Raw genomic sequence first — 72089 nt, 5'->3', positions numbered from 1 at the left:
ATCCTCTACTAGGCCGACTTTTGTCGCACCCACTAACAAGTATTTTTTATTTTTTATTTTTTGTTTCTTTTTATTTTTCATTTTAATTTTTTATTTTCTGTTTATTTTGTTATTACTATCAAATCTTTCTTTTTTCCCTTTTTTGTTTTTTATTTATTTTCTATTTTAGTTTATATTTGATTTTGAATTTATATTGGTTTTTCATCATGTTATTTATATGCTAACATTTCTTACATTCTCTGTTTTCACATAAGTATATGAATAATTGTTTCAGACATGAACAATTTCTTGAATTGTTGCATAGTTTTTTGAGATGTATGAGCATTTTAAAAAGCAAGAACACCTTTATTCAAATACTTCAAAACATATTTAACCTACATGAGCATTTGGCTGAACACCAATTTTTACCTAAAATATTATTCATGCTCGACTGTTAATCGCATGTCTTCCTCAGCTACACTCTGACGAAACGGTGGGCCTGTTTCATGCTAAGAGCAACCGAATAATTGCTCCTCTCTCAAAAGGCCGAGCAGTAGATAAGCTCTTTACATAGCGTGGACCGATTTAGCTGGCCCAGCTAGATGTTCTATCTTTCCTATTTTTTTTTTTATTTCTTATAGGATGTGTATAATACGGTGATGTCAGTCTTCTCTTAAAATTGGCACATAATATTTAGTTAGAGGAAGAGAAATAAGAAAGAGGAGGTTGCTTTTTCTTAGCTGAAGGATAATCTCTTAGAAAATAACAGAAGGATATTTCATGGTTCTACCATATGGCTTTCCTAGCAAATTAATTTACTAAAAGTAATTAATTATCATTAATTTTACAACATATATTTATTGATTTGTCTAGATGATATAGAGGGCTAAGGGAAGACATGTCCTCTATACCATTGTATATGTCATACCAAAGAGCATGTATATATATTATAAATTATATAAGACTACTTTTTTACTATATATTAGTATGTATATTTTTTACTCATACTCTTTTTACGTATGAATATGCATGTACTATCTCTATCTCATAAAACTTGTCTTTGATTTGTTTAAATATAGATAGATCTAGACAAAAACTAGTGTGTAGATAAATGCAACTTTTTGTAAATCTAAGACAATTTTGATGGGCAGAGGGAGTATTTTGGATACATAGTGCAAATTACGGGTTGATATACATTGTTTTCAACAAATTTAGGTTTAAACATCTTAGAAGGAAGTGGGAACAACTCAAACCGATAAAGTACCATATATATACTTTTGTAACTACCTCCGTTTCGATGAATAAGTCACACACATATTCCAAGGCGAACTTTGATCCAAAAAATTGAGCAATAAAATCTTGATTATATTGTATATAATTAGTATCATTAGATTCATATTAAAAAACGTTTGCTAATGATGATAATTTTGTACCAACAATCATTATACCTTTGACGTAATTCACGGTTAAAGAAAAAACACAAAAAATGAGGATACCTTATTCGTTGAAGTGGAGGGAGTAGTATATAAGAGCTCAACTACAGGGAAATCCACTTCGTCTCATGGGTGCATATGAACTCGTTGTGTGAAAATACATTTTGAAATGTCAAAAATTCTAAAATAAAAATTTGCATGTATATTTAGATATTTTATGTTCATACACAAGTTTTTAAAACATATTTTCTGTGTATCGTGTAAAAGAGATAAATTTTGATGCTCTAACATAACTAACGTACAAAACATTTTTTTATCTTTTTTATACATACCACATAAAATGTTGTTTCCCACGAAAACTTGTGTATGAACATAGAATGTCACGATGTACACCGGAAATTTTATTTTAAATTTTTTGGCATTTTTAAAATTATTTTTTATTATTTTGTATAATAGGTATATATGCACCTATGAGCCAAAACGCACCTCCCACAACTACACCCACTATTAGGTATTTAATCTTTATATATTGTTTATTTTCTCTTGTTTTTACGACATACACATAGTGTAGTGCGATCGTGATGTGATTCTACATGAATCACGATAATATTATACTGAACTTAACCTACCAACACAGTGTCTAGTATGTCGTTCGAACATTCTTTCTCTCGGTCATCTTCCGAGAATGGCAAGCTCTCCCTATCGACATTCGACAGTGTCCTACCTGAAGCTCACCTTCTTCTTTATAAGAGCAGGAGTGCCTTGCTGGAAACCAGAACAAAATACTGAAACTGAAGGGCCGGCCAACGGATATCCTTCGCAGACATGTTATTAAAAACTTGATGCTCGGAATCTCTCCGGCACAAGCAGCAGATAACAAATAGGACCTCGGCCCTTGTGGTTGTGTCATCTGTCACGCCTCAGGTTAACAAAGACGACTAGGAATGATGCGCAATCACACAGACGCTCGCTGCCAAAATGGGATCGGCGCCGCTCCGCCGAACGGCGCTCTGCGGCATCTACGCCCCGACCACGGCAGCGAGCGCGCATCCCAGCGACGCCGTCTTCATAAGGAGAAAGAAGTAGCTAAGCATGTGCCACGTGCGCACGGAGATAAGTATATGACATGTATATTAATAAACTGTTAGAGATTAGAGATAGATTATAGTACAACTAAAGTAATCATGTTATTAACATGTTTTTATTAATAAACAGTTAGTGATAGATTATAATACTACGAGAGACATGATTTTAGAGGTCTACTGTTCCATACTTGGGCGCACATCGAAAGACGGGATGAGGAAGATAATGATGACGGCGCAGGGTTCTAGAAGAAGGAAGTCACATGTGTCTCGTACAAGGTAGGGTTCGCGCCAGAGCCTATATATCGTGGGATGAAACCCAACATTCGAGTCATCCCGCGATCCAAAAAAATCCAGATGAGTTAACACGTCCACTAATAAATCATAATTAATACATATTGATTTTTCAAATATCAAAAATATAAAAGAAATGCATGGATAGGAGGTCGGTTCTTTCCTCCAAAGCACGGCGAGACGAGTCGGGACCGGCAGACGGCGGTGTTAGCCAAATAAACCTGATCAGCTCCATGACGAGTGTGTGTGGGCAAGGTGGGCAACGTGCGTGCGTGCGCATGTGTCCTTGCAGCTTATAAGAACCTCTGTGTACTGATCGTTGAAGCACCGCGAGTTTAAGGAGTAAAGAAACTCGGGCGTTCGTGCACCCGCGGCGGCGCTCCGTCCGCCGGCCGGCAAAATCCTTCTGTCTCTCCAGTCCGGTCGTCGTCTTCCACCTCCAGAGCTTGTTAGTGCGAGTGAGAGGTGTAGGTGAGAGAGGTGCAGCCAAGGTGCTGCACCAACAGGCGGTAGAGGAGAGTGTGTGCGGACCTTTTCTCTTCTCACACCTTAGTATGATCTTATAAAACATTTTAACTCTCTCCTAACTAATAATACATAATTAAACGTCAATCTCACCTTTGCTATTCATGAACACGGCAAAAAGAATTTTAGAACTTAATGGATCTACGCACCTAGCTCGGGCGGAGACCTGTGCCGCTCTGCGCTATCGGTAGGAGTAGCACACGTACGTGTGGATCCATGGATATGGATGCTCTGCGGTGCACGGTATCCATCCTATAGCTTTTTCGTCGCTCTCAGCGTGTGGGGTGCAAGCTTTTGTCCATGCTGCTGCTGGATAAAAAGAGCTCTGATCATTTCCGCTTTTGGTTGCTCTCTCATTCTTGGCAATTCCATTTCTGTTTTTGGTACCGTGTATGTGTTTGCCGGACCCATCGCGACCTGCCTCGCTAGGGACGTATCACTAGCAAGGGGCGTGGTCAATTTCCTAGAATCGATTTCTCACAACTTTGAATGAAAATATCATACAAGGATGCTAGGAATAGATTTTTTTATACATTTTCTTTCTCAAATTCCAGTAATACTATAGCGGTTTACTTTTTCTCGAGCGATAGGAAGAAATCCTCTGAACCACAGCGATAAGTGGCTACACGACACGATCCCGTATGGACAAGCAATCTGTCATTCGGGCCACAGAGGAAGGAATGTAACGCTTACTATGTTTGAAATGTATCTTAGTTTGTAGTAATTGTAATATATAGAAACATGTCTCGAGCAACCATAGATAGAAAGATGTCTCATACATATAAATATGTCTGATGCAAACATAGATTAAGATATGTCTCCTCATATGGATAAAAGTCCGAAAATATAGATAGGTATAAATATATCTCGTTCATAGATAAAAGTCAGAAACAAACATAGATAGATATAAAATATGTCTCATTCACAAAGTTAAGTATCACTCCTCTATATAAGGTCGGGCCCTCCCTCTCCATTGAGGAGACCGAGGACCGCAAGGCGAGTACCCCAGGTCCAATGCATGTCGGTTAAATGGAGGAACGTCGTAGTCCTGGTTGTCATTCTCTGGTCATGTGTCATGTGGACGCCGGTAATACGGAGGAAGGCCGTACTCCTGTTGACTGCCAAAACCCACCGGCGGGCAGCGGCCTTGTCAACACTGTAGAGCCGGGGGGAGCCTAGAGCTGCGGCTGGCTGAGACCCCTCCGAGCGACGGCCCGCAATGCTCTTCTGGTCACACGCGGCGTTGCGAAGTGCAGGGCGTGCCACCCGACCTATACCTGGTCGGGAAGGTGATGAGGTTGCCTCGCTTAGTTTCTGCGGGGCATACATGTAAACGTTAAATACGAGCCTCGATCGGCTCTCGGGTTATCCCGTGAATCGGCTCAAAGAGCCGATCCACCCATGATCCGTACGGGGTGCACGAATACTTGGTGGTCCTGCTTGATCAAGATGAAGCTAATGAGATCTACGACGATTTAGGGTTTTCACCGCATAACCGGATCATCCTACTCCGGGTTGGGCCTTGCGGCCACGCACGGTGCTCGTAAGCCGATCCTAAACAAGGCCAAAAAACCAACACGAAGTTGATCCTAGGAACATCCCGTTTAGGACTTGCGAACGCCACCCTACGTGCCACCGGATCCTCCCCCCATTGTAAGGCCAAACTATTGCGGATATTAAACTAATCCTTGTAGAACAAGGAGCAATCGTAACGGATCAGATCTACTAAATAATGATCAAGCGGGTGCCGCCCCCACACCTGAGATAGGCGTGAGGACGGCTAGATATGCAAGGGTTGCACTACGTAAGCATGCTTAAACGAAGAACAATGCTAACCCTAACACATCTAATGATAACTACGTTGCTCGCCATCAAAAACGCTTCGGTACGAGCAACGCATGAACAACGTGGGGCTTGTGCTGCCTAGATCGCAAGATGCGATCTAGGCAGCATGTCGCTTACCTGATAGAAACCCTCGAGACGAAGGAGTTGGCGATGCGCCGAGATTGGTTTGTTTTTGGGGTTGAACGTGAGTTGTTGTTTATTCCATAAACCCTAGGTACATATTTATAGTCCAGGGGGCTTTCTAATGTGGGCATGCACTAAACCGTGCACGACTAAGATTCTATCTCTAAACTAAAATAGGTCTAATATGTTACGGATACACGGGCAATTAAGCCCAACGAGGCCGATTCATATAATTCTCCACGTATATTTCCTTAAGCCCATCTTGACTTGCGGCCCACCTCGACTCGGTTAAATCTTGGTGATAACACATGCCCCCCTGGTTTTGGAATTGGTAATTCCAAAATCACTCTGCTTCCCTTCGTCGGGTCATGTCGTGGCAGAACCGTCGCAGTATCCCTCATGATGATGCCTTGCCTTCTCAACTTCTCCGCGTGACCTGGCAGTTTTTTTTTTTCTTTTCGGCACCACTACCTCGGAAACTGCTGTGGCATTGAATTTCCACTATATCCTCCTTTGATTTAACCGCTCTGAACAGTCCTCCTTTGTATCTCCGCATTAGCAGTCCAGAAACCCTCCTGCACCATCATGTCTTCTTCCTCCTCAGCCCCATCGGACCCCTCCAGCCAGTCCTCCATGTCCCGCGAGCCGACGCCGGAGCACAACCCAGCGGCGGTCCATGCGGCCAATACCCGCTGCGCCATTGCGGCCGGGGAGGAGTCAGACCATGACTTCTCCATCTGGTCCGAGGACGACCAGTCCTCGACGGACGGGGAGAGCGACCTCCGTTTCCTCGCCGACGGGGAACCGGAGGAGGAGAGCGATGACGATCGCTTCTCCTGGGACGACTTCACCTCTTCCGAGGGGGTGATGGAGGAAGAAGAGGAGGAGGAGGACGACGACGACGACTCCCTCGAGGGCTACCCACCAGCGAAGCGCCTTCGCATGTGGTGGGACGATGACAGCAGCGACGACGAAGACGGGGATGAGGCCCCCGTGGAGGGCTACGGGAGTAGCGACGAGGAGCCCATCGGCGGCGGTGCCGATGAGAGCTCGGATGATGACGATGAGGACAATGACGGCCCGTAGATAGGACCTCTGTCATAGGGTCAGTAGTGGTAGATGGGGCAATGTATCCCCTCGTATTTCCTTTTGAGGGCAATTCAACTCTTTATGTAAGAAATCCCGCCTATCAATGAAAAACTGTTCCCCACTTTGATTTTGCCGATTTCTTCTGAGTTTGATTGAGCCGATTTGCCTCTCCTTCTGACCTTGCCGATTTGCCCTCTTCGCCAATGTGTAATAAGCCGATAACAACGCATCGGTCCTCCAACGGAGCGATCTACCGGGCTCGTTACCCCCGAGTCTCAGCCAATGCAAAACGAGAGACGAGGAATGCGCGCATGAGCTGTGTAGACACTGGGCCTGATCGTGTGTGGGGAAGTTCCTTATGCAGCGTCGGCCCGATTTGAACACAAATCGGCTTCTGCGAGCGGAAAGCCTTCAAGGTGAGCTCCCCCCGAGCTCTTACTCGAGGCGAGAATGTGCCACAGCCGATAATTTTTCGTTTCAGCTGCACTAACCCCACAGATTGGAAGTCCTGGATTTGGTGAAGGCTTGATAATCCTCGCACAACTAGAGTCGATGGCTACACATCGGCTGTTTCTTGATTCTGAAGTCGATGCCTGCTGCATCGGCTGTGCTCGAAAATTTTCGAATTTTCACTTTTATTTTTACGGCCAACCTGTGCATCGGCCCCCATATTTCAACACCCATCAACAAAAGATGAGACGCTTCTGTTGCATATCCTCGTATTTTCATATACCAGGTGCCCCCCGAGCCGATTCTGTCAAGAAAATTGATGGTATCGGCTCTGTTGGATAACAAGTTAAACCCAGGCAGAAAGGTAGGTGAGGATAATTTTGGCCGATTGCTGGAATCGGCCTCCACGTTGCTTGCTCGTTGAAGGTTTTGTAAGTTTCCTTCGTAAATTTTTTGGGGCCGATCACAAGGATCAGCCTCTCCTGGTTTGCCCACTGGTTTGATCTTGCTACTTGGTCAGGCTGGATGAAACCAACCCAACCTCTGACTTGATGCGCCTGCTGTCGTCCACCTTGTGTGCTCCGTAGAGTCGTGGAGCGCTACGCTCTGTCGGCAAGACGAGTACCATGTTTGTGCCAGCCGATGTCTCATCATCGGCTTTCCTCTGTTTGGGGCGCCACTCCATTTTTCGTGGACGACCCTCTTCATCCAGGGTTCGCTGAACCTTTGCAGCCAGATCAGGCCGTGCCTTTCTTAGCGTATGCAGGTACAACCTTTCGGCTTCCTCCAGGCCGCGCAATCGCTGAACCTGCGCTTCCGGGAACGGCTGAGTCCGTCGGGGCACCACCTTGGCCGGTGGTACTGTCTTCTTCCACTTCTCCCTCGTCTTCGAATCTTCAAGATCTGCCCAACGAGGTGACTCGGCGCATTTGCTTTGTGGCGGGAGAGGCCCTAAGCGCTCGAACACGGACACGTTGGCTGCCTCCTTCTTTTTCGATTGCATTACGGGCAATTGCCGATTGTGGGCAATCGGCTCATTCCTGAATCCCGGCGGTGTACGAAGAAGGGGCAGTCCGGTGTCTGGTGTTGTCATCTTGCTCCCTTGATGCTTCCGTGGCATAGCGCTCGTGCTCCTCCTTATCGTGATCCTGCCGACGATATCTTCTGGCTTCTCTAGCCAAACGATCTTCTCTATCATCGTAATTGGGTCGCCGGCGTTGGTCATGCTTGGCTAACATATTTGTTGAGGAGGTGATCGAGAGAGGGTCGCTGATATCTTATATTCTTCACCTCTCCTCCGTGACATAGCGCTTGCCATCATGATGGAGCCGATCGCGTGGAGCGGCCTCCTCTGTGTCCTTGCTATGAGAGCAGCTGCCCTCATCTCCATCTTTGCCAGAGTGGTTTCCAGGTCCTACCATGTTGATGCTGAACGAGGGACCTGGCTGGCAACCTTCAGGGTAGGTGATTTCTACCATGTTAACGGCGGGGAAGGGTTGGGTGTCGACCTTCATGGCGTACTTGGTTGAAAATTAGCCGCCCCTTCTCTATCGCCGCTTGGATGTGCTGACGCCACACCGGCGGTCGTTGGTGGCATGGGAAAGCGAGTTGTGGAATTTGCGGTACGGCTTTCCGTTTAGCTCTTTCGCCGTGGGGAACTTGAGACCTTCGGGAACCGTCAAGCTGTTTCTCCTTGAGCGGGAGGTCGAAAATTTGTTCGGTCTTGGTCACGTCAAAATCAAATCCCACAGGCGGCCCCGGTGGCTTTACCCATTTGCGGGCCACGGGGTTCCTCCCTGAGTCCACTCAGCCACTGCTATCTCTTGGCCTCCCGCGAGGCACTTCATCCTCCTCCGCATCGACCATGACTACTGCACGCTTGAACTTGTCTTGGTACGAGGTCGGGGTGGCGCTGTTCATATGCCGATAGTTTCGAACCATGTGCGCCGGCGAGGGATAATCCGCTTGGGAGGCCATGTCCTTGAGCTGTGTTGCAAGGCCCTGCTACGCCAACTCGGTCGCTTCCTTTTCGGTTATACGAACCGAATAACATCGGTTCCTAAGATTCCTGAAGCGGCTGGATGTATTCGTCACCGTTTCCCCGCGCTTCGACGTAGTTGTGCTAGATCGGCAATGCCGGACTCGGAAGCTTCGAATGGTATTGCATATGGAACTGTTCTTCCAATTGCTTCCAAGAGCTGGATGGAGTTCGGCTGGTAGAGAGGTGTACCATCCAAAAGCCGATCCCGTGAGGGACTGTGAAAAGAGCCTCACGCGTAGCTGATCCGACACCGAAGCCGGTCCTAGTTGAGCCAAATATCGGCTGACGTGCTCGATGGAGCTGGAGCCATCCGATCCACCGAATTTGGAGAAGTCGGGGAGCCGATATTTTGGTGGCGGCGGGATCATCTCGTAATCGTCGAGGTACGGCTTGGAATAGCCGACTGCCCTCCTTTTCGGCATCATGCCGAGCCGGTCTCTCGGTATGGTGCGATCCGATCCGCTGTGCTGGCCGTAGGAGTTGCACTACGAAGATTCGCCGGGGTGGCGTACTTGGCCTGCCACGTTTGCTTTTCCAGCTACGAGCCGGCCGCGGGAGCTGGGCTCGGGAGTTTCGTCGGTGTGGCGTATTTAGTTAGCCACGTCCGCTCTGTCGCCGACGTTCCTCCTGTCTTCGCCGGAGTCCCCGATGTTGTGGCCTGGTTTGTGAGTGCCCGGTCACCACAATCCGGCACATACATGCACGCGTATCCATGAGGGATCTCCTTAGGCGCCTCCATTAAGAGCGGGTAGTCACTGGGGTCGCCACCAATTCTGTAGACGAGGAATGCCGGTGTAGTCGGCACTTCAGCTGGTGCTGCCAACGCAAATGGCAGCGGTGGACGGGACCTGGAATGGCAACTCTCCTTGATGCGTCCCGAGAGCTGGTCCCGACGGCGAGTGCGGTGGCTCATGATCTCCTGGATCACGCGCGGAGCGACACGCTCCGGCATGTTGACCAAGTTCTCGGAGTGACGGTGTAGCGAGTGAGCCACCGGGTAGTTGATCTCCTGCCGCGGACCCACGGTGCGTTCCTCCGACGGGCGGAGAGATCTACCCCATCGAGTGCACCTTCGGTGAGAACCCCTTCCATCCGATGCCACCGGAACGGGTTCTGCGAAAAGAGCCGATGAGGTCGGCTTCGAGGGTAGCCTTGATCTCGTTGTATTGCTTCTTGAGGTCATCGAGCGGATCCTCGTAGGTGACCGGCGTGCCGTCCACCATCTCGGATGTAGATGGCGATGTGGTTGATGCGGACGATTGTCCCACCGGGCGTGCCGAGAATGTGTTGATCGCCAAAACCCACCGGCGGGCGGCGGCCTTGTCAACACTCGTAGAGCCGGGGGAGCCTAGAGCTGCGGCTGGCCGAGACCCCTCCGAGCGACGGCCCGCAATGCTCTTCGGTCACACGCGGCGTTGCGAAGTGCAGGGCGTGCCACCCGACCTATACCGGTCGGGGAAGGTGATGAGGTTGCCTCGCTTAGTTTCTGCCGGGGCATACATGTAAACGTTAAATACGAGCCTCGATCGGCTCTCGGGTTATCTCGTGAATCGGCTCAAAGAGCCGATCCACCCATGATCCGTACGGGGTGCACGAATACTTGGTGGTCCTGCTTGATCAAGATGAAGCTAATGAGATCTACGACGATTTAGGGTTTTCACCGCATAACCGGATCATCCTACTCCAGGTTGGGCCTTGCGACCACGCACGATGCTCGTAAGCCGATCCTAAACAAGGCCAAAAAACCAACACGAAGTTGATCCTAGGAACATCCCGTTTAGGACTTGCGAACGCCACCCTACGTGCCACTTGGATCCTCCCCCCATTGTAAGGCCAAACTATTGCGGATATTAAACTAATCCTTGTAGAACAAGGAGCAATCGTAACGGATCAGATCTACTAAATAATGATCAAGCGGGTGCCGCCCCACACCTGAGATAGGCGTGAGGACGGCTAGATATGCAAGGGTTGCACTACGTAAGCATGCTTAAACGAAGAACAATGCTAACCCTAACACATCTAATGATAACTACGTTGCTCGCCATCAAAAACGCTTCGATACGAGCAACGCATGAACAACGTGGGGCTTGTGCTGCCTAGATCGCAAGATGCGATCTAGGCAGCATGTCGCTACTACGATAGAAACCCTCGAGACGAAGGAGTTGGCGATGCGCCGAGATTGGTTTGTTTTTGGGGTTGAACGTGAGTTGTTGTTTATTCCATAAACCCTAGGTACATATTTATAGTCCAGGGGACTTTCTAATGTGGGCATGCACTAAACCGTGCACGACTAAGATTATATCTCTAAACTAAAATAGGTCTAATATGTTACAGATACACGGGCAATTAAGCCCAACAGGCCGATTCATATAATTCTCCACGTATATTTCCTTAAGCCCATCTTGACTGCGGCCCACCTCTGACTCGGTTAAATCTTGGTGATAACAACTCCTAACCGCAAGGCGATCATCTCCCAAGATTCGTTCTTGCGGGATAACGCAAACGAGGCATTTTTTCCCCTCTACAGTTGCTCCCATGGTCGTAATTTTGTTACTTGATTAATAAACTACCAACATTGTCTCACCAAGTTAACCGTCAATTGGCAGATGTACCATTTTCAAAAGGATGAAACTTGTTTGATGGCATTCCCTGGAAATGATCACTTCCATGACATTCTCAGAATACGAAGATCATTTTGATAAGGTTTTAAGAATTTAGCTATTGCGGCACCGTGAAATACGATTTTCATGAGTTAACGATCAATTGACAGATGTGGCATTTACGAAACAGCCATACTATCTTGATGGCACCATAAAAACGACCACTTACATGTAATTTTTATATTTTTCTCAAATTCCAAAGCTATTACAACAATATACTTCGATGTCTCGAGGAACCATTGATAGAAATATGGCATACATAGATAGCAATATGTATCAAGCAAACATAGATAAAAATATACACATTCATCGATAAAATTTTGAACCAGATATAGATAGATATAAATATGTGTAACTTATAGAGTGAAGTATCAAACCCTCTCAGCTGATGAGGTCGAGGACCTTAAGAGAGTACCCCCCTATCCAGGGGACGTTAGTGACACAGGTCCTAACCGGAAGGCGATCATCTCCCTAAGATTCGATCTTGCGGGATAACACAAACATTCATTTGTTCCCCTTTGGAGTTGCTCTTGGGGTCGTAGTTCTATTACTTGACTAATAAACTGAAAAAGATATTTCACGAAGTTAACGGTCAGTTCACGGATGTAACATTTGGAAAGTATGATACTTATTTGATAGCATTCCTTGGAAAACGGTCACTTCCATGACATTCTCGGAATATGAAGATTATTTTGATAACATTTTAAGAATTTAGTTGTTGTGCTGCTATGAAATACATTTTTATTTTATTTTATGGTCAATCGATAGATAGATGTGGCATTTCTGAAACAACCACACTTGTTTGATCAATATGAAACGATCGCTTTGTAATGTATTTTTTATAATTTTTCTCGAATTTCAAAACTATTGCGGAGATTTACTTCAATGTCTCGAGCAACCTTAGATAGAGATGTGTCTCGTACACAGAATTATGGCTTTGTCATATATCGGTAACACACAGACAGGGTACGAGACATTCATCCAAGTCTTTCACTTCTTTTTCAGATTCTCGCATTTCTTCTAATTTGCTCAGTTTAGGAGTTTCGTTGGGTACTAGGCCTGACGAGGTTTCGGGTTCTGCCAATGTGTTGAGACAGACGGAGCTTGACCGTTTAACGGTTGTTCCGAATGACTCCACTGGGCTGGAGACTCCAGTTGATGACGATGATGGAGCGGATGACATCTTAGATGGTCAGCTCCTCTCGTCTATTATTGGTACTCTTACTGAGGTCGATTTGGAACACTCGGAGCTTAGTTCAATTTATGATCTAAAAGCTTCTGCACGTGGTTCCCGATCGTCCGTGGTAAGAAGTCTCGTAGATATGGCAAAAATACTAAATCTACAAAAGTTTCTCGATGATTGGCATGTTTCGGAATAGCAGAGGTCTTGGAGACTTGGCTAAGCATTCTCACATTGCCGATGGTTGTAGAGATTATGATTTAGATTTTATTGCAATATCGGAGACGGGTAGACGAAATTTCTCACAAAGTTTCCTCGACCGATTGTCAGGCGGGATTAACTTTCAGTGGTTTTCTCGTCCGCCTCGTGGTAGGTCGCAGGGGCATTTTACTTGGCGTCCGCATAGACACAATGGCTGTTCTTGCTAGTTCGGATGGAGAGTATCACATCAAACTCGATATCCCGAACAAAGCGAGACGGTTTCATTTGGAGTACGGATTGCTTGTGTATGGTGCTGCCCAAGACGCTTTTAAGGCCGACTTTCTACGTGAGTTGGTAAATCTCGCAAAGGATAATCCGCATCCGATTTTAATCGGCGGGGATTTTAATTTGATGAGATTTCCTCATGAGAAGAGTAAAGGCCCTTTTGGCGGACATTGGCCTTTCTTGTTTAATCGTTGTCATTGATAGCTTAGACTTAAGAGAGGTTTTTATGTCCGGTCGACGGTTTACTTGGGCCAACAGCTTGCACTGAGCCAACATACGAGAAACTAGATCGTGTGTTGATGGATACCGAATGGGAGAATCAATATCCCATGGTGTACGTCCGCGCCCTAGAGCGTATTGAAAAACTGTCTGACCATGCTCCCATTCTCTTAACCACTGGGAATCCACGTCAGGTTTGTAAAGGGCCGTTCAAATTTGAACTAGGTTGGCTACAACGAGATGGATTTCACGAGATGGTTAAGAGGGTGTGGGAAAGACCAGTCAGGGGCAACAATCCGATGTCGAGGTGGAATAATAAAATGCGCGCTACGCGTAAACATCTCACGGGTTGGGCTGCACATACGGCTGATATTCTTAAGAAAGAAAAGATTTGCCTTTCACAAGTGATCGATGACCTAGAGGCCCTAGCGGAAGTGAGACCGTTATCCACGCAAGAGATTGACATTAAGAATCAATCCAATGCGCAGATAGCGAGCCTTCTTCGCGAAGAGGAACTCAAATGGTATCAACGATCGAAGGCTCAATTCATTTTGGAAGGGGATTCGAATACACGATATTTTCATGGCTTAGCCAATGGAAGGCATCGGAAAAAACGTATTCATTTTCTCATCCAAGATGAAGGGGTTATTGAAGGGCACGATCAACTCAAATCTTACATTACTAATTACTATAAGGATGCTGTTTGGGCCTCCGGAGGAAAGTTCTTTCTCCCTTAATGAGGACCGCACGGACGATATACCCCAAGTTTCTCCGAGAGGAGAATGGCCTCTTAACTGCGCCTTATTCTGAGGATGAGGTTAAGAAAGCAATTTTCCAAATGGAGTGCAATAAAGCACCGGGTCCGGATGGTTTCCCGGCGGAGTTTTATCAAACTTTACGGGATACTATCAAATTGGATCTTCTAGATTTGTTCGATGATCTTCACACGGGACAACTAGAACTATTTCGTCTAAATTTTGGTGAAGTAATTTTGTTACCTAAGGTTAATGAGGCGAAAGGATTCAACAATATAGACCTATTTGCCTCTTAAACGTCGGTTTCAAAATTTTCACGAAAGTGGCCACCATTAGATCGAATACGGTCGCGGATCATGTTGTCCAACCCTCTCGGACTGCTTTCATGCAAGGAAGGAATATCCTTGATGGAGTGGCAGTTACTGCATGAGACGGTACATGAGATGCATTCCAAGAAACTTAATGGGGTCATTTTAAAATTAGATTTCGAAAAGGCATATGATAAGGTCAAATGGTCTTTCCTACAACAGACACTCAGGATGAAAGGTTTTTCGCCTGAGTGGCGTGCTCTAATTTACGATTTTGTGTATGGAGGTAGCGTGGCAATTAGGGTCAATGATGACACCGGCCACTATTTCCAGACACGAAAGGGGTTACGCCAAGGCGATCCGCTATCACCAATGTTATTCAACATTGTAGCGGATATGCTGGCAATACTCATAGAGCGTGCCAAGTCCGATGGTCAAATTGAAGGTGTGATCCCACATTTGGTTGATGGGGGTTTATCTATCCTTCAATATGCCGAGCGACACAATTCTTTTTATGGATCATAATCTCGAAAAAGCTCGTAATCTCAAATTAATTTTAGCAGCCTTCGAGCAATTGTCGGGATTGAAAATTAACTTCCATAAGAGTGAATTGTTCTGTTTCGGCGATGCCCAAAACGATATGACTCGGTATACGAGTTGTTTGGTTGTGGGCAAGGCCATTTCCCTATTCGGTATTTGGGTATCCCGATTCACTATCGGAGACTTACCCTGGCTGAATGGAAGATTGTGGAAGAAAGATTACAGAAACGCCTTAGTAGTTGGAAAGGCAAATTGCTGTCTCTAGGAGGAAGACTGGTACTCATTAACTCGGTACTAACAAATATGGTACTGTATATGCTATAATTCTTTCTTCTGCCGAAAGGAATTCTGCATAAACTCGATTATTATCGATCCAGATTCTTTTGGCAAGGGGACAGCGAGAAAAAGAAATATCGATTGGTTAAATGGAGTATAGTGTGTAGTCCCAAAGATCAAGGCGGATTTGGAATTCATGACCTGGAGGTTAAGAATTCGCTGCCGCTAGGTAAATGGCTTTTTAAGCTTCTTACCGAGAATGAGACTTGGCAAACTATTCTCCAGAGAAAGTATATTGGCTCGAAGACGCTCTCCCAAGTGGTTTGGAAACCCGGGGACTCTCACTTCTGGGCTGGTCTCATGGCAACGAAAAACATTTTCTTTCGTCATGGTACTTTTTCTATTAAGAATGGAGCACAGAGATGTTTGGTTGGACAATGCTTCCCTGAGTGAACAATATCCTGCTTTGTATAGTATTGTTCGTCGCAAAGGTGATACCATTGCTACCATCATGGCTACCTCACCTCCGAATGTGACGTTCAGACGAGTTTTACTTGGACAAAGGCTATCAGCATGGAATACTCTAGTTCAACGGTTGGGTGATATTCAATTATCCCCTGAACCGGATGAATTTAGATGGAATCTTCATGTAGATGGCTCTTTCTCAGTTAAATCTTTATACAATGCAATCCTCCATTCTGATTTACCGAGTTGATAATAATAAGAAAATTTGGAAGATGAAGATACCATTAAAAATCAAGATTTTTGGATGGTACCTTCGTCGAGGAGTTATTCTTACTAAAGATAATCTTGTTAAGCGGAATTGGCATGGAAATTCACGGTGTGTTTTCTGTCATCATGACGAAACCATCAAACACCTATTCTTCCGGTGCGGTTTTGCGAAATCTATATGGTCGATCATCCAAGTAGCGTCTACCCTGTATCCCCCGACTAGTGTGGCAAATGTCTTTGGCAATTGGCTTCATGGTGTTGATTCAAGGTTTAAGTTGCTTCTTAGGGTGGGGGCGCTTGCAGTTATCTGGGCGCTATGGCTATGTAGAAATGACAAGATTTTTAACGATAAAAATTGTTCTTTGTTGCAGGTCATCTACAGATGTACAGGTATTCTCCGTTCGTGGTTACCTCTTCAGCGGGCGAAGAACCGAGACCTATTTACGGAGGTCTGTACACGGTTGGAGGCTACGGCGAGGGATACTTTTTCCCGACATGGGTGGCAGCATAGTCTAAGGATTGAAGCTCCACACTCGTCTTAGGCGTTATATAGTTTATCGTCTCGATATGTATTTCGCCTTTTTTACTTTTATTGCTCGTTCTGGACATTTGAAACAGCTGTGTGCATCCTGGTTATGCAGATGCTGGATGATTGCTTGCCAAAGTAATAAAACATCCTTTATCGAAAAAAAAAGTACCGGAAGGCAATCCTCACGCAAGATCAGTTCTTGTGGGATACCGCAAAAACGAGGCATCCCCTTGCCTCTTGAGTTGCTATGGGGGTTCATAGTTCTGTTACTTGACTAATAAAATGGCAAGGTTATTTCACCAAGTTAACGGTGAATTGACAGATGTATCATTTTCAAAAGGATTCCATGACATTCTCTGAATACGAAAATCATTTGATGACGTTTAAATAATTAAGCTGTTGTGGCACTGCGTAATACAAATTTTTTTTTTGACTTTACGGTCAGTTGACTGTTGTGGCATTTCCGAAACAACCAGACTAGTTTTATTAAACAATGAAAAATACCACTTCCTAATGTAGCTTTTATATATTTTTTCCTCAAATTCCAAAATTGTTATGTCGATTCACTTTGATATCTCGAGAAACCATAGGTAGAAACGTTTCTCGTATAGAGAATTATGTCTATGTCATACATAGATAGCAATATGTCTCAAGAAAAGATAGATAAAATTATGTGCACTCATAGATAAAATTCTGAAAAAATATAGATAGATATAAGTAGCGCGGACGAGACATTTGTTCACGTCTGGAGGTTCTATCGGGGCTGCAGTTCTGTTACTTGACTAATAAATCGGTAAGGTTATTTCCCCTATTAACAGTCAATTGACATATGTATTATTTCCGAAAGGATGACACTTGTTTACTGACATTCCTGGAAAATGATCATTTGCATGATATTCTCAAGATACGAAAATAATTTTGATAACATTTTTAAGAATTTAGCTGTTGTGTCATTGTGCAATACGATTTTTGCGAGTGTACAGTTAATTGATAGATGTGGAATTTCGCAAACAAGCACACTTGTTTGATGATACCATGAAAAAAATCACTTCCAAATGTATTTTTTTATTTTTTATTCTCAAATTCCAAAACTATTGTGGCGATTTCTTTCGATGTCTTTAGCAACCATACATAGAAATGTGTCTCGCAAGCATAATTATGTCTATGTAATACATATATAGCAATATGTTTCAAGCAAACATAGATTAAAAATATACACATATATATATAAAATTCTGAAAAAGTATAGATAGAAATAAATATGTCTCATTTCTAAAGTGAAGTATCAGTCCTTCTATGACAACGGGTCTTCCGTCTTAGCTGACGAGATCGAGCACTGGAGGCGAGTACCCCCAGTCCGATCGATGTCGGTGACACAGAGGAAGACCATACTCCAAGCCGGAAGGCGGTCATCTCCCAAGATTATTTCTTGTGGGATACCGCAATGTAGGCAATCGTTCCCCTCTGGATTTGCTCTCGGGGTCATAGTTCTGTTACTTGACTAATAATCTGACAAAGTTATGTCCCGAAGTTAACAGTCAATTGATAGATGTACCATTTCCAAAAGGATGGAACTTGTTTGATGACATTCCCTGAAAAAGATCACTTCGATGACATTCTCGGAATACGAAAATAATTCTGATAACCTCTTAAGAATTTAGTTTTTGTGCTGCTATGCAATACAAATTTTCTGATTTTACGGCCAACCGGAAGATGTGGCATTTCTGAAACAACCACACTTGTTTGATCACAACATGAAAACGATCACTTCGTGATGTATTTTTCTATTTTTTTCTTGAATTTCAAAACTACTGCAGAGATTTACTTCGATATCTCGAGCAACTGTAGATAGACATGTGTCTCGTACACAAAATTATGGCTTTGTCATACACTCATACATAGATAGCAATATGTCTCAGAAAATATAGATAAAAATATACGCATTCGTAGATAAAAGTCTGATACAAATATAGGTAGATATTCTTTTTTGTAGAGTGAAGTATCAGTCGTCTCTATGACAAGGGGTCCTTCCTCTCATCCGACGAGTTTGCCGAGCTCGAAAAGTCGAACACCATAGGTATTGATACCCTCTTCTAGAGGTTTGGTGGGGGCGGCAAAGGAACTCTAGATTATCATCAATCTTGAAGAACGCGTAAGGATTATCCAGGTTCGGGCCGTCCTGGGGCTAACAACCCTACTCCTGCCTAAATGTATTGATTCTTCGATGGTCGATTACATTGTGAACTCCTTGCCGATGATTCTGGCTAGGCATCCCCTCTTCTCTCCTTTAGTTGTGGTCCTCCTTTTATACTGCCAAGGCGATACCACAGTGGCCAACATAATACTTCTCTTTGAATCCCTATTATAAGCGACGATGGAAATGTTTTCCATTACACGACAAGAAGGGCAGCGGGCAGGCTGCACCGAGTGGACACCAGACGCTATCAGCCAAATTCTCTATCCACCTCATGTCCCATGTTTTGATCTTAGACTAGTCACAATGGGAATATCATAAGTAGTATCATGCATGTCATGGTGGCAAAAATCTGATGTGGCGTACCAATTAATGAGGTGAGAGATGGAAGTGGTATCATAATATGATACAGTATCATACCACGTAAAACTAGAAAACTTAGTGGCAAACACATCATATACATCAATTTGCATTGAGATTCTACAAAACATTAAATATGATGATACTATGATATTATCCTATGATACTATGCATTGTGAGGGTAGTATCATAAACTACATGATACTAGTGTATGATACTTCCCATTGTGACTAATCTTAGTCCCCGACCTGGCATGCTTTCTATTCCCGATGAGCTGGCCTTCCTCCTTCTTTGGGGATTCTCTACACTGGCCTACACGAAATAGCTTTGTCACAAGTGAAGCTGGGGAATTTCACTTTTTCCACGCTTTTCACTTTTGTGTGGTGGTCATGTGGCTAATGTCTAATTGTTAAAGTGAAGTGTGGCAAATGTGCAAAAATTCCAGTGGAGCCCACGAAATGAACGTGATGACTGGGTTCCTGCGATCAACAACAAGGTTGTTGCAGTACTTGTAGCAGCAAATATTATTTATATAAGTTTGTCCCTTTGAAGCTTTGAAAATGGCCATAAACACAACTCCGCAACAGCGTTGTCAGGCGCAGCTGCATTTGCACCCAAACCGTGGTTTGGAAATAGCCTATTCTATAAGTTACTAGAATGGTAATGATTTGAGAGAGCTTTAAAGTAACTAAGAGCAAAGTAAATAATGAAAGTAAACCTAAGCAAGAGAGTGTGTTTGTGATATGGTTGAGGGGTTCTCAAGGAGTATAGGTACCACCACTAGTATTGGTACTACTTATGATTACGATGAACTATTTCTTTTGATATGTTATGTGTGGAGAGAACTTCACAATAAGATGCGCTCAAAAAACTATCGGTCATAGCATCTCTAAATAACCACTGCGGCTAGCCTTCTGCAAACTGCATGTTGACCATCCAATTAAGGGTTTTTCCATGGTTATCAATATGAGCTTAGTGATTCTCCTTTTACCCCTCTTTCATATGTTAAAGTGTCGATAATGTAATGCCACTTCTCGTCGTACACTTTATCATACTTCAAAGGGTAGTTCCCTCTCTTATCCCGAAGGAAAATATTATGTGGTGCACTTCACACAACATCAAGGGAGAGAACTAACACATAATCATAGATCAAAGTTATAATTCATCCTTATTCCACATCATAATATTACTAGGGTTTCTTCATATCTCGCCAAGAACAAAGGAAGTACTCATACATGAAGGAGATCAACATCATGACAATACTATGGATTTAATATGAAGGTATAATTATATACAAGTGCAAATCCTAATAGAGTTTGGATTACAACCAAGTATACAAAGGGGATCCGTGGTGAAGACGATGATGATGATGATGATGATGATGATGATGATGATGATGATGATGATGATGATGATGATGGAGATCGATGCGTTTCCCTTCAAGAACCTAGTCTCCTCCTCCTCTTCTGTGTTGGTGGATATGGTGATGGAGCGGCGGCTATGGAGAGGCGGCGACGGAGTGATAGGGCTCTGCCCCTAGGGCGTTGATGAATGATGCCTCCTCCTAGGCTCCTCCGCACTTTATATAGGTGTTGGAGGTCTGTTTCGCGAACCGACGAAGCTCGGGGCTGAATATACACATCGGGCCTTCACAAATGTTGTTCTGTTTGACGAAACGAAGCCAACGGAGCCCAGTACGGATATCCGATGGACGGTACGGACGGGGTCTGCGTGCCCGATGGTTTCTAAACTTGGAGATGCTTTTGTATTTTGCTCGCCATTTTTTCATACGGACTCCGATTTAGATGTTCTTCAACTAGTTGGACTCGTACGGACGAGGGCTACAACACCATGGCCTTCAGAACTTAAATATAACGTGTTGAAATAAGATCACTTTTGGCTAAGTTTGGTGCTTGTAACTCTATCATATTGTATCCTCTTGGTACTTTTTGCCTCCATTTCTCCATAAAGGTCCATAACACCTACACGCAAGTCAAAGAAAAGGGAAACATAATAAAATCCTACTAAAAATATTAAATGTGCAAAGCTCGTACGAAAAAAATTAACAAAAACTCGTAAATATGCAAAATAGGCATGGTTATATCTAGATGGAACATGAAATGAGTGGCAATATGAGTAAATGTATGCTTAAAAACATTAGTAGAAAGTGTAAAACTTCGAGCTATCAGAATGTGCACGCGCGTAAGAGCAACTCTAGCCGACATTGCAAATTGGTCAAACCCGTAAATTTACATGCCAGTTTTGAGGATTTGGACGATTTTTTTAGCCAGATCAGACACCTTAAAATGGTTAAACCCGTAAAAAAATTACAGGTCAACCTACATACGAGCTCGCGACCTCCATAGTTGGAGTTCCAAAGGCGTGTTTGCAGGCTAACTTGTATACGGTGAACGCACTGGTAATTGGAAAAACTTCACCTCTCGCCACCACATTTCGCCTGAGTCTGACCAAATTTCGATAAAACTCCAGCACAATCCGGCCAAAGATTGGTAAAATCAGACGGTGCTCGTCGGAATCGGCCGCCGGTTGGGTTGGATTCGAGCAAGGCGGCGGAGCAGTTTGCGGTTCAAGGTATGTGTGCTAGAGTTGCTCTAAGCGTGCACACGGTCACCCGGCAAATAGCTCGTTTGCACTCTTTGGGAGGAGTCTAACTTTATTTTTTATTTAATTCCAAAAAAAAAAAAAATTCCAAAAAAAACTTTATTTTTTATTTTTTTGTGAATCAGGAGTCGATTCTTTATGCTTCGTATTGATATGCCTTGCGGCGGGCCCTTTGTCGCTTACCCCTCGTCTCTCGTCACTCGCCAGCACTAAAAAGCCGAAACAGAAGCACGCCGGCCGCACCGCCACTGCCCGTCTTCCCTCCTCGGCTCCCTCCACCCCACCCCTTGCTCCGCAGCCGGCACCAGCCAGCACGGCCGGAGGTCCCTCACGCGAGCAGACCGATGGATTTCCTGCTGACCATGCTCCCCGCGAGCGGCGGGGGCGCCGTGGCTGCGGCCGCCGCGGCCGTCGGCGGGCTGGCCGCGGCAGCCACGCTCGCCGGCAAGGCCGGCATCGTCGGGATTGGGCAAAAGGACCGCTCCAACGCGCCCCCAGGTGACGACCGTCTCACCTAATCTCCTAGAAATGCATGCACGCGTTCGGTCGATCTTGCCATGTTCTTGTTATTGCTCAGCTTCCTTTTTGGATGCTGTGGTATTTCGGTTTCAGTTCCCTTTCAAACCACAGGTTCTCTCCTTTTTCCCCCTCTGTTTGGAGCCCACCATCGATTCGGACCTATCACACCGAATAACTCGCCTTTTTTCAGATTTTATTACTTTGGATTGAGAAGACTCCTTCAAATCGTGTCCATTCCAAAACATCCTAAGCTGGCGGGGTGTAAAATATGCTGACCTTTTTTTTTAAAAAAATCTCGTCATCGTGACCAGCCACAGGCTTCAAATCAGATAAATCACGGAATCAGGTTATGCACATTGCATATGCATATACATGCTGCACAAGTTCAGAGGCGGCCATACCTGAGCTGTTAATTAAGCGATATTTTTTCTTTATCTTCTCCGATTTGTTTAGATAGAGTAGGTATTTATTAGGGGAAAACGAACCTAATCCGATTTGGAAAGCAATTATTCAATTGTTTTATAACTTTCTAAAACTATACCATACGTTGCAAGTCTGTAAAATTTCAAGATAGCACTCAGGTGTAACATTTCTAATGCTACTGTATTACCGAATATCGGTCTTGAAAAATTGTAGAGGCCTATGTACATAATATCACCCCCTCCAAATAAGTTACTCCCTCCATTTTTGTACATAAGGCCACCATGTATTTCGACGTACAACTTTGACTACTACTTATATTTTTTTGGGTCAAATTTCCGTCACCATCCATTGTGTTTTGAGATTCGGATAAAAAGAGGAGAGAGAAAATAATCTTTCCATCTACCATGTGTGCACGAATCTCGAGAAATAAATGGGCAGTGACGGAAACACCCACACCCATGCGTGGGTGTACAAAAGTATTTCCGTAAATTGTTACTCAAAGTTTTTGCCTCAAAATAGTTAGTGGCCTTATATATAAAAACAGAGGGAGTACTTTAGAATTAAAACTTTTCAAATCTTTACACGTGGTTTAGATGGATATCAATCGGAGGGGGTTGTTTCGAGCTGATATTTTCCCATCATGACCTATATTTAGATTGTGTATGCGTGCTATTTTTTTATTTGGAAATAACCTTCAAATACTTAATATTTTTTGTTTTGGTAAATTTCTGAATACCTGCTAGTTTTTTTCTTATATATTTTTTTTTACAAGTTTAGCCATTGTACATTAGACATATAATGTACTGTGGATAAGAACATGCCGACATGAAGAATCACGCGACCGCTTTTACTTTCCGCTATTCTAAGCAGCTCCTTTTCTGTTGCAATCCAAAGTCTATGTCCCTTTTGGTCCCCATACATGGGCACCGAGCAATCCGGTTGGCACTTTCACAAGGAAAAGTGCTTCATAAGCTCTCAAAAGGAAACCGAAACAAGTCACTGAAAGCAAGCATTGGGATGTTACTGTCAGAAAAGATTGCTTCACTTATTTTTCTACATTCTTGTAGAACAGGTATAGGAAATATAGCTATACCCCTGAGCTGCTCACGGTTGTGACATGCCAGTAGCTTTCTTAGAATAACACAAGAAAAGTATGCCGGAAGAAACAAATTAACATGTTTCTTCATTTCCACATGTATTTGTGCACGCACTTGACAGTCTTGAGTTTCCACGTGTAGTGCGATGGATAAGTTTATGCCCTTTGTGGAACGACAGAAATTCCATCTTTCCTATGGAAATTGCAATAACATGAATTTCAGCTAAATTCATTTGGGTTTCTTATGTTCCAACCTCCAAAAATGTCGGTGGAGTCTTGTTTGATCAAATATATACGTTAGAAAAACTACTAAGTTTATCTGGTGGGAAAGAATGAAATGGAATGCATCCCTGACTGATGACTGTCACAGTTTAGGCATCTTCCCGTAAAAAACATGCTACCTCTGTAACATGTTTGGTTTTCTCTCTTCTTAATGAAAGGCACAGCTCCTGCGGTTGCTCTTAAAAAAAAGACTGTCACAGTTTCTACAGCATCCTACTACTTACTATCGGCATAAAGGGTGTTGATTCTCGTATAGCAACTGCAAAAACAATGAGTCCAGATGTTCCTTTGTCTGTCACAGTAGATCTTCAAATCATGTTGATAGAACAATTCAGAAAATAGAAATTTGACAACTTATGTTCCCTGCTTTATGTCTGCACAATGCATGTTATGCATGTGAGCACAATTCAATCATTTAGTTTATATTAAGTTACAGGCAGCTACTGTGGATTTGAAAACAGGAACATTCTGAACATAACATGTTTTACCCCCATATATCGCAATATAAATAAGTTGTATATCGCAAATATGATGGCTGGATTTTTCTAGATACACGCTGACCTATTTGTGATCTGGGTTATTCTAGTGTTCACCAATTATCTCCTTTGATAATCTGAGCTTATTTAAGTCTCCTAAGAAAGAACAATAAAAGCATTACCTCGTCTGACACCAATTGTTTAATTTTCATGTAGCTGTTCCCGGTTTACCGCTTATTGGAAATCTACACCAGTTGAAAGAAAAGAAGCCCCATAAGACCTTTGCAAAATGGTCCGAAATTTATGGGCCAATATACACAATAAAGACTGGGGCTTCATCTGTAGCTGTGCTCAACTCAGCAGAAGTAGCCAAGGAGGTAATGCAGAAATCTTCATTTATCTTAAATTCACTTGACACTATTTTTGCTATTGTACTCCAGATGTCTTTTTTTGCGCATCTGGATTATTGTGGAAATTTAGCCTTTGTCTTCTGACTGATTTTTTAAATATTACCTAGTTCCTGTTTACTATGTATGCTTTTGTTGACATTATCATAGCAATTTTATCTATTAAGTTACAGTTTAATAATTCAAATCTAGCTAGAAGAGTTCTTTTTTCACCGTGAAATTTAAGCTTAACCTGATTCTTATTTCACCTATTTTTTTCTCATGTTGGAGATAAATAATGGATTCTAATGATTTCTCTCACAAATAAAAACCAGTTAAAACATGTTACGAACTCATCTCTTTTCCGCAAAAATTACCCAGCTAAGTTAAAAACTAGACCAGATTAATACACAAATTATGGATATAGTTCTTTCTGATATTGGCATTGGCAGAAACTTTCATGTTTGAATATAAAATTTACAAGAACATACATTATGTCCTATATTTGCAGGCAATGGTTGCGAAATTCTCATCCATATCTACTCGAAAGCTACCTAAAGCATTGTCAGTGCTGACTCGTGATAAAGCGATGGTTGCTACGAGTGACTACAATGACTTCCACAAAATGGTGAAGCGTTTAGTTATGGCTGGCATGTTGGGTTCTGCTGCTCAGGTACAAGTCTTAACATTTCCAAAATTACACAATTTAGTTGCCGCCTCCTGTATACGTTTACAGTTTCAATTTACTAATGTACCACAACAAAATCCTTGCAAAACATTTAGAAGCAATTTCGGGACACAAGAGACACGATGATGGATAACATGTTAAGCACTTTCCGTACACTGGTGACTGACGACCCACATTCTCCTCTAAACTTTAGAGAAGTATTCAAGGAAGAGCTGTTTCGCCTGTCCTTGATTCAGGTAAATCTACAAACATCATGATACGGTGTGCCCGTCCATAGTGTCATCAGTAGCACTTTCATGATTTGAACCAATCTTCAGATCATTCGTTTATTATTTGCAATACTGACAATGCACACTGTAATTTTAGAGCTTAGGTGAGGATGTGAATTCAGTCTATGTCGAGGAGTTTGGGAGGGAGGTATCAAAGGAAGAAATCTACCAGATCACTGTGGTCGACATGATGATGTGCGCAATTGAGGTTGATTGGAGGGATTTCTTCCCATACCTCAGTTGGGTTCCAAACAAGAGCTTCGAAACAACAGTTGTTACCACAGAATCCAGGCGAACCGCAGTGGTGCGAGCCTTGGTCAACCAGCAGAAGAAAAGAATTGAGCGCGGCGAGGTTGTCAGCTAAACATAGTTCGTTACTGTTTTATCTTGATCAGTTCTTGTCTGTGTTCATTAATCATCTTGACGAGATAAAATTGGTATATATGCAGGCAAAGGTATCCTATTTGGACTTTTTGGTAGCAGAGAACGTGCTGACAGACGAGCAATTGACGATGATGGTGTGGGAGGCAATCATCGAGGCTGCGGATACTACCTTGGTGACGTCAGAGTGGGCTATGTACGAGCTTGCCAAAAACCCAGAAATACAGGCAAGTTCCCTTCTCTCGCTCTACGGTGTGCATTTCTTGCGGGAACCAAACTGTTAACAGCAAAAAGCTTTGGCACAACAGGACCGACTGTACCAGGAGATCCAGCAGGTGTGCGGCGACGATACGGTCACGGAGGATCACCTGCGTCAGCTGCCGTACCTTAACGCTGTGTTCCACGAGACGCTGCGGAATCATTCCCCGGTACCGCTTGTGCCTCCGAGGTTCGTCCATGAGGACACCAAGCTGGCTGGCTACGACGTCCCAGCCGGAACAGAGGTAACTGAACCCTACAATGGCATGGACATCGCTACATGAACACTCATAATGACAACAAAAAAACTGAAGTTTTGGCCGCTGCGCACACGGATTTCTGAAATAGCTGCTTAACTTATTTGTGATAGATGATCATCAACCTGTACGGGTGCAACATGAACAAGAATGACTGGGAGGATCCCGAGGCGTGGAGGCCGGAGAGGTTCCTGGACGGGAGGTTCGACGAGGCGGACTTGTTCAAGACCATGGCGTTCGGCGGCGGGAGGAGGGTCTGCGCCGGCGCCCTGCAGGCGTCGACCATCTCGTGCACCGCCATCGCACGCTTCGTGCAGGAGTTCGCGTGGAGGCTGAAGGAGGGTGACGAGGACAACGTTACCACCATCCAGCTCACTAGCTTCAAGCTCCACCCGCTGCACGTGCACATCTCGCCGAGAGCAGCAACCAAGTGAAACGTTTGTATGTTGTGGTTTGGTAATGGAGTGGTGAGTGAGAAGAAGTGAAGAACTGGTTGTACTCTTGAGAAGAATAGTAGTATCAAAGAATAGTATACTAGTCGTGGGTTTGAATGAGTACTAAATAGTGTGAGAGCTCTTCACTTCTTTTGCTATTGGTCGTTGTCCTTCAGTAGTTTCTTTGCAGGTTTTAGCAAAAGTAAGAGTTGCTGACTATCCTTGCTACGGTGGCGGAGAAACACGAGTGTTTGACCATGAACATGAGTGTTTGACAACGAATGATTACACGATGTCAAGATGCACTTCTGCTCCGGTGCTCCTTTCTTGGCAAAACCGTGGGTGCATAAAAAAACAAGGACGCTCTAGATCTTCTCATACCTCTTCATAAGCAGGGGCACAATCACGAAATCTGATATGTACGTGCAATCATGTAGAGGCTCATAAGACCCGTGTTATCTTATACGGGCAAATCCCGTATGTATGGCGTACTTGTTGAAGGATAGAGGGGGGGAGAGATTGCGGAATATGTTGGATGTATTATTGAGCCTCATGGGCGAGTATATATAGGCGTACAGGGATCATCTTGGAGTGCAAGACAAGACACGAGAGTCCTATCTCTATCCTAGACTATCCGTTTATACGTACACGGAATATATCTCTAACACTCCCCCGCAGTCGTAGCGGGAGCGTCGTGAACAACATGAACGACGTGGACGGTCAGACTGGAGATAAACCGAAGTGGACCCCAGAAGCTGACACTCCCCCGCAGTCGTAGCGGGAGCGTCGTGGACGGAGTTGCGTCGCGGATGCTTGGACTGTAGAGGAAGCTGGTGAGGCGCAGGCGAGGTGGTAGCCCTTATGCCGATGTCAAGGGAGCCGAGAGCGTTGGGTGGTGCAACCTTGGTCAGGGTAGCCGCGCGAGGGGATGCCGTGGTCGATGTCGTCGTCGGGTGCCGGTGTCGAGGTAGACACACATGAAGCCGCAAGCGCATAGTGCGCGAGGAGAGTGACGGAGACGCGTCGAGGCAGTCGTGGAGATGGTTGATGCCGAAGTCGATGCAGTCTGAGCCGTCGAGGACGATGCGCTGCCCTAGTTTTGCCAGAACTAGGCGCACGTCGGGGACGAAGGCATACTCCGGTTTTGCCAGAACCGAGTACGCGAAGACGAAGTTGGCGACGCGGTCGAGGCAGTCGTAGAAGAGTCGATGCCGATGAAGACGTTTGTCGAAGCCGATGAAGACGAAGCGCCGATCCGAGCTTGCCAGGCCTGAGGACGCGTCGGGGATGAAGGCACGGGCCGGTGTTGCCAATACCGGGCGTGCGAGGGCAGGGACCATCATGGACCATGCGCTAGTGTCAGGGGGACCAGCAGAGGAGGCCTCCAGAGCGATGGCGAGACGCAGAGCGGCAAAGAGGGAGAGGTGCTGATGCAGTCCGCGGTTGTTGATGATGCTGGCGGCGAGGTCGTGGTGGACGGAGACGTAGCGGCAAAACCAGCGGTAGCCAGGAGTGGCCATGCTGGATGCCTAGAACGTAGAGGTGGTCGGCGAGGCCTGCGACGACCAGAAGTGGTCATGCAGGTTACCTGTGGAGGTGCGGCGGCGGTACTCGAAGTAGGCGAGGAAGAACCCGGCGGCTTGACGTAGACCTTGCGCTGACGGTGGCGTAGCGCGCCAAGGGAGGCGGCGCGGAGGTTGCCTGGGACGTCGGTGCGCGGTGATGGCGAAGTAGACTGCGTGCGGCGACGTCTCGGCTCGAGGGGCCGGCGTAGCTGCAGGTCGCGAGTCGATGCAGCGGCGGGAGGCCACCAGCGACGTACATGCCTGGAAGGCGCGTCAGAGGCTAGTGGCGTGGACCAAAGGCGACGGCGCTGCGGCCCGAAGGGGCGACGCAGCGGCAACCCGTAGCTCGATCAGTGGTAGGCGCGTGCTCGGGGACGTGCTTGGCGGAGACGTGCGCGCGGTCGGTTGATCAGACCGACGGCGGCGCTGTACGCACCATGGCGTGGACGACGTGCCGCAGATTGGAGTCGTTGGCGACGTTGTCGGTGATGTCCCGGGCGATGACGGCGAAGACGGACCGGCGATGGAGACCACGCGGGCGAGACAGCCTGCTGCGTCGCACGTAGGCGTCCCGTGTGTGACGCGTGCGGCCGTGCCGCGCGGTTGATGAAGATGGCCGGTATAGATCGATGCCGTTGTCGGAGTAGAGGCGCGCGGTGACGGCGGCGGTGGGCGACTCAATCCGATCTATGATCGGTAAACCAAAAGAAACCCCGGTCGAGCGACCGGCGGAGCAAAAAGAAAACCAATCTACGGATTGGAAAAAAAAAGGACTCGAGGGCAGCGGATCAACGGATCGGCGGACGAACCCTCATACGGGTTGCGCGGCCCCCGGAGTAGATCATGGAGATCGACCTCCCCGGGGGCGGCGCGGCGCGGAAGCTTGGGCGGCGGCTAGGTTAGGATCGGCGCCGCTCTGATACCATGTTGAAGGATAGAGGGGGGGAGAGATTGCGGAATATGTTGGATGTATTATTGAGCCTCATGGGCGAGTATATATAGGCGTACAGGGATCATCTTGGAGTGCAAGACAAGACACGAGAGTCCTATCTCTATCCTAGACTATCCGTTTATACGTACACGGAATATATCTCTAACAGTACTGATACCGTCACACGTACGTGCGTGATGCAATGTTTACCGAAAAGACACCACATATAAAAAAGGTATAGATATCGTATCTATACAGACGGGTATACATAAATTGGATATGAGTTTCAGAGAACCAAACGTAGAAAAAAAAACCCAAGTACGAAAGTAAAGTTGCGCTAATTAATTGGTGCTTACTAGTTTGACGATATTTTTATTATCTTTCTTTCTTATATCCGGGGGGGAGTGGATTGAGGATAGAGGTTTTTGATATTAAGAATAAGTGTCTACTAAGTATAAGTGACTATTTAAATTACTTAATGAAGAAAGGGTGTGGCAGAAGCTGCTGCAAAATAAATATTTTGAGTACCAAAACTTCGTTTCAGGTTCAAGCTAAGCCTAGTCATTCTCCCTTTTATGCAAGAAATTAATGAGTGTAAATGATGAGTTCTTTTGGCATGGTTCATTTGTCATCGGTAATGAACATAAAATTAGATTATGGAAGGATTCTTGGCTAGGACGACAACCATTATATGTCCAATATCCATCTTTATTTAGCATAGCAAGTCAGAAATATGTGACTATCGCTGAGCTTATGAATACAATGCTATTAAATATTAGTTTTTCTTGGGTGTTGTCTCACGATAAATGGACGGTGTGGGTACATTTGGTAGATTTCATTAGGGTTTAGTTACCTGATGAGTCGGATAGATTCACTTGGCATCTCATGGCTTTAGGAGTTCTCTCTGTGAAATCTTTATATACCGAATTCATGAATGACCATACTATATTTCTGAGGAAATACATATGACAGCTAAAAGTGTTGATGCATGTAAAATGTATACATGAACTCTGTACTTTATTGACACATATTCTCACATATTTGCAACATATATGATGTTATATCCATATTTTAAATTGATTTATGGAGATTTACCAATGATTCCCTTTATTTGGAGGAACTTTAGGGGATCTATTCGGAGTCAATTTGAGCTAGAAATTCGGGGACATCAATATTTCATCAGGAGAAGTATCTGTAGCACTTGGATCTCATGAGAGGGGTCATGAGGCCCAAAAGAGCATGGGTGGTGCGCCCAGCAAGGAGGCACCTGGTCTATTTTCTTCCTCGACCGTCCGTTTCGTCTGATTCTTTCTCCTACAGACTCCGTTTGACCTTAAAACTATATATGTGAGCCCCAAATGTTTTCTCGAAGAGAGAGCCATCGTGAGACAAATACACCAAAACAGAGGTTGCAGCATCGAAAATTGGAGGGGGAAACTCCGCCGGAGCCACCGTCGGAGGGATATCCACCTTCTCCAATGTCTACCACATCAACACCATGATGAAGAGGGAGTAGTCCACCCTTGGACTATGGGTTTGTGGCAGTAGCTTGATCTATTTTACTCTTGTTCTTCATAGATCTTAGTACCATATGAGCTGCCCAACATGATTATAGTCATATATGTAATTCCTATGTGGTGGATCTTATTCTATGATATTGATATATGGGATTATAATCTATTATGTGTGAGATGTATTGATAGATGCATATTATGTACCCCGTTCTTAAGTCCTAGTTTTGATTCAACTTGTATGCAAGAACATGTGTGAGGAGATGTGTGTATTAGTTGGAGTGGCATTGTTATAGTGATTTAGTTGTGACGCAAAATTCATGATTTATTGTGGTTTTTACCATTACTTTGATGCCTCACTAGAGATAAATTTAATACGTGTGCTATGTTTATCATGTGAAAACTGTGGTATTCTTGTTTAGTCAAGGTAACATATTTGATATTCAAACATCATGTCAAAATACTTAAAGATATGCTCTGTTAAGTCTTAATACAAGTGATATGTGTTGCATCATCTCTATGTTAGGACGTGATACCCATATGAATGGTTTTATCAAACACATATTTGAAATTTCTTGTGGAGCATAAGAGATATGTGTTGCATCATCTCTATGTTAGAACGTGATGTTCATATGAATGCTTATCAAACACACATTTGAAGTTTCATTACTATTATGCCATTGATGAATTGTTATTGTTCACTACAACTTAATTAAAAAGAGAGTAGACAAGTGACAATTTTAATCATAAAAACACCTTTCCAACACTTTTATAGCACTTTATATTTTCAGTTATTATTAAATCTGATTTTTTTCTTTGCTTAGTGACACACAAAACACAAAAATAATTATCCCATTACTATTTCTATCTAGTTTGCCTATTTTATTTCCTTTGCATTACTTTACAGCCATCTTTTATTTAATATTACTAATACTTAACATTTAGTAATACTTTTGACAACCATGCGGTGGAGTTGGGGACACAAGTCAAAACTTTATTTTGCAGAATTGATTGAATAAGAAAAGTAGGAGATAACTCTTTCATCATTCCCTGAGAGTTATATATAAACCCTCGAGTCACCCTTGTGGGGAAAGCTTCTCTTGCTACGACACTTTGTGCTTGGAGTCCCAACATTTGGGAATATACATGAGGCTCATCAAGTGCCACTTAAGATTAGAATTTTTATGTGGTTCTTAAATAAATAAAAGTGCTGCTCACTGAATATAACCTTGCAAAAATAAATCGGACATATTCTAAAAAATGTTTTTTATGTAACACTGAAGAAGAATCAGCGGAACATATTTTTATTAAATGCCCCTTTGCCAAGTTGATTTGAAGAGTACTTCAATTTACATTTAACTAGCAGAAGTGCAGGGCCGAGGAGGTGGGGCACTCGTGGTGGACGTACTAGAGCGGCGACGTCCAAGAACACGGCCATGCCGGATCTTAAGTCGCCGGTGCATCGGTTCTCTCCGCGCTCGCCAAGCTTTTCGACCGTAAATCGGAACACATCGGCGTCGAGGTACTAGATCAGTTCATCCGCTTGCCGCCGTCCCCCTACGCGCGGTGTTCAAGTAAAATACTTCATGCTCATCACTGAATCATACCATCAAACCAACTGTAATGCTCAGATGAGCAGGTTCATGAGTTAGAGCACCAGAACCAGCCACAACAACACTGGCACTTGCAAATTTGCAATAATAGCAATCTACAGTTAAGCCATTAAAGCATACATGATCACACATGAGTGTCAGGCAAGCATAGAAACAAGACAGAGGCACAGGGAAGAACCTAGCAAGAATAGTAAGCACTGGAATGGCCAGGGCAACAATGGCCAAGGCCAGTAGAGGCAGTGGCTTGAACAGCATGAGCAGCACAGCAGCACAGCAACACAAGCAGCACAGCAGTACAGCAACACGAGCAGAACAGCAGCAGCATCACGGCATGGCCGCACCACTATGAGGCACGGCAAGCCAGTGACCAAGCTAGACGAAGAAGAGGAGGAGAAGAAGGAGATCAGGTAGAAGAAGTGTAGGCGGCGCACATACCTGGAGCAGCAGCACCACAGCGTGCCATGGCGGCACGGCGGCACGGACCGGCCACGGCAGCACCAAGCCGCGGCCAAGCCAGGCGGTCGCCGAGGCGCAGGGCTCCAGCGCAACCACGGCGGGGCACACGGCCACGCCGCGGCGCCAGGATCGACGGCAGCGACGAGGTGGCCGCGGAAACCCTCGGCCATGTCGCAGAGGTGGTTAATTGGTTACATGGAACTGAAAAAAGACAGTCTAGGATACATCTAGGCTTGTGCTTTACTTTAGGTATTTTGGAATTGTTGAAATAAGATTGTTTTTACACAGCGAGAGGTGTTTTCTTTTTACAGGTTATTTAAAAGGCTATCTACTGGATCCAAATGTGGTCTTGAGGATCAGTGGGTATAATAGAGTATTGATGCACTCGCTTGATGGCGGTCGTATGGGCCATCTTCAGCCGGGATGGATATGGATGACAGGGTACTAATATAATCCAAAATGCATAGACATATCATGTATCTTTTATTTCGTTGGTTGATCCATGTAGCTATTTTATGTGATCCTTGAGTTTGCAATTCTTTGAGAACGAAAACTTGATTTTATAAATGGTTCATAAGTTATTGTCGCTTACCAATGGTGATGCTCATGTTTTAGCTCACTCTCGGAGCTTTGCTGTACTTTATCTTTATATGTTGTCCCGGATTGCATACAGAAAGTACTTTGTAGTGATGTTAAGTAATCAATAAAGTGTTGTTGTTCTCTAAACAAAGATACAACCAATCGAACCGAGATAATCTTGGTCAACCGAGAGCTGTCCATGTGTTCAATACAATCATCATTTTTCATTTTCTGGCAAAATAAAAGATGCTCCTGCCCTGGTGTGCTGCCGGTGCGAAGAGTTGTCTTTTGGCAGTTTGCAGAGTTGTAGTTTTTTTTTCTTCACACGTGGTTTGGAAGTCCATCGGCTGATATCTCACGTGGTTTGGTTGTTCTACAAATCGAAACTCCTCCTCGTCGACAGCACTAATAAGCCGAGCAGGCGAGCACGCAGGCCGCACCACCACGTACTGCCTGCATTTCCTCCTCCCACCCCCCTGCTCCACACCCGAGCTGCACACCAATGGAGTTCTTGCTGACTGCGATCCCCGGCGGCGGCGGGGGCGCTGTGGCCGCCGCGGCCGCGGCTGTCGGCACGGTGGCAGCGGCCGCCGCGCTCGCCGAGAAGTCTGGCATCGTCGGGGTGGGACACAAGGGCCGCTCCAACGCGCCACCAGGTGACCAACAGCTCAACTGACTCCCGGCGATCATGTTCTCTTCTTCTTGTTTGCGCTGCGCCTTTCTTGGCCGCTATGGTTTCGATCAGCGCTCTTTGTTTATATTTTGTAACCGTTGGCGGGTTCCTCTCTCTGGGTTTTAAACATATGGCAGTTTCGGTTTGAACATTATGTTCCCTTTTTTAAAACTACACCCACATGTACTGATCTCCTGATCAAAGACAATACACTATCAAAACATTTCTAACGGATTGCTTAGTGAATATGTCTACTAGTATAAAGAAAATAAAGAAGAACTTCAGTATAAGCATTAATGCACACACGTAGCAATCGTACACGGGTATGCAATCCTTAGAATGTTCTGTTTTGAGACCTAATAAGTCCGCGCACGTTTCGTCAGAGGAGACACACACTCTACAGTATTTGATCTGATCCATATAATATGGCGGCGACCTGAACGACGACCGAGACCAAGTGGTGAGAGTTCCTTGTTGACTCTCCCGTGCTACTCACCAGTCACCATCGTCGTCGTCGTCGTCGTCGTCGTGCTGGATGGGCTTTTCCTCACTGACTCATATTCCTCTGCCCGTGGCCTTGGTCCGCTTACCCCAGGCCCCCAGCCTTTCCGGCCTTTCCTCCTCCCGTGACACCAGCCGACACGGCCGCATGGAGTTTCTGCTGATCGCGCTCCCCCCGAGCGGCGGGGGCGTGGTGGATGTGGGCGCCGCTCGCCGGAGGCAAGGCCGGCATCACCGGGATGGGGCACGAGGACCGCTCTAGCGTGCCCCAGGTGAACCATCATCTCGCCGGATCTCGTCAGAACACACGCGCGCGCGCAGACCTGTGCTCGGCCGGCCGTGCGACATGCCCTTGTTATTGCTCTGCTTCCTTTTTTGGATGCTGTGATCTCAGCCCATACTTGGGCTCTTAATGGCATTTTCCCCTATACATTGCTGATCAAACCCACTTCGGAAAATACCTATTTGGCAACTTATGCTCCCTATTTTCTGGCTGCACGACGGCTTTAAGTTTATGCATAGGAGCACAAACCAATTATTTGGTTTATACTAGCAAGCTGCAGCTACTGTGGATCTGAAAACAGGAATGTCCTGAACAGAAGTTGTTTTGCCGCCGTATATTGCAGTAGACAATAATTTTAATAATTTGCATATCATAAATATGATGGTTGTACCTTTCTAGATACATGCATGCTGAGCTAATTGTGATCTTGATTATTCTAGTGTTCCACAGTTGCCTCCTTTCCATAATCTGAGCTTATTTAAGTCTCCTAATAATATAAGTATAAAGAGAGAAAAATAGCATTACCTCTTCTGACACCACTTGGTTAATTGTCATGCAGCTGTCCCTGGTTTACCGATTATTGGAAATCTCCACCAGTTGAAAGAAAGGAAGCCCCATAAGACTTTTTCAAAATGGTCTGAAACTTACGGGCCGATATACACTATAAAGACCGGGTCTTCCTCTGTAGCTGTGCTCAACTCAAGAGAAGTAGCCAAGGAGGTAATATAGAAATTTTATATCTCACTTCTGTTAAATTAACTTGATAATATATTTCTATGTTGTAATGAATTTTTTTTTTCACATTTGGATTATTCTGGAAATTAAGTCTTTTAGTCTTCTGGCTATGTTCTTTTTTTGTAATATTACCTGTTTCATGTTAAGTATGTATGCTTTTGTTGACCGTATCTTATTAATTGTTTCCTTTAAACTGTAATTTAATAATTCAAATCTAGGTACAGTAGTTCTTTTTTTTCAAAGCAGAAGTCGAAGTTTAACATGATTATTATTTTTATTTATACTTTTCTCATCACGGATTCTATTAATTTCTATTACAAATAAAAAAATAATTGAAGCATATAGATCTTATTGGTATTGGCTGCTGCTGCAGAACAGAGAAATGATAGCAGCATTGTAAAACAAATGTCAAACTTGACTATAAATTTACAAGAACATATATCTTACCCTGTATTTACGTACAGGCAATGGTTACGAAATTCTCATCCATATCCACTCGAAAGCTACCTACAGCAATTTCAGTGCTGACTCATGATAAGTCGATGGTTGCTGTGAGTGACTACAATGACTTCCACAAGATGGTGAAACGTTTAATTATGGCGGGCATGTTGGGTGTTTCTGCTCAGGTACAAGTCTTAACACTTCCGAAGTTACACAGTTTAGTTGCTACCTCTTGGATATGTTTAGGCTTTCGGTTAACTAATGGACCACAATAAAATGCTTACAAAATATAGAGAAAATTTCGGGAGACAAGAGACACGATGATGAATAATTTGTTAAGCACTCTCCGTGCGCTGGTGAATGATGACCCACATTCTCCTCTGAACTTCAGAGAAGTTTTCAAGGACGAGTTGTTCCGCCTGTCCTTGATCGAGGTAAGTCTACAAACGTCATGATATGGTGTGCTCATCCATATATCACTTTCTTGATCTGAATCAAACTTCAGATGCTTCGTTTAGTATTTGCCATACTGATTGTGCACACTGCAATTACAGAGCATAGGTGAGGATGTGAGTTCAGTTTACGTCGAGGAGTTTGGGAGGGAGGTATCAAAGGAGGAAATATACCAGGCAACTGTAGTTGACATGATGATGTGCGCAATTGAGGTTGATTGGAGGGATTTCTTCCCATACTTCAGCTGGGTTCCAAACAAGAGCTTCGAAGAAAGAGTTTTTACCGCAGAATCTAGGCGAACAGCGATGGTGCTAGCCTTGGTCCGTCAACAGAAGAAAAGAATTGAGCACGGCGAGGTAGTACATTTGCATATCGGGTGTATCTGTTTTATTTTGATACACTCTTCTGTGTGTTCATTGATCATCTTGAAGTAATACATTGTGATATGCAGGCAAAGCTATCCTATTTGGACTTGATGCTATCGGAGAACGGCGACCTCACAGACGACCAATTGATGATGCTGGTGTGGGAGGCACTCATCGAGTCTACAGATACGACATTGGTGACGACAGAGTGGGCTATGTATGAGCTTGCCAAAAACCCAGAAATACAGGCAAGTTTTCTACTCTTCGGTGGTGATATACTGTTCTCTAGCCGGAACCAAAACTCTTAACAAAACGTATCCTTGGCACGCCAGAATCGACTCTATCAGGAGATCCAACAGGTGTGCGGTGACAAGACGGTCACCGAGGATGACCTTCGTCGGTTGCCCTTCCTGAACGCCGTGTTCAACGAGACGCTGAGGTATTATTCTCCCGTCCCACTGGTGCCTCCAAGGTTCGTCCATGAGACCACCGAGCTGGGTGGCTACGAAGTCCCTGCCGGAACACAGGTAATTGACCAAAGCAATTAATGACATGGAGATAGATTAACACACTTGAATTGGACCATAAAGTTTGACTGCTTAAAATTTATTTCTGAAAACAGCTGCTTAATTTATGGTGCTAGATGTTCATCAACCTGTATGGGTGTAACATGAACAAGAAGGACTGGGAGGAACCCGAGCAGTGGAGGCCGGAGAGGTTCCTGGACGGGAGTTTCAGTGACGTGGACTTGTTCAAGACCATGGCGTTCGGCGGCGGGAAGAGGGTCTGCTCTGGGGCTATGCAGGCGACCAACATCTCGTGTACCGCCATCGCGCGCTTGGTGCAGGAATTCGCCTGGAGGCTGAAGGAGGGCGATGAGAACAATGTGGAGACCATCAGCCTCACAAGCTTCAAGCTCCACCCGCTGCATGTGCATGTCTCGCCGAGAGCAACGAAGTGAAGTGTTGTTATTTTTTTATTTTTTGGTGAAAAGTCCACCCATCTATTGATAATCATTAACAGTAGTACAAAGAATTTTAAATATAATAAAATTACAATTAGGTCCTTCGACCACTTGCATTTGTGTGCTCTCATCACCTGCATTGTGTGCTATTTCTTCTATGATCACTTGCATTGTGTGATCTGCTCACTGGTGTTAGTCTACGGCAAGGAACTGAAGCCAGAATGAGACACTTACTGTTACTCTTGGCGCTGTTTGTAAACTAGTTGTGTTAATTATGTAGTTCAATTATTAGTTGTTGAGATGAGCATGTGTGCCACTGGCATGGTAACCTCGCCACTTTGGAAATAGGTGGTATGGTAACCTCATCACTTTTGAAATAGGAGAGCGGATCTGATTGTGTGTGCCACTGATTATAACTTCCAGGCAACCAAACAATACTGCTTTTGCATCTGTCGAGTCTGAGAACGAAAAGTCCATGCAACCAAACTAGTTTCACCTATGTTGTCAATGATACAATGTAGGGGGCCAAACGAGCTGCACAACATGGCCTAGAGGTTATATCGGTTAGCTAAGCTAATATAAGACGATGCAAAAGATGAGTCCATCTATCCCACTTATTACCATTCAATTTCAAAGTTCGCCTAATACCTATATTTAAAGAGGCTGAACCGAAAACATTTGATACCATAACATTTTTATGATGCACTATAACATAAAGCGTCGGGTGGGTACTCTTCAGCAAGAGACTTGTATCCCAACCAAACATCCTCCCAAAACCCCTCTCACAAAGAACTCCTCTTTACATTCATTAAGCACTTCCAAAAAGGTGAATCAACCTAAGATAGTGTTTTAGAGTGCAAATATATTTTTTATGCAGCAGCTCTTGCCACATACCATTTTCGCTAATGAGTTTAAATAATCACTTGCTAAGTAAACTATTGTTTTCAACTCTAAAACCTCCACTCCTAACCCCATTGATCTTTTGGTCTACAAATATTATTCCACTTGGTCAACCAGTATTTTTTTATGCTCATCACTTTGCCAAAAGAAACTTGAACTAAAAAAATCTGACCACTTCCGAACTCCTTTCGATATCTCGAGGAAAGAAAACATAAACATAGGTAGACTAGTTTAAACTGAATTAATGAGCACAAGTCGATCCCCATATGATAACATTTCCGTGACCCGGTTGCTTAACTTCTTCTCAAATCAATTCTCAACGGGTTTCCATTCTTCATTTTTCAGTTTATGGAAATGAATCGGGTCCCCAGATATCTAAAAGGCAATGTACCTACATCACAGCCGAAAAGAATCGTGTACCGATTTTCAACCTCTTTTGCTTTCCTAAAACAAAAGAATTCACTCTTGTGAAAATTATTTTCAGGCTAGCAACTGCTAAAAAATGCATAAAACTATCTTCATATTCAGCGCTTTATCTAAATCATGCTCCATACAAAGAATAGTGCCTACTGTAGAATAGAAACCATGCTGCCAACTAAGGCCGACGACTTGACCGTCCTCTTTGGCCCTTGCAATTAGGATGACAATCATATCCGTCCCATGTCACTATTTACCTTAATACCCGCAATACCTTATTCAGGACCAAAGCGGTTCATACAAAACTCTTGTTGCAAAAAGGATCAATTTGCCTTGTCATATGTATTTTTAAAATCAATCTCAAATGGAACCCCATCTATTTTCTTCCTATAAATATCATGAATGGTCTCGTGAAGTATTACTACGCCTTCAAGAATATGTCTAGCAGGCATAAAAGTTGTTTGAGTCGGATGCACAACACTTTCAGCAACACTCAACACTCTATTTGCCCCAACCTTGGTGATCACTTGAAAGCTTACATTTAACAAATAAATTGGTCTACATTTAACAAATAAATTGGTCTACATTTAACAAATAAATTGGTTTGTATTGCTGAATTTGGACTGCATTGTCTTTATTAGGGACTAAAATGATCATACCAAAGTTAAGATGGAAAAGAGGTAGCTCCCCTCTTTGAAAACTATCGAACATTGCCATCAAGTCTATTTTTATTACCTGCCAATTTTTTTTATAGAACTCCGCGGGAAACCCATCTGGAGCCTTCTTATTTTCCATTTGCATTACAACCTCTTGGACCACTTTCTCAGTAAAATCCGCAACTAAAGTAGTATTCTCTTCATCGTATATACATTTTATGTCATGATTCGTCGTTTCAACGAGCGAACAAGAACTAGATAGGGGTGGCCCAAAAAGGTTCTTATAATATTCTGAGATGAAAACTTCAAATTATCTTGACCAATAATAGTGCCTTCATCTTGTTTCAACTGAAAAATTCTTTTTCTACGATGTTTACCATTCGGAATTAAGTGAAAATATTTAGTATTATCAACCCCTCTCCTGCACATGCTAAACCTTTGCTCGTTGATCCCACTCAGACTCCTCTTCATGCTGCAACTTAGCTAACTCATCACTGGCTAAACGCAACAATTTTCGTTTACCCACATTAAGCGAAACTATTTCTTCTTTTCGATCAAAAATTTCAATTATATTTAAAATTCTATCTTTTTCAATCCTATATTGACCACTTAAATTACACGTCCACCCCCTAAGAAACTACCTAAGGTGGCGAATTTATTTTTCCAAATTCCCACGGTGTTAGAAACTATTTAATAGAAGCCCACTCCTGGGCCACCATTTTGAAAAAACCTTCTCAAGCCAATTTGAAAGAAAAGGTTGATTTGTTGCCAAGAAAAGCTCGTTCCCGGGAGTTTGAAAGAAGAGGTGTATAATCAAAACTGGATCTAGTTAAAGCCCTAACATACACCAACGGAGATTTATGTTCCCGTTCGACACTCGCATGAATTATGCACAATTTTTCATATGTGGGTGAGTCTCTACGATTATATTTCCTTCGGGAGAGAACTAGGTCTTTTAGGTCCAGGTTTTCAATGATGACATTAAAATTGAAAGGCCAGCGGGCATTCAAATTCATTGTTTTCTCTTCCTTGCCTCTAATAATATTAAAATCTCCGCCAACGAGCATATGCATAGGCTCATCCTCTCAGATTCTTACTAGCTTGGAGAGGAACTGCTCATCTTGAGCAGCCCCATAAACAACAACTAAAACACATTTTAAATTATTTACTTTTGAAGTTACAAAAAAATTGCGCATCTATCCCCGGTAACCACGTGTTGAATGGACAGAGTTTATGCATTAATACCAACCAAATTTCCCCTCAATCTCCCAATAGGGATCCCACTTTCTATATGTAATCTAGTTCATTTTTTTTGTTGAATGCATGACTATTTGATTGAAAGAAGAATTAGAAGTAGGATAAGTGGGCGGAAATCCATCTTGGCTCCCGGGTTCAGATGAGCTCGATACGTGGGCCAAAGAGAATCGGACAGATCGATGGTAAACTTTGTATTCCTGGTAGTATCTGCTCGTACAGCTAAATATGGCACAGTGTCCTTTGTAACCGTTGGGGCTGAATTCATTGCTACGGTCCGGGTGCGGATCTAGCAGAACAAAAGGTTTCATCACGTCCAGGACTGACTCGTGGCTTGCTGGACCGCAAGTTCGAGGCCCAACGGCTCTCGGGTTGGCAACACGCGTCTATTTAAAGCAGCCCACCTCCGATGTCAACAGTCGAGATCCGCTCCATCCGACGTGATGACAGCTGAGCCAGACCAGTCGATGCTCTGCTTCTTCCTTGCCCCTCCCTTATCTCTCAGCAACTGCTTTGTGTTGTGTGAAGAGAGGCCTCCCTCGTAATGGCAGCTACCTCCAGGCTCCAGCTCCCACACTTTACACACTTTGCTATGCTCTGGGTTTCAAATTTTGAAGCCAATGGGTGTGGCATGCCACACCTGAAAGTACACTTGACAACACCCATGCATTTTACTTCAGGAGCTCCAACAATTTTTGACGCATTTGCTTTGGAACAACTTGTGTTTCTTTGGCTGTCTGTCATACTGAAGTCTACCACACGGTCACTGATTTCACACAACATTCCAATGTTTTTTGCCATTGCTATACAGACGAAATCTAAAATTTTGAGTACATATTTGAGCTGAAAACATATTGTCTAGAACATACATCTCCTCAGTTAAATGGTGGCAATGCATGAACCCACGCAATGCGGATATAACTGAAACCTATAGGCTTACTACATATGCTCTTTCGATGACCAGTCACACCACATCGGTTGCATCTAGCTTCTTTTTGTGGCTGTTTCGGCATGTCTCCTCTTTCAGGACATGTCTTCGTGCCCAGGTTTTTTGCAAATGCTGCAAAATCTTGTTCTTCTACCCGACTCTTCGTAGGGTGCTTTGTCCCTGATCGTACTTGGCCTACCTGCTTTCACCTTCTTAGTAGGAGTTGTAAGACCGACCAACGGTTGCCGTTATATTGCAGCAATGATGGGCCATCTTCACAGCCTTCAGCAGGAATTTCCTTTCGCTTCGTAACTGTCATTCTGTCTTCAAGGCCAAGGCCATCTCTTGCTTCGTCAAATGGCGCCATGACTCCAAGGTTTTGCTTCAACAGGGACACAAGCTTCTCATACGCTTCTGAGCTAGCATCAGCCCGACCTCCTGCAGTTCCGCTCCGCGCCTCCGCTGCTGCCTTCGCAGACCGCAGCTCGCAACGAACTGGTGCCGGTCGGTCGGCCACCGCGCAAGCAGAGGTTGAGCCTCTACGACTAGCAGCAACAACAATTCTGCGGGAGCTGGACTGAACGGTATGCTGATTTTCCTCTACAAAACATCAAATTGCCCCATTATTTCTTGTTATATGAAAATAATGTTTGTTAGATTGCAAAGGATAAAATGCAGCATATGAGGTCATATGGATGGGAAAGATTTCTTGCAAATGTGACACTGTTTTGCAAGAAACATGGCATTGAATATAAGATGTTTCTAGTTGAAATGTTATTTTTTTGTGGCCCAAAATATAAGTTGTTTCCAGCTTTATTGGAGTAATATTTTTACACTATGGTAGAATATAGCATCAGCAATATCTAGGATTTTTTTCCAGAATTTCTTAACACTTCGAAATGTCGTTTTCAAAATTTTCAACATAGAATAGAGGGAGAGCAAAAGAAAATTTGAAGGTGTGCCCACCCTTCAATTGTTTCCCGCGTCTGTCACTGATGGTGTGGTTATGTTTCTCTTTGCTAAGTTATGTACCATCTATTGTCTGCGGTCAGCAATCTTATCATAGCTGGGCACTCACACCTGCATGATTTTGTATTCTCTGACGTCGGTTTTCTCTGAACAAGGAGAGACCAATCACAAATGTTACAGGCTGCTAGCATTTTTTACATAAAACTAACTCATACATGCAGTAAAAGGTTTATGTCAGATTTACACCAACTTACCGAGCATCCGCACACAATCTCTTGCATGCATTTCGTCTTCTGTGCATTCATTCAAACAGCATACCATACCTAATCCCAAAACCCGTGTTCCCATGAGTACAAGTTGTTGAAATCATAAGCTTCACCGAGAGAATCGAATGTTGTCCCTAAGCAAGGATCTATAACCTCATCCCCAAGCTTTTCTGTGTACCCACAGATTGATTTTCCAGGGCACTCTTCCTGGACGCGCACGGTGTCCTGTCAGGTGGTGCCCGCCTGATCCGCAACCTGCTTTGCCACAGAGCACACATCAGGCAACACAATAAGAACCATCAGACTATGTGGAAAACTACAGGGCATCATTTACATTCTGTTCACTTCAATTTTTTTAATTACATCACCTTTATAACTGAATCCACGGGAACGTTGCATCTACCACATAGTTGTAGCCTAATCTAAGTTTCACCTGTGTGTGTTTGCCATGATATGCAAAGACTATTTTTTCCACATGGACTCTCCCATCTCTTATTCAAAAAAAAAAAGACACTCCCATCTCAATGCGTATGTACAGACCGCTAAAAATCAGCAATACCAAGTCTAGGCAAATCACTTACCTTTTTGTCCAACCCGGGGATTGTGGATCCATTTTCCCTGTTGACATTGCCGAGTCAGCTTGTCCGTCCCCGTCTGATTCACCACATCCAGCAATAGCCTGCACGATGCCCATCACGAATTAGTCCTGCTCCACCGAGCCCACATGGCTGCACTTGCAGTCTTCCTTCGCCTCCACACCATTCACCACAGTTTCCGCCGCCCCCTCATAGATAGGGTCGCTGCAACATAGACGACTGGTCGGTCAGATGAAGAACCTACCTCCATGCCGCAGGGAAGAAGGGCTTACCTGCTCACTGGATCCAGCGGGAAGCCCATCCAGGCGATTCCGCGCGCTGGTGAAACCGTTCCTCTAATCCCGGCAACCTCCGCCGCCAAATCCTCGCGCCCCCGCTGCCTCCCTCCCGCTCCACGCCCCGGATTTTGCTGCGTCACATTGCGCCGTATTGTCTGTTCCGGGGAGATACGGTCCTCCGGCAAGTCAAGAGAAAAAGATACGGTCCGACGGCAGCACGATGAGGTAAACCTGGACCTGTGGTCTACGACGCCGCGCCGACATGTACCGCGAGTCCGGTTCCTTCCAGTGTTGTTCCCATTCCATATCCCGTCTTCTTTCCCGTCAGTCGCAGCATTAATGATACGGGCCCCAGCTATCTGACGTACGCCACCCAGCAGTATTATTGATTTTCAGGCCGACGTACATCCTCATTTCTCTTCCGCGTTGGCAATCTCGTAGCAAGATTTGTTGGTCCAGATTTCCGGTGCATCTCAACCCGGGAGCCAAAACTCCACCCCCGATAAGTGGGATCTTACTAAACACGCCCGCGTCGCTTAGCTTCACGCGACTCCGGAGGCGCCCGCCGCCGCACGAGGCCCTCCCCAGCCGCCCCGTTTACCTCGCCGCCGCCGAAGGAAGCTGTTAGACGGCGGACGGCGGTGGCGCGGGACGTCTCCACATGTTTTTTCCTGTCTCCAGCCTGGTAGTCTTCCTCCTTCCCTGCCCTGCACGTCGACCCCGATCCGGCCACCGGCGGCGGCCAGCCTGCGTCAGCGACATAGCAATCTGGACGGCTCGTTCGCTGGTCTCCCGATCTGGCACCTGTGCTCTGGATCGGCCGCATCCGTTTCCCGGTCTTCCGATCTCGCAGCTGTGCTAGGGATCGGCCGCATCGGCTTCCTGGTTTTCCGATCTGGCTGTGCTGCTTTGGATCGGCCGCATCGGGGCTCTACGCTAATCCAAGGCAGTGTCCTTGGCAGAGAGCGACCAAGACGGATCGGCTGCCTGAGACTCCATGCAATCCATGGCCACGTCCTTGCATAGAGCGACCAAGATGGCCTTGCATGCAAGAATGGATCATGGATGCACGTCTCCACATCCTGATGCACTTGGCCTACCAAGATCGGCAGCTGACTAGCCAGCCGGCGCGCTGCATCGGTGTGGCAGATCAAGCATGGTGCCGGATGGTGTAGTGGGGCTACTATCTCGGGTTGAATAAAGAAAGCTGTCCTAAGATTTCTTCTCGCGCTAAGATGAAGATCTACCGGTGCATGACCTTATCGATCTGGTGGATGAGTCGTGTTCCGGAAGGCCCCGCCGACGCTCCATTAGGCGAATCAAGCCTGGAGATTGCCGGATCGGGTGGAATTCGGTCGTGTGCACCCATACTTTTCTCTGGCCGTTTGGTTACAGAGGGAGCGCTTCGAAGCTCTGCTGGCGGTTATTATCATGGAGCTCGTTCTCGTTCCATGGTGCTAGCGGAGAATGACATGGAAGCCGAGATCTGAGGTCTTGCCATGGTGACTCGAGTCTTGGTGCCGAGGAGGAATTGGCTTGGTGATCTGTGACTTGGAGCAACGGCATGCGAGTGGGGGCGACTGTACATGAGAAGTTCAAAGTCTTACCTTTCAGGGTGAAAATTCAAGGTCTGGCCTTAATTGGTTGTGCCTGACAATGTCCTTGTTGAAGGCATTGTTTTGAGAGTGAGGACTTTCTTTAGGGTGAAAACCTAAGATCTATGATCGGGCGACGATAGCGCTTGTGCACTGTTACCTTCTTGGAGGCGTCGTTTTTGGAGAAGCTGAACTTCTGGTGCTATCTTGTTGGTGTAAGTGCTGCTGTTTTAAAGGATTAGATCACTGTAGCGGGACATTTTTTTTGATAATTCTTCTTTCTTTTTTTGGCTGTGTGCATCCGTAATGCTGCTAGGACAGTGCGTTGTTGTAGAGGCTGGGTGTAATTGGTATCTCCGTGATATTAATATATGCTCTTTGTCGAAAAAAGTGGGATCCTACGATGTGTCGTAGATCCTTAGGTCTAGATTGCTCTAGTGTTTAACAATCACCTCACCTTTATTTTCTAGAATAGGCTTAGCATGCATATTTTGTCTACTCCCCAAAATAAGTGACTCAGTTTTTTATAGATACGGAGGTATCTGTAGCTAAAATGCATTTAGATGCATCTGTATCTAGATAAAATTGATTCACTTATTTATGGACGGAGGGAGTATACCAGAAGGAGCGGTAAGCCCCGGATAAACTTATAGTCGTTTGGAACAATTGAAGTTTTAGTTCTGTTCTAAGTCGAACACTAGTTTAATTAAGTTTGATCAAATTTATATGAAAAAAGTATCAGTCTCTAGAACGCCAGTTTTGTTTTATCAGAGTCACCATATATATAACGAATTACCATACTATAAAGATTAGACATTGTAAATATTGACAATTTTTTCTTTAAATCCGGTCAAACTTAGAGAACTGATCTAAAATTAGTATTTAAAACCGGAGAGTACCTTATATAGAACATATCGATGAAAGAAAGCGGTATCTTGCTGCATTGTCTGCATAAATCAAAAGGGTGATCACGTCACATGTGCATGCATACTTGTCAGCGGTTAGGATCTTAATTTTAGCAGAGATGTCTTATTACTACTTACTACTCGCTCACTGCAGCTCGTTTTCTTCTTTGGCCACGTCCCTAAGAACGACGAGCGGGCGGTGAGAATGTAGTTTTCGTTTTTGCGATGGGGAGAGACAGACAGGGATCCAGTCGCTCACCTCTGCTCTCGTATACATCGCCCCTCACGCTTGTCGCTTTGCCACTACGGGCCAGTGTCGCCGTCCCGTAACACCAATAAGAACGGAGTAGTGCTACTACTGGCAGTGTCTCAGCCACTGTTTATTTTGATTCTTTCACTCACCACTCTTTCCGGACCAGCCAGCACGGCCGCGGCCGGACATCCAGCCAACCGATGGAGGCACTGCTGGCGGCGCTCGCCGCGGCCGACTGGGCCGCGGTGGCTGCCGTGGGCGGGCTGGTTGTGGTCATCATTCTCGCCGCCAAGGCTGGCCTCGCAATGGGACACAAGGACCGCACCAACGGACCCCCAGGTGACGATTATTTCACCGGCTCTCGCGCAACGCTCCAAAATATGGGGCCGGTTGTGTGTTGTTGTTCGTTTCGGTTTCTCCTTTTTAAGTACAAACGGGATCCATACCAGCTAGGCAGCTATGAGCTATGCATGTGCATGAAGTAGCAAACATGAACAATGAAGTTGTCAGGAGGCTTGAAATTACAACTAATGTTAAAATAAAGTTGGCAATGAAGTTATTGTGTTGGTGTTGAAGTTACTGAATACTTCTTCTGTTCAAAAATAATTGAAGTTATATATAATTTTTCTAAGTCAAATTTGTCTAAGTTGACTTAGCACAACCTTAGAACCTAAATCATTTTGAAATGGAGGGAGAAGTATTCTTTCAATAGGTAAGCAACCAGTACATTACTGTCTGATAATACAAATAGCATATATATTATTTTGAAACAGCATACTCATGTGAGATCTAGTTTTGAAGAGATACAAAGCAATAATGAAATACGACTGCAACTTGGGCAGACCGTTTAAGCTACAGGACAATTTCTAGTCTGGAAATCATTTTAAAATGTGACAGTCAATCTATTTCATTTTTATTACGTTCTATTTAAAGTATTTGTTTTCAGCCATGTTTCGTCCCGGCTCCTTTGTTTCATCCCGCCACTGAGTCCAGATAATCTCCTTCCACTAAAGTTTACAATTAAGAATTTAACTGGGAAATACATCGGCAGCATAATTAATTCTAAAGATGTGCCCACCTATTTGGGATGCGTATTATTCTGGTAGTTCATCACCTATTTTTGACATTCTGGCATTATTGTGTATAATGGTTCCATCTGTAGATGATCCTCCAAGGACATCTAAGCATGTTTGCTATATATATAGAGAGAAGAAAGATCAGGTTAATATATATTCTATCATTGTATGGTACTATATAGCCTCGTCCTATGATACTTGCTCAAAATAACTAATTAAGAAAAGACAAGAGAAGAATTTCTTGGTTAAGTTAATTGCATGAATCTAAATTGAAACCATGTATGGGGATTATACATCGACATTACATTTAAAATAGCAATTCCACTCTTAAAATAACAATATCAACTCTATGTGAAGGCAAAAATTAAATCTTCTTGTGTTTTATTAATTTGTGATGTAGTTGTTCCCGGTTTACCAATTATTGGAAATCTACATCAACTGAAAGAAAAGATGCCTCATAAGACCTTTGCAAAATGGTGTGATATTTATGGGCCAATATATACTATAAGGACTGGAATTTCTTCAGTTGTTGTGCTCAACTCAGCAGAAGTAGCCAAGGAGGTAATATAACACTCCCGGTTTCTGTTCTTAAATTTTCTTGAAAATGTATTTCTATGTTATTACTATACAATATTTATCTTCCGGTAACTCTGAGAATATGACTTTTCATCTGACCATGATTTTTGTAACACTGCAGTACACATTTATTCAATAAAATCTGTATGTTTTTGTTGTGTTTTTTCGTCCAGATAGCAATGCAATAATTCAAATTAGGAAACAATTTATCATATTCCCTTTTTTACCCCTAAACTTGACCCTATAAACGAATAAGATGTTGTTCTCATTTCTCTTTTTCTTTAGGCTGGAGATGAATCAAGGATTCTAATGCGTTGTGAACTGGCCTCTTTTATTGCAAATTATAAAACTGAAAACAATGCTAATAATAGCGAAATCAACAAAAAAAAATTGATTCTTCTTGATAGTCACTGGCTGTGATACAATAACTAAACAATGATTGCAGGTGGTACAAGTGTCTCACATCTGACCAAAGTGTAACAGAAAGTATACGTTTATCCTATATTTGCAGGCAATGGTTGCAAAGTTCTCATCTATATGTACTCGAAAGCTATCTAAAGCATTGTCAGTGCTCACTCGTGATAAAACTATGGTTGCTACAAGTGACTATGGGGACTTCCACATAATGGCAAAACGGCATATCATGGCGGGTGTGTTGGGTTCTTCTGCTCAGGTGCAAGTCTTAACGCTCTTATACCTATTTAAAATTTTCTTTTCACGAAAACTTATTTAAAATAGTTACTCCCTCTATGATTTTTTGAATTAAGATCTAACAATGTCCTTATTGACAATGATCTAGAGAAAATTTCGGAATACAAGGGACATGATGATTGAGAACATGCTAAGAACATACCATAAATTGGTGACTGATGACCCAAATGCTCCTCAGAACTTCAGAGAAGTTTTCAAGGCTGAGCTATTCCGCTTGTCAGTGATCCAGGTTAGTCTACAAATGGCATGATTTTATTTTACATAGTGACGTTATTCCTGAAATTGTACTGTCAGAACGAATGCACTTGGCGACCGATAATACTAATGCACACTCCAATTTCAGAGCTTAGGTGTGGATGTGAGCTCAGTCTATGTCAAGGAGTTCGAGAGGGAGGTATCAAAGGAGGAAATCTACCAGACCATAGTGGTTGACATGATGATGTGTGCAATTGATGTTGACTGGAGGGACTTCTTCCCGTACCTCCGTTGGATCCCAAACACGAGCTTCGAAACAAGAGTTCTGAGAACGGAATCTAGGCGAACCGCGGTGATGCGGGCATTGATCCATCAACAGAAGAAAAGAATTGCGTGCGGAGAGGTGAAAAAAATACGCACACTAACAGCGTTGTGTTGAAGTGATTTGCCTATGTGCACACTAACAGCGTTGCGATAAGCAGGCGAAGGTCTGCTATCTAGATATATTGCTGGCAGAGAACACGCTGACAGACGAGCAACTGACGATGATGGCGTGGGAGGAAATCATAGAGTCTGCAGATACCACTTTGGTCACCACCGAGTGGGCTATGTATGAGCTTGCCAAGAACCCAGAAAAACAGGCAAGTGCTGCTGCAAGTCTCCGCAACGTATTCCCCTGGTTTACTATTCTATCGATTTTGAAGTCGCCGGGTGGTTGGTGCAATGTTAACAAGAACTTTCTCGTGACACATCAGGATCGTCTCTACCGGGAGATCCAAGATGTCTGCGGCGACGAGATGGTCACAGAGGATCATCTGCCTCGGCTGGCGTACCTGAACGCCGTGTTCCACGAGACATTGCGGCGCCATTCTCCTGTCCCGCTGATACCTCCGAGGTTTGTCCATGAGAACACCAAGCTTGCCGGCTACGACATCCCAGGCGGTACGGAGGTAATTGACCAGATAAATAATGGCACCGTACATAAAAAAGCACGCCATGATGAACATGAAGTATTGGTTGCTAGCTGAGCATGTATTTCTGAAAATAAAATTGTTTAACCAACTGTGGTAGATCATCATCAACCTGTACGGATGCAACATGAACAAGGAGGACTGGAAGGAGCCCGAGGAGTGGAGGCCGGAGAGGTTCATGGAGGGGAGTTTCGAGGACGCGGACATGTACAAAACCATGTCGTTCGGCGCCGGGAGGAGGGCCTGCGCAGGGGCCCTGCAGGCGACGACCATCTCGTGCACGGCCATCGCGCGGTTCGTGCAGGAGTTCCGATGGAGGCTAAAGGAGGGCGACGAGGACAAGGTGGACACCGTTCAGCTCACAAGCTACAAGCTCCACCCGCTTTATGTGTATCTCACACCGAGAGTGGGGAAGTGAAGGGCAATTTTGGTTTGATAATGAACCGGTACGGATCTGGCTATTCTTCGAGCCATGGGCATGGCCAACTATGGATATATTAGATAGGGCCGGATGCTTGTCCGCCTACGCCAGGCAAGCAGATATAAATACGGTTTTGGTAGAAATCAGGCGCCTGATTTTTATTAAGTCTAAGTTGATTTTTTAGCCATCTGATTTGTCTCGTGATTCGTGCTGATATGGGAAGTGCAAGTGAATTTCAACTAGCATTTCTTAGTTGCGCACGAGTTGCAACTCATATTTTCTCAATTACACACGTATTGTACGTTGCAACTGATATTTTGTCAGTTGTGCATAAGTTGCAACTGATATTTTCCTAGTTGCGCATATATTGCAACTTGTATTTTTTCCGGTTGCGCGTGGGCTGCAATTGGTATTTTCTCACTTGCGTACTAGTTGCAACTGATATTTTCTCAATTGCGCGTAAGTTGTAACTAATATTTTTCAGTTGTGTATAAGTTGTAACTAATATTTTTCAGTTGTGTATAAGTTGTAACTAATATTTTTCTCAGTTACATATGCGTTCATATTTTCTCAGTTACGTATGGGTTGCAACTTGTATTTTCTTAGTTACATATGCAAATTGAATAGCTAAAAAATCAACTTAGACTTAATAAAAATCAGTCGCCTGATATGTAGGCGCTCCCATATAAATAACCTTCGAAAACACATAATTGGAATTACCATTAGGTTAGTGACAAAGGATTAACCTTGTCAATAACCATGATGATAGATTTGGGTTTCTAGGAAGCATGGCAGTGGTGAATCAAACCAGTCAGCCAAACTAGGCAGCCGCCGAAAAGTATGAACAAAGGCACTCGTTGAGATGGTATATTCTGAATCTAGCGTTACAGGGTGTATCGTCTGGTTGAATCTATCCCCTCTCGGTGGCTCCTCTTAGCCCTTATATAGCAGGGTAGGTCTCAGAGTCCGCCTCGAGGTCGAGTTACAACATAAGTCGGTTCACCCGATATGGACCTAGCTTTTCTAATTTACATAATGTGAGACCTTTGGCTTCATCTCGGATTTTTTCATGGGCTTTCCCCCTATTTCTTCATGGGCTTTGTACCATAGACAGTAATGTTGAGTACCCGATATAGCATACCCATGTCAGCTGGCAAGAGAAATTTACATTTATCTCCATATTTTTGTAATATGCGCACATAAAATGCTATTATAGGCAAGATAATTTTATTTTAAGAATCCACAACATATTAGTAGAACATATGATGTCTTAGGAGTTCATCCAGCTCGCAGTCAACATACATGAACATCATCCACATGTGATACAGGGTTTCCGCTTGTGTCATGTGAAAGCTTGGTCCTGATCATCGTCTCGCCAAAGTGTTTCCATCAAGCATTCTCTTGGTTATGTTGGCCCTCTGCACAAGTTGAACCAATGCATGAACCACCTTACATCACTGACCTTGGTCTGAACCCTATAAGACGATAGCCTCAATGACCCATACGATTCTAATTGAATCAAGGCGCGCTCTAGGAATCAGCCGGCTGATCCCACGCCCCGGATCAACCGGCTCGGTAGCCGTCCGATCGTTAAATGCGTGATACGTCGCTTTCAACCTGCATGATACGACTAGTCCTTTTCGTAGGCGTGATGTTGTGTATGCATCTCTCTGTCCCATGCTTGACATATGCATCTCACTTTCTTGCCTTCCACCGATCCAATGGAAAATGGCCCACTAATTATTTGACAAAACCCTCGCATGCATGGAGCCACTAGCCCACGACCATGGTTTGCTAGTGTTATGTGCAGTCCAATTTGAAGTAGATCCTACTATTGCTAGAAAAAAATCTGGTTTTAGCTGTAAAAAACACACAGACCAAACTTTTTTTTAATGTATGTAGCATGTTTTGAAATGCAAATTTGAACTGCTAATCCAAGTGTGAACCCTCAATCATTAATGAAAAAAATGCAAAGTAGCATTTTTATGTTGAATTTCTAGAAACGACAAAACATCAACATTCTCCTGAGCCGTCCGATGCACCTACATGAGCGTTTTCGTGCTTACGATCATCTAACAAATTTATTTTATATGTATCAATTTTTTCAAAGTATGTAACATCAGTCTCCAACATTTTTCCAACAATCTGTCAAAATCGCCAAATTTGGTTCAAAAAGAATCCTTCAATGGTACAAAATAATCTTAAATATAATATTTTTCTCTTCGTATGTATCAAATTGTGTTAAAGTATGTAACATTGGTCTCCAATATTTTTCCTACAGTCTGTAAAAGTCACGAAATTATGGTGCAAAAAAAGGTCATCAATGGTACAAAAGAAAATACCAAATGTAATGTTTTTCTCTTCGCATGTATTAATTTTGCTTAGAGTATGTAACATCGGTCTCCAGCATTTTTACCTATATTCTGTCAAAAAATTGCCATCGTTTTGTAACATTTTCTGCAGCATATCTAATATTTGATTCTGACTTTTCCAACGTTATATAAACAAGTATGTAACATTGGTGTAATCTCCCTGTAGCATACAAACAAAAAATATTGTATCACTTTGCACGTACCTACAAAGCAAAAGCGAGCAATAAATGTAGCAAATTGTGACACCATATGTAACATTGAAAAACAACCACATAAATTGGTCTTGTCTACTGAAAATAGAGGCGCTACCGTGAAATAATCGAGCTTGTCGGCCACCAGTTTGCCACGTTAAATACCATTTGAAAGTTGATCGAATTTTTTGCCAATATTGAATAAATATGCTTTAGCTTGCCTCGGTAGATATTGACGCGCATCAGTCATCTCTCGTGCCTCCCAAAAAAGGTACATGCAAGTGTGTATGTACCCATGCGAGCCCTACTACTACTGACCATGTGCACGATGCAGGGAACCACCAATGTTGTCCAGGGCTTAGCTTGGCAAAAGTAGCCGTGCAATACAAACAAGCATCCTAAGGCCTTGTTTACTTCTTGGGTATTTTCACACCCTAGGGGTTTGGGGATGGTAGGGGAATTGGTGAAACCCCCATTTCACCCAATCCCCACATTCACCTTCCCTTATTTCCCAACCCCCTCTAGTTACTTTGAATCTGGTGATGAGAGGAGATAAAAAAGAGACACTTTACACCCCACAACATGACATTGTACAATCACACATGTAAAAACTCAATCTGTGCACTACATGTATGATTGTCTATTGCACTAACCAGTTCATAACCAAACATTAGTCCTTATTTTGCAGGCTACGTAAACATGAACTCGGTGTCATTCAAATTTTATCGAACATTAACAGAGTATATGCTCGGCAGATCGAAGCTCAAACACATGCCTCGTTATGTTTACAAGAATATTTTTCTAGGTATAATCTTTTTATGCTCCTTCCAAAAAAACATTTGATTGGATCATGCATCCGTCCAACAGCTTCCAAACATTGTCATTGACATTGACCTGTTACACAAAGTACAACTTGTCAAATCATCAGCCGGGCTTGTCAATTCACCCAGCAATGAAGAATGTACAAGAATGGCATGTGTAAGTCCCTGAACTGAAAAAGTCAAGATATATTATTTTGTAGCCAACATTGAACAATGGTATGTGCTGAGCTAAGATTTTAAAACATGATTCCATCATATGGTACTATTGGACAACAAAAGACACCACCTGGTACTCATATTTTAGGACCTTGGTTGACACATCCATACAATGCACAATTCTCAAGTTTAGGGAGCAACAGATCAAAGGGATATGCATGTGCAATTTTAGAGCATTTGGGACACTTGGCTACATTCTTTCCAGCGTAACCATGTTGTGTTTTGCACATACCAACCTATTAGTCTGATGAATATTACATTGGATGAAACTGTATGCTACATGTTTATTCTGAGGGCTGATGAGATCAATGTAAATAGCAAAGAGAAACAAAAATAGATTTCTCTTATGAGCTAAGCTCTTGATATGTATACATCTAATATCATTTGAGCCTCTCTTGAACCAGAAGGCAGGCATTCATTACGTAACCTAGCATGCTTGTCTGAGAAACCCAACTGGACAGAAGAGCACCATCATAAGGATAGGCTCCAAGAAACATTCATCGGCACTAAAAAAGTGCTTCAAAGTCTCTCAAGGTATTGCCTGCATGGTTGTGCCCTTGTTGGTTATCATCCTCATTGGGCATATCAATATAGTTAGCAACAGGAATAAGGTCTTCATCTTCATGGTCAAGCCACTCTTCATCATCATGTTGCCTTCTGTTTATGTTGTGCAAGATTGCAGTAGCCGCAGGGATCTTCACTTGGTTGTTCAGTTGGTGGAATGTTGCAACATATGTAGGACCGGAAACCTCTTCTTCAGTATTCCTATGTTCCTTTCAACGCGGTTTTGCATCAGAGCGTGACGGTGATTAAACAACTCTTGGCAGTTCTGTGGGCGATGGTGTCCATGGCCCCATTCCTTCAAGTGATACCGCACACCACGGTATGGGGTGAAGAATGACTCCGTTTTTGCGTATCCTATGTCTACTAGGTAAAACTTCCCAGGAGGTACTGTAAAATCAGTGGCCTTTCCAGAGCGAAGCACTTGAGCATCTGTGGCCGAACCCTCCCAACCGCAAGAAATGTACGTGATGTTAAGTTCAAAGTTAGAGACTATCATTATGTTGTGGCTGAGGGTTCCCTTTCTATTTCGGAATGGTGCAGCAAGGTGCGGTGATATGGAAATAAGCACATGTGTTCCATCAATTGCCCCTATGCAGTTCGCAAAGTAAGAGGTGAAATGGTGATATAAGCAAGGATGTGGATTAAGATAATTAAGGAAGAAGTTTGGGATTTTAAAATAAGAACCTCGAAATAGGGGAAGAATCGGTCATCACTAGCTATTCTTGGATGTGGATGGTCAATAATGGGAGGCTTCAGAAATCGCCTACTTAGGACAGGGATGATGTTGAAGAACTCTCTTATACACTTGTGGAAGGTGCGGTTGTTGTGTTCGAACTCCAATTGTAGAGCTTTGAAAGAGGCATTGTGTGACAACATGTAGAGGAAAAAAAGCAAGTTTTTCTTCAAGCTTAATACTCTTGTCCCTCAATAAATTTTCTCTTCTAAGACAGGATGCCAAGGATCTGAAAATGTGTGGCTCCATCCTATAGGCTACGCGGCAATTCTTAACATGTCCGTCAAGGAATCCTTGAACACGTTGCATGCCATACAAGACAGAGCTATGCCGCTGCGTTCTCTCTACTTGCCCGCTTCTACTCCTTTGTGATGGTGTAATATTGGTAAAAGTAAGAACATGAAGTCCTCATCGGCTTGCTCTCTCCTCTTCCTAATAAGCTCTAACCTCTTTGTATTCATTGCAGCACTAAAACAATAGCAATTAAAGGCGGGCAATAAGAATACAAGAGCTAGATTGCATGATTTCACATCAAGTACATGTAGTAAATATGATTCATACCAAAAACAGGCATTCTCACAAGTTCCCAAGATGGAGGTGGTTCCAATCCAAGAATAGGACAAGGTGCAAGTATCTGTCAAAAATACATTAAAATTTGATGTATGAGACCAAGTACTGCAAAATCTGAATTCATCTTGAATAAATCCAGTATAGGCACAACTAGTATAGAAGTGAGAAGTGAGAACAACAATTGGTCTCTCTGCCTATTTTGAACTCATCACGTGGGTTTCCTTCTTATACTAGCTCCTAATTATTCACCACTATCAATTCTCATCTACTGCTTGTGTGTAAATTTTCCTACTTTCATCGATCACACACTCAGCGGAACACACTTGGCAAGTATACCAATAAGGTACATTTAATTCTCAAGTATGCAGGCATCAAATACTATCAGTTAAGTAGCGGGAGCTAACATCCTATTTGGAATACCACTTGGCAATCCGGACCAATTTAAGTCTATAGCTTTTGTGCCATACCTAGTAAATTTCAGGTATCCAGTAAATTTAACTCTACAATTTTTATTCAATTTTCGTGCCATACCTAGTACATTTAATTAAGTTTCAGAAATCAAATAAACATGTTATATCCAACTAAAACGAACAAGATATGTTTCAACTATGATTTCAGGCATCAAAGAACTACACATATATTTCGTTAATTTCTGAAAGTTGGTTCATACCAAGTGACAACCCACAAGTATAGGGGATCGCGTGTAGCATTTTCGATAAGTAAGAGTGTCGAACCCAACAAGGAGCTAAAGGTAGGATAAACATTCTCTCAAGTTCTATCAACCACTGATACAACTCTACGCACACTAAGCGTTTACAATATCTAGGAAATAAAACTAGAGCGATAACGGGTATGAGAGGTGACTTTGTAGAACAATAAAATACATGGAATAAATGTTAGTGTTGTAGCAATAAAACAAACTAAACTAACAGTACCATGAGTGTGGAAAGAAAGTGATAATAGTGGTGGCTTTGTCCAAGATCAATTAGTGAAGATCGTGGGTTCAATGTCTTCGATGCAGCTTTCTATGTAGGAGAGGCTAAATATACATGCTCTCCCTCCGGGATTACAAGTACTATATGATTGGCTTGCTAGCAAACATCCGTAAATACTAGCAAGCATTAAGGTTTCCCCAACCATAGCCTTAAGTAAATAGTCCTCTTACTACCATACATGCAACTATCTGGTTCGCGTCCTTAGGTTTCTGTCACTCCGACAGAACTTCCCCCTTCTAGTATACAAGTACTACCAACCCTATGGTGCTTGATCCATGCGCCCAAATATAATGGGCACCAAGGACGGTAACATATCAACATACAACTCTAATGAACCAAAGAGAAACAACCAATCAATCAAAGAACAAATAAACTATGGCAACATGACATAGATCATAGGATTATAACTTATAGCATCAAACATCATGTTTACATAGGGCGGTACAGAGGTTTGTGAGAGGATGGACCACTGAATACAATGAGGAGTTGGTGATGGAGATGGCGGTGAAGACGTTGGAGGGCTCAGCGAGGAGCGCCGGGAGGCGGAGGCGTGGGCGGCGGCGCGGGGGACTCCTTCCCCGCCGCCGGCATCATGGGGGAGCGCCGCCCCTTTGCCTTCTTCTTCCTTGAGTTGGTGCTGGTGCTGCCAAGGAGGAGGATTTTCGTGACAATGCTTGGGGGCCTCCAAAAATAGGATTTCCCATCAATATATAGTGTTGGAGATGCAATCTAGGCCATGGGATGGATGCCCCTTTGATCCAAGGGCTCTTGGGCACCTCTAGAACCTTCCTAAGACTCCCCTCTGTCCTTCATGAGCCTCACAACTCGTGGCTGGACCGAAATATCCAGGTATGGAAAGATTTTGTGTCAAATACGTCACCAACTTTCGGAGTCCCGAAACTGCACGAACCTCTGCAGTAATTCTACTCTGCCGGATGCATCCGTTGTCCGTTCTGGACGAATAAGATGTCCAAATTGTTCGATTTGAAATTTTCTACAACTTTGTAGTTTACGAATTTTTCATTGGACGTCGTTTTGATGGAGTTTCGAAGCGATCTTTGAAAAGTATTCAGTAGGGACAGATTCCGGGAAATTCCAGATTTCACCATAATGAGTTATTTCCTTCCATATTTGCCTATTTCCTGCACAACAAAGTTGAAACCAATAACTTGTGCACTTTTACAACTATTAATAGGTTAATCCCTTAAAACATATAGTAATTGGTGTAAAAAAAGCATGGAACATCAAAAATTATAGATACGTTTGCGACGTATCAACATCCTCAAGCTTAACTCCTGCTCGTCCTCGAGTAGGTAAGTGATTAAAAGAATAATTTTTGAGGTGACATGCACCCTCAAAGTTCAAAGGATGACTAGATACAAATAATTTAAGAACAATTAATAATACATTCATGATTCAATCAATAATAATTTTGGGACCATGCACATAGAACTAAGAATGACAACTATGCTCTCATAAGACGGTGCATATAACTTAGAAGATGAAGACTCAACATAAAAGTAAAAGAATGGCCCTTCGCAGAGGGAAGCAGAGATTAAACATGTGCTAGAGCTTTTTATTTTGAAAACATAGAGATATAAAATTTTAGGAGAAGCAATTGTGTCAACGGTAGCAATAAGTAATATAGGTTATGTATAAAACTTCCTATAAGTTGCAAGCCTCATGCATCGAATACTAATAGTGTCCGCACCTTGTCCTAATTAGCTCGGATTTCCATGGATTATCATCGCATTACATATGTTTCAACCAAGTTTCACAAAGGGGTACCTCCATGCCACCTGTACAAAGGTCTAAGGAGAAAGTTCGCATTGGATTTGTCGCTTTTGATTATTCTCAACTTAGACATCCATACCGGGACAACATGGACAACAGACAAATGGACTCCTCTTTAAGCTTAAAGCTTTTGGCAACATAAATTTCTCATAAGAGATTTTTGAGGTTTTAATGTCCATGCTGAAACTTCCACCATGTAAACATGGCTTTGGTTAGCGGCCCAATGTTCTTCTCTAACAATATGCATACTCTAACCTTTTATCATGGTTATCTCCTTTACTTCAGACAAGACGGACATGCATAGTAACTCACATGATATTTATAAAAAATATGATGATGGTGTCCCCATGTCAGCATGGTTGCCACACAACAAGCAGCTTATAAGAACTAAGATACATAAGTGACATATTCCTCACCACAATATTTTTTAGGCGGCTTTCCCATGAGCTATGTATTGCAAAAACAAGGAATTATTTTGAAGGTTTTAAAGGTAGCACATGTAAATTTACTTGGAGTGGCGGTGAAATACCACATATAGGTAGGTATGGTGGACACTTTGGGCATATTTTGGTTTTTGGTGGTTGGATGCACAAGTAGAGATCATACTCAGTACAGAATGAAGGCTAGCAAAAAGAAAGATAGCGACCAACTAAGAGAGCAATAATGGTCATAATCATGCATAGCGACAAAACTTATTAATTAAAGCATATGGTGATATTAAAATTCTAAACTAAATGATCAATTCAACCCAATTGAAACATCAGAGGAGATCTTCCATTTGCATCACTATTAATATGAAACCTTTTTTACTCGTACCCAACACCAATCAACTTATTTGAAACAACTCTCATTTATAATATTCATTAAAGATCAGAGAGCTAATCATATATAACTGAAGCATACTAACAAGCTCTGAACAAAATAGGAGTGAAAAACCAGAGCTAAACGCAGTACTAGCAAAAATAAAACGCTCGTTGAACAATAAGAGTGAAAACTAGAGCGTTCATACAATTAAAATGGAGCATGTCTCTCTCCCAAACAAACATGGTATGATGGTGCCCACTTTATTGAAAATAAAATACACAACAGAAAATAAAGACGCTCCAAGAATAACACATAGTATATGAAGCAATAAAAATATAGTGAACAGAAACAGGACCTGGTATTTCTATTGATGAAGAAGGGGATGCCTTGGGCATCCCCAAGCTTTGACGCTTGTACTTCTTGAATATATCTTGGGGTGACATGGGCATCCCCAAGCTTGAGCTTTTGTCCATTCTTCATCTCATCTCATCATTCTTGTTTCCTACACTTGAAAACTTCCTTCATACAAAACTCATCACAAATCTCATTAGCAGCGTTAGTGCAATGATAATATTAATCAAATCTACAAAGTTCATTATGACATATGAAAAGCATTTTAATAAGCATTAGCTATTGTAGCACAACTTCAATAAGGTTCTTTTATCAAGAGAACTCAAAAAGGTGGGGAAAAAGATGCAAATGCAAAACAGTGCAAGAATCTGTCAAAACAGAACAGTTCATAAAAATTGATTTTTTTAAAATAGTTACGCTGCGTAACTCGAAAAACTCTGAACTAATGAAAGTTAGATAAATACCTGGGGAAGATGCTCGTAAATTGGCAGCTCAAACTTACGTTCTGGTGATTTTTCGCGATTTTTCTCGTGACGAACCAGAAACAGTAAACAAGATTGCAAATCTCCTAAATACCACTTTCTTACCATTAGAGGAAATTCTTGGCACAAAAACAAAACAAACATGATAAGGAGAGGTCATTACAGTAGTAATGACTTCCAAGACTCAACAAAGCAGTAAATAAAAGAAATATAAACATATTGGGTTGTCTCCCATAAAGCTCTTTCTTTATAGCCATTTAAGATGGGCATGATTATTTGATGTAGCTCTCAAACCCCCTTTTTTGTTGTTGTTTTCCAATTATAAGTGAAACTGACAAAGAAATAAGAACCAAATAAAGAACCTAATAAAACTAAATAGGATAAAACCAAAGATAATAAAAGCAACTATATACAATGCTTACATGTGGATGGGTAATATTGAGATTGAAGGAGACAACCTCATGTTGGTTGATGAATAGGGGATGCCTTGGGCATCCCCAAGCTTAGATATTTGCATCTTCTTGAATATTCTTGGGATCCATCTACACATCCCCAAGCTTGAGCTCTTGCATCCTCTTGCTCATCACATATCACCATATTGATTGGAACTTAAAAACTGCATCCACATAAAGCTTCACAAAACTCATTAGTAGGTTAGTACTCATTAAATAAAATCCACAAGTGTTCAAGTATCCCTAATTTATATAAAATCTATCAAATATTTAGCCACTGTAATACTGAGGTTTCTTATTATTTCAATCGTACGTCGAAAACGAAGGAAACTTTTGAATCCTAAATACAATATTTCAACAAAGAGAATAGAAATCTGTCAAAACTGAACACTCTGTAAAGATGTCACTCAATGAGATAGTTACGTAGCTCAAATCGAAAAACTCATGATTAATGAAAGATAAATCATAACCGCAGGTCTATGCACAAAAAATTTCAGATCAAAATGCCATACTGAGATTTTTCACGAATTTTTGCAGCACAGCACAGGAAATCTGTCTCAACAGAATCAGTCCGTAAAGATTGAATTATTAGATCTGTCTACGTATGACAAGGTATTAACTTGTCAATGCCTACAGATAGTAGACTAGGGTTTCGTTGGATGTAGAGGGCAAGTAGATCTCGAAGGTTTCAGCCGAAAAGTACTCGACGATGTAAAAACTAGGGTTGTGTTGACAGTAGATTCGATGCTTTCTTTGTCCCTCGACTCCCCCTTATATAGGAGGTGGAGCCGAGGGATTCGTATTGTACAAGTTACAGAGTCCGGGAGGGTTTCCAACTCATCCCACAAGATTACAAACATCATCTCCTAATACAACTCTAGCTTTCCTTAATAACAACTTGAGCCTCTGATTCTTCTTATTCTTCGAGTCATGGGCCTTCGATGAAACCCCGGGTACTATATTCGGCAGGCCCATTGGGGATGCCTATGTCGGTAGCCCCGAGATTTTGCTTGAATCGCGAGTCGGGAAAAATCTCCCCTGTTTATATTTACTCCACAACTTTAAACTTCTCTATATTTCTTCATATGAATTTCTATATTGTACAGGGATAATGGTAGTTGGGGCTAGTTCATCTGACGGATCAGGTACTAGTTAACTGCTCTAGTGGCAATCCGCAAAAACCTACTTCAACATCACGTCCCCGGACATGATCTCGGGATACTGGTGTAAACTTCGACGAGTGCCGCTTAAGGTCTTACCATTCTGTCGAGTCCCAGTCATATTTATCGGGTACCTAACGCGTCCGTTAGGATTTTTCTTCGTATTTGTTGATACGGATAGAAGTAGCAAACCGACGTCAGAGACGGCGCCACACCACTCAGAACGGATCTGTGGTCTTACCTTCGCAAAGTTTTGCGGTATTCAGAAATTGTTCGCAACTTTGGCGTTCTGAGAATATATTGTCGAGTGCTTATTCGGCTGTTGGAATGGCACATTTTATTGAGTCAACGGATGACTTATATTGCTCTCCCGATGGGAGTATATGTAGAGTTACTTTAACTCGAAATATACTCTCTTGTTCTTCTATCTTTCTTTTTTATAATTCCATCGGGCACGCGAACAGCGTTCCCGATGGGAGTAGCCCCCGAGGCTACAGCCAAGGACTTGTGCTTGGGTGTAGGCTCCACGCTTTATGCCGCTATATTCTCTTTCTCTCCCGAAATTTTCAAATCTCTCGGGTGCGCGAACAGCGCTCCCGATGGGAGTAGCCCCGAGGCTATGAGCAAATATTTTGTATTTGATCATAGGCTCACACCATTTCTATTTTGTCTTTCTCAAACTTTTCATTTTTTCCAAAGTAGCCCCCGAGCATTTGGGCAAAAACTTGTATTTGATCAAAGGCTCTCGAAATAATCAACAATCTTCCGCTTGTCGCCATTCTTACAACCCTTCGTAGCCGAAATTTTCTCTTATCAAGGTGACATCATTGCTGACGATAGCCATGATCACTGTATCGGGAAAACGCGAGAACTTCTCTTCCTCTGTCTCATGGGCCCAAATTTTTACCACGTTGACACGTCGTGCAAGTGGGGGACACACGTCCTCCGCTTTCCCGGCGCACGTACTGTAACTCCCCCGGGGTGAAATTACTTTTTTTATCCCTGTTCCACGTGTACATCATCTGCCGCACACTTTTTCCATCCAACGGTACGCCGCTTCGCCGCACCTCTATTTAAGGTCCCCTTCTTCTTCCTCCAGCACTTTCGCTCGCGCCGCTCCCATGTTCTCCTCTTGCAAAAATCTCCTCTTGCGCCCCACAGTTCCTTGAGCTCAACTTCTCTCGAGCTGCACTCCTGCGCCATTGTTGATGCCACCACACAGACTGACCAGGCACAGCACGCCGGAATCAGCGATGGCTTCCACAGATCTGGGGAGCGCCGAGTGGGAGAGATCCAAAATCTCTGCCCAAGACATCAACCTCCTGAAGAAACTGGGGATCAGCAAAAAACCGAAGGCGCTGTGCTTCCCCAGCGAAGAGAGCTACCCAACCCCTCCAATGGAGTATCGGGTTAGTTTCGTCGATCATCTTATCAGCGGCCTTTCTGCCCCCATTCACCCTTTTCTTCGGGGGTTGCTTTTTGTTTATGGACTGCAGCTTCATCACCTCACACTCAACTCTATCCTCCACATTTCCATCTTCATCACCCTTTGCGAATCCTTCCTCGGCGTCCAGCCTAACTGGGCGTTGTGGAAGCGTATCTTTTTCTGTCGCCGCAATGGCTCTCCCAATGTCGCCTATAACATAGGCGGCGTTGTTATCTGCGTTCGCCCTGATGTCGAGTTCTTCGACGTCAAATTCCCTGACTCAGTTCAAGGATGGCGCAAAAAATGGCTGTACATTCATGAGGAGAACCATGGGTGTGCTGAAGACAACATCCCTCCTTTTGATGGTGCCGAGAAAATCTTCCGCCACCGCTCCTGGGATGCAGAGGCTGCCGACGAAGAAAAAATGGCGACGGAGGCATTGATGACCCGCATCCACGATCTGCAAAACACCCGCGATAAAGAACTGTCGGGTATCCAGATCACGGCATATTTCCTTAGAATCAGAGTGCAGCCTCTGCAGGCTCGCAAAAATCCCCTCTGGAAGTATACTGGCGACGATGATGTTGATCGTTTGTCGGTGGATTTATCGGTCAAGGATTTAGAAAAACTTGTCCGGAAAATCTCCTCCCTCAGCAAGAAAGATCATGTCCCGTCTTCTTGTCGCGTAAAACCATACAGCGCCACCAATGCGCTTCCCAAGGTAACCTTTGTCGATTTTCTCATATTTGTTTGACATCTTTTTCATAACTCTTTTATTGACATCTCCTTTTGCTTATTATATTTTTTTTTATAGAACCATCCAAACCTTGTCTCTCCCCCCCCCCTTCCTGGGGGTGGAGAAGTCGAAGAACGAGCCGTTGTCACTGATGACAACCAAGATGCTCCTTCTTTTGAGAATGAACCCGCAGGTTCTCGAAAATCTGTGGGATCCTCTGAAAAGGAGGCTGCCTCTGAAGCTACCGCATCGGCACAGTCTCCTCCTCCTGCTGTTTCTCCAAAGAACAAAAGGAAGAGGACAGACGTCGAAGATTTCGGCACCTCTAAAGCCGAAGAAGCTGCTCCTTCACGTCAGAAGGCGGCTTTCGATCCATACCTTGACGCCCTCGTCAGTTCGTAAGTTACTCCTTGGCTCTCGCTGTTTTAATTCTTGAAGGTTTTCGTCTATCTAGCTTCTTATACTTCTGCAATTTAATTGTAGTGGTGACGAGGAAGAAATGCCAGCTATTGATGCGCCTGCTCGAACGAGTACGTCGCATACTCTAGTTGTTTCTGAAGTGCCAGTTGAAGGAGAAGAATCTTCGCCTCCTCAACAAAACACCGACGCACTTACTCCTCCTGCAAGCCCTCTTGTCCCTTCTCCAAAAAGGGAAAGGGTTGAAACAATCACGGAGCCTACCTTGCAATTGGGTAGCTCGATCGTCGACTCCTGTTTTGGATGATGTAAGTCCTCAACTGCTTTCTGATGCTGTAAATGTTTTCTCTGTTTGCTTCTTTGTTGATTTTGTGCTATCGCACTTTTTTCCCCTACCGACGCTTTCTTTCTCTATCTTTCTTTTAATAGCCTTTGATTAAGGAATTCATCCGCTTCGGTGCCCAATTCGTTGGGTACCGTGATTATGCTAGCAAAGCTGAAGGTAATGTCTTTCTGCTTCTCTTTACCCTTGCCTTCTCACTCCTTTCTTGTCGTGATTTTAACTAGATTTAACTATCTTGGCAGAAAAACTGGCGGAGGCCAACGAGCGTGCCAACACACTTGCTCAAAAATTAGAGCAAAGTGAGGAGGCTCGTAAGAAGGCCGAATCAGATGCTAGTAAGGATAGGGCGAGAGGCCGACAAGGCCAAAGCTGACGCTGCTGGTGTCGAAGAACTTAGGAAGAGGCTTCACGACGCCGAGACTTCGCTGAGCGAACATATAACCGCACAATCTGCTCGCGAAGAGGCGATTATTAAACGTCTGAAGTCGCAAAACCGTCGCTTTGTCAGTTGATACGTCTCCGACGTATCGATAATTTCTTATGTTCCATGCTACTTTTATGATGATACTCACATGTTTTATACACATTATATGTCAAATTTATGCATTTTCCGGAACTAACCTATTGACGAGATGCCGAAGGGCCGATTCTTTGTTTTCTGCTGTTTTTGGTTTCAGAAATCCTAGTAAGGAAATATTCTCGGAATTGGACGAAATCAACGCCCAGGGGCCTATTTTTACACGAAGCTTCCAAAAGACCGAGAGGGGAAGGAAGTGGGGCCACGAGGCGCCGCCACACTAGGGCGGCGCGGCCCAGGCCTTGGCCGCGCGGCCCTAGCGTGTGGGGCCCTCATGTGGCCCCCTGCGTTGCCCTTCCGCCTACTTAAAGCCTCCGTCGCGAAACCCCCAGTACCGAGAGCCACGATACGGAAAACCTTACTGAGACGCCGCCGCCGCCAATCCCATCTCGGGGGATTCAGGAGATCGCCTCCGGCACCCTGCCGGAGAGGGGAATCATCTCCCGGAGGACTCTTCACCGCCATGATCGCCTCCGGAGTGATGAGTGAGTAGTTCACCCCTGGACTATGGGTCCATAGCAGTAGCTAGATGGTCGTCTTCTCCTTATGTGCTTCATTGTTGGATCTTGTGAGCTGCCTAACATGATCAAGATCATCTATCTGTAATGCTATATGTTGTGTTTGTCGAGATCCGATGGATAGAGAATACTATGTTATGGTGATTATCAATCTATTACCTATGTGTTGTTTATGATCTTGCATGCTCTCCGTTATTAGTAGAGGCTCTGACCAAGTTTTTGCTCTTAACTCCAAGAGGGAGTATTTATGCTCGATAGTGGGTTCATGCCTCCATTAAATCTGGGACGATTACGTGAAAGTTCTAAGGTTGTGGATGTGCTTGTTGCCACTAGGGATAAAACATTGATGCTATGTCCGAGGATGTAGTTATTGATTACATTACGCACCATACTTAATGCAATTGTCTGTTGTTTGCAACTTAATGCGGAAGGGGTTCGGATGATAACTCTGAAGGTGGACTTTTTAGGCATAGATGCATGCTTGGATAGCGGTCTATGTACTTTGTCGTAATGCCCAATTAAATCTCACTATACTTATCATATCATGTATGTGCATTGTCATGCCCTCTCTATTTGTCAATTGCCCGACTGTAATTTGTTCACCCAACATGCTATTTATCTTATGGGAGAGACACCTCTAGTGAGCTGTGGACCCCGGTCCTATTCTTTACATCGCATACAATCTACTTGCAATACTTGTTCTTTATCTGTTTTCCGCAAACAATCATCTTCCACACAATACGGTTAATCCTTTGTTACGAGCAAGCCGGTGAGATTGACAACCTCACTTCGTTTCGTTGGGGCAAAGTACTTTGGTTGTGTTGTGCAGGTTCCACGTTGGCGCCGGAATCCCTGGTGTTGCGCCGCACTACATCCCGCCACCATCAACCTTCAACGTGCTTCTTGGCTCCTCCTGGTTCGATAAACCTTGGTTTCTTTCTGAGGGAAAACTTGCTACTGTCTGCATCACACCTTCCTCTTGGGGTTCCCAACGGACGTGTTAATTGCACGCATCAAGCTCTTTTTATGGCGCCGTTGCCGGGAGATCAAGACACGCTGCAAGGGGAGTCTCCACAATCCAATCTTTTTACTTTGTTTTTGTCTTGCTTTATTTTATTTACTACCTTGTTTGCTGCACTTAAACAAAACACAAAAAAATTAGTTGCTAGCTTTACTTTATTTATTGTCTTGCTCTCTATATCAAAAACACAAAAAAATTAGTTACTTGCATTTACTTTATTTACCTTTTGTTTATTTCATCATGTTTCCTCCTAACTACACTCTAAAAGACATACCGGTAGGCCGAGGGTCTATAATTGGAAGAGATAATATAGAAGATTTTTTTCACTCATGTTAGTACCGCTGAAGATTTTGAAGATAGACACTTGGTAGAACTTGCTCCTACTTATGAAATTGTTGTTGCTTCTTTAGTACGCATGTTGAAAACTAAATTTGTTAATCTCAATCCTATAATCCAACACATGTTTCTCACACTCGGTGATATGGAGGAAGGGGAAAAGAAAGATTTTGTTTTAGAAACCCTTCTTAAAGAATTTGGTGGTGTAGCAAGAGAGGCTAGAAAGGTCTTTATTAAATACAATATGCTTGGCTCTTATACCAATTTTGTTAGTATCCTTGAAAAGATGGACATGGAGAGAGTAAAGTACACTAATAATGTTAATGATGTAGGGGATATTAAGACATCAATACCTTGCAAGCTCGCAGGAATGTTTGAGTCATTAGAAAATAACTATGGTTGGCTTGTTCCTGAAAATTTGTTTGATGAGAATAGCAAGCCTAAGAGTAATGAAAAAGGAGCCTCTGAAACTTACATAGATAAGATAACATGCATTGTTGAGGCAACTCCCAACACCCAAGGTAATGCCGATGCTTCATCTCTTGATAACACTTGATTTACACTTTCTGCGCCTAGCTGAAAGGCGTTAAAGAAAAGCGCTTATGGGAGACAACCCATGTTTTTACTACAGTACTTTGTTTTATATTTGAGTCTTGGAAGTTGTTTACTACTGTAGCAACCTCTCCTTATCATGTTTTTGTGCCAAGTAAAGTCTCTATGGTAAAGTTGATGCTAGATTTGGATTGCTGCACAGAAACAGCATTGATGTCTGTCACGAATTCGCGCAGAAGTCTCTGTAAAAAAATCAAAAAAATCTGCAAATTTACGTGGGTGATCCTCAGATATGTACGCAACTTTCATTAGTTTTGAGTTTTTCCGTTTGAGCAAGTTAAGTGCCCCTTCCAGGTTCGTCTTTACGGACTGTTCTGTTTTTGACAGATTCTGCCTTTTATTTCGCATTGCCTCTTTTGCTATGTTGGATGAATTTCTTTGATCCATTAATGTCCAGTAGCTTTGTGCAATGTCCAGAAGTGTTAAAAATGATTGTGTCACCTCTGAACATGTGGATTTTTATTGTGCACTAACCCTCTAATGAGTTTGCTTGAAGTTTGGTGTGAAGGAAGTTTTCAAGGGTCAAGAGAGGAGTATGATATACTATGATCAAGAGGAGTGAAAGCTCTAAGCTTGGGGATGCCCCGGTGGTTCACCCCTGCATATTTTAAGAAGACTCAAGCGTCTAAGCTTGGGGATGCCCAAGGCATCCCCTTCTTCATCGACAACATCATCGGGTTCCTCCCCTGAAACTATATTTTTATTCAGTCACATCTTATGTACTTTGCTTGGAGCGTCTGTTTGTTTTTGTTTTTGTTTTTGTTTGAATAAAATGGATCCTAGCATTCATTGTGTGGGAGAGAGACACACTCCGCTGTTGCATATGGATAAATATGTCCTTAGGCTTTACTCATAGTATTCATGGCGAAGGTTGAATCTTCTTCGTTAAATTGTTATATGGTTGGAATCGGGAAATGCTACATGTAGTAATTCTAAAATGTCTTGAATAATTTGATACTTGGCAATTGTTGTGCTCATGTTTAAGCTCTTGCATCATATACTTTGCACCCATTAATGAAGAAATACATAGAGCTTGCTAAAATTTGGTTTGCATATTTGGTCTCTCTAAAGTCTAGATAATTTCTAGTATTGAGTTTTGAACAAGGAAGACGGTGTAGAGTCTTATAATGTTTACAATATGTCTTTTATGTGATTTTTGCTGCACCGGTTCATCCTTGTGTTTGTTTCAAATAACCTTGCTAGCCTAAACCTTGTATCGAGAGGGAATACTTCTCATGCATCCAAAATCCTTGAGCCAACCACTATGCCATTTGTGTCCACCATACCTACCTACTACATGGTATTTCTCTACCATTCCAAAGTAAATTGCTTGAGTGCTACCTTTAAAATTCCATCATTCGCCTTTGCAATATATAGCTCATGGGACAAAATAGCCTTAAAAACTATTGTGGTATTGAATATGTACTTATGCACTTTATCTCTTATTAAGTTGCTTGTTGTGCGATAACCATGTTCCTGGGGACGCCATCAACTTTTTGTTGAATATCATGTGAGTTGCTATGCATGTTCGTCTTGTCTGAAGTAAGGGCGGTTTTCACAACCAAATGGTTTGAGTATGCATACTGGTTAGAGAAGAACATTGGGCCGCTAACTAAAGCCATGAATCATGGTGGAAGTTTCAGTTTGGACATAAAACCTCAATCTCTTATGAGAATATTAACTGTTGTTGAATGCTTAAGCATTAAAAGAGGAGTCCATTATCTGTTGTCTATGTTATCCCGGTATGGGTGTCTAAGTTGAAGAATGATCAAAAGCGAGAAATCCAATGCGAACTTTCTCCTTAGACCCTTGTACAGGCGGCATAGAGGTACCCCTTTATGACACTTGGTTGAAACATATGTTATGCAATGATGATCAGTGTTAACCCAAGCTAATTAGGACAAGGTGCGGGCACTATTAGTACACTATGCATGAGGCTTGCAACTTGTAAGATATAATTTACATGATACATATGCTTTATTACTACCGTTGACAAAATTGTTTCATGTTTTCAAAATAAAAGCTCTAGCACAAATATAGCAATCGATGCTTTCCTCTTTGAAGGACCTTTCTTTTACTTTTATGTTGAGTCGGTTCACCTATCTCTCTCCACCTCAAGAAGCAAACACTTGTGTGAACTGTGCATTGATTCCTACATACTTGCATATTGCACTTGTTATATTACTCTATGTTGACACTATCCATGAGATATACATGTTATAAGTTGAAAGCAACCGCTGAAACTTAATCTTCCTTTGTGTTGCTTCAATACCTTTACTTTGATTTATTGCTTTATGAGTTAACTCTTATGCAAGACTTATTGATGCTTGTCTTGAAGTACTATTCATGAAAAGTCTTTGCTTTATGATTCATTTGTTTACTCATGTCATTACCATTGTTTTGATCGCTGCATTCATTACATATGCTTACAATAGTATGATCAAGATTATGTAAGTAGCATGTCACTTCAGAAATTATCTTTGTTATCGTTTACCTACTCGGGACGAGTAGGAACTAAGCTTGGGGATGCTGATACGCCTCCGACGTATCGATAATTTCTTATGTTCCATGCTACTTTTATGATGATACTCACATGTTTTATACACATTATATGTCATATTTATGCATTTTCCGGAACTAACCTATTGACGAGATGCCGAAGGGCCGGTTCTTGTTTTACGCTGTTTTTGGTTTCGAAATCCTAGTAAGGAAATATTCTCGGAATTGGACGAAATCAACGCCCAGGGGCCTATTTTTACACGAAGCTTCGAGAAGACCGAGAGGGGAAGGAAGTGGGGCCACGAGGCGCCGCCACACTAGGGCGGCGCGGCCCAGGCCTTGGCCGCACGGCCCTAGCGTGTGGGGCCCTCGTGTGGCCCCCTGCGTTGCCCTTCCGCCTACTTAAAGCCTCCGTCGCGAAACCCCCAGTACCGAGAGCCACGATACGGAAAACCTTACTAAGACGCCGCCGCCGCCAATCTCATCTCGGGGGATTCAGGAGATCGCCTCCGGCACCCTGCCGGAGAGGGGAATCATCTCCCGGAGGACTCTTCACCGCCATGATCACCTCCGGAGTGATGAGTGAGTAGTTCACCCCTGGACTATGGGTCCATAGCAGTAGCTAGATGGTCGTCTTCTCCTTATGTGCTTCATTGTTGGATCTTGTGAGCTGCCTAACATGATCAAGATCATCTATCACGTAATGCTATATGTTGTGTTTGTCGGGATCCGATGGATAGAGAATACTATGTTATGGTGATTATCAATCTATTACCTATGTGTTGTTTATGATCTTGCATGCTCTCCGTTATTAGTAGAGGCTCCGGCCAAGTTTTTGCTCTTAACTCCAAGAGGGAGTATTTATGCTCGA

General features: G+C 43.4%; 3 protein-coding genes and 1 long non-coding RNA gene across 4 annotated transcripts; 3 read left to right on the top strand and 1 right to left on the bottom strand.

Annotated features, from left to right (window-relative positions):
* Nucleotides 1-22051: 22051 nt before the first annotated feature.
* On the top strand, nucleotides 22052-27410 carry LOC124694340 (ent-kaurene oxidase 2-like). Its single transcript, XM_047227338.1, has 8 exons — nucleotides 22052-22220; nucleotides 24735-24895; nucleotides 25416-25577; nucleotides 25688-25828; nucleotides 25959-26213; nucleotides 26311-26469; nucleotides 26551-26745; nucleotides 26871-27410. Exons 1-8 carry the CDS (start codon nucleotides 22067-22069, stop codon nucleotides 27189-27191), a joined length of 1548 nt encoding a protein of 515 aa, XP_047083294.1. The 5' UTR covers nucleotides 22052-22066; the 3' UTR covers nucleotides 27192-27410.
* Nucleotides 27411-34348: 6938 nt separating this feature from the next.
* LOC124683712 (ent-kaurene oxidase 2-like) lies at nucleotides 34349-38347 on the top strand. Its single transcript, XM_047218174.1, has 8 exons — nucleotides 34349-34502; nucleotides 35863-36023; nucleotides 36503-36664; nucleotides 36773-36913; nucleotides 37034-37288; nucleotides 37384-37545; nucleotides 37630-37824; nucleotides 37941-38347. Exons 1-8 carry the CDS (start codon nucleotides 34349-34351, stop codon nucleotides 38256-38258), a joined length of 1548 nt encoding a protein of 515 aa, XP_047074130.1. The 3' UTR covers nucleotides 38259-38347.
* Nucleotides 38348-42258: 3911 nt separating this feature from the next.
* LOC124683711 lies at nucleotides 42259-44337 on the bottom strand. The gene is made up of 4 exons (XR_006996793.1): nucleotides 44233-44337; nucleotides 43640-43906; nucleotides 43383-43531; nucleotides 42259-43016 (listed from the first exon to the last, which is right to left on the bottom strand). It is a non-coding gene; the product is annotated as an uncharacterized LOC124683711 (long non-coding RNA).
* A 3141-nt stretch (nucleotides 44338-47478) lies between these two features.
* On the top strand, nucleotides 47479-51225 carry LOC124683710 (ent-kaurene oxidase 2-like). Its single transcript, XM_047218173.1, has 8 exons — nucleotides 47479-47617; nucleotides 48755-48915; nucleotides 49442-49603; nucleotides 49730-49870; nucleotides 49985-50239; nucleotides 50319-50477; nucleotides 50592-50786; nucleotides 50908-51225. The coding sequence occupies exons 1-8, from the start codon at nucleotides 47479-47481 to the stop codon at nucleotides 51223-51225; spliced, it is 1530 nt and encodes a 509-aa protein (XP_047074129.1).
* Nucleotides 51226-72089: the final 20864 nt, after the last annotated feature.

The sequence above is a fragment of the Lolium rigidum genome, chromosome 1, assembly GCF_022539505.1.
Source record: "Lolium rigidum isolate FL_2022 chromosome 1, APGP_CSIRO_Lrig_0.1, whole genome shotgun sequence".
Classification (NCBI taxonomy): Eukaryota; Viridiplantae; Streptophyta; class Magnoliopsida; order Poales; family Poaceae; genus Lolium; species Lolium rigidum.
Note: the sequence above shows the minus strand (reverse complement) of the source record. Positions and strands in the feature narration are given on the sequence as shown.

What these genes read in the sequence shown, in the direction of transcription:
- LOC124694340 (XM_047227338.1), top strand. Translation starts at nt 22,067, where the DNA reads ATGGATTTCCTGCTGACCATGCTCCCCGCGAGCGGCGGGGGCGCCGTG. An exon ending in CCGCTCCAACGCGCCCCCAG is followed by an intron (nt 22,221 to 24,734) that starts GTGACGACCGTC and finishes ATTTTCATGTAG; the next exon opens with CTGTTCCCGGTTTACCGCTT. An exon ending in TGTTGGGTTCTGCTGCTCAG is followed by an intron (nt 25,578 to 25,687) that starts GTACAAGTCTTA and finishes CAAAACATTTAG; the next exon opens with AAGCAATTTCGGGACACAAG.
- LOC124683712 (XM_047218174.1), top strand. Translation starts at nt 34,349, where the DNA reads ATGGAGTTCTTGCTGACTGCGATCCCCGGCGGCGGCGGGGGCGCTGTG. An exon ending in AAAGAATTGAGCACGGCGAG is followed by an intron (nt 37,289 to 37,383) that starts GTAGTACATTTG and finishes TGTGATATGCAG; the next exon opens with GCAAAGCTATCCTATTTGGA. An exon ending in AAGTCCCTGCCGGAACACAG is followed by an intron (nt 37,825 to 37,940) that starts GTAATTGACCAA and finishes TTATGGTGCTAG; the next exon opens with ATGTTCATCAACCTGTATGG.
- LOC124683710 (XM_047218173.1), top strand. Translation starts at nt 47,479, where the DNA reads ATGGAGGCACTGCTGGCGGCGCTCGCCGCGGCCGACTGGGCCGCGGTG. An exon ending in TGTTGGGTTCTTCTGCTCAG is followed by an intron (nt 49,604 to 49,729) that starts GTGCAAGTCTTA and finishes ACAATGATCTAG; the next exon opens with AGAAAATTTCGGAATACAAG. An exon ending in CCAAGAACCCAGAAAAACAG is followed by an intron (nt 50,478 to 50,591) that starts GCAAGTGCTGCT and finishes GTGACACATCAG; the next exon opens with GATCGTCTCTACCGGGAGAT.